The sequence below is a fragment of the Physcomitrium patens genome, chromosome 25 (genome assembly GCF_059467195.1).
Source record: "Physcomitrium patens ecotype Gransden chromosome 25, ASM5946719v1, whole genome shotgun sequence".
NCBI classification, from domain to species: Eukaryota; Viridiplantae; Streptophyta; class Bryopsida; order Funariales; family Funariaceae; genus Physcomitrium; species Physcomitrium patens.
In genome coordinates this window covers 7,375,437-7,447,525 of record NC_143434.1, presented here as the reverse complement: position 1 = coordinate 7,447,525, position 72,089 = coordinate 7,375,437, and the positions used below count along the sequence as shown (strand labels likewise).

Genomic DNA, 72,089 nt, shown 5'->3' with positions numbered 1-72,089 from the left:
TCACAAGCCTTTATGCATAGTGGTACCCAGCTACATAAACGCGAAGTATCTTCTGTCGAGGACGATGTGGAACCGCCAAGGATGAGGTTTGATGTAATGCCATTCAAGCCAAGTAGCAAAGTGGACTCACAAAGTTCATCGTCTGTGTTTGCTAATAGACCTATAGGTACTCTCTTACGACCCAATAATCAGAAGGATGTGCAAGCTCCTGCACTTAAGTCTAGCACTTTTAGTGTCAGACCTAAAGCACCAGAGCAGCAACCACCTTCTCAGGACATGTCAGCTGTCCTTGCAAAGCTGTCTTCGATGGAGAACAGAATAATGTCTCTCGTAGAAAATAAGATATCCTCATTAGAAAGGAAAGTGGATGCCTCTGAGAGACGTGTTGTAGCAACAGCGAAGGCCATAGATGGTATTGGTACTATCGTCGAGAACCACATTGCTAATGGTCTTAAGATATCTCGTGATGACCTAGAGTATGTTATGGGTCTCATCAACGATTATACAAAAGAGAGTGGTAGTTTTCTGTTTACACAGATAGAAGAGATACTCGAGAAGATCGCCAATATGAATAACCACACTGTACCCGAGAATGTTGTCGAAGAGGTACAAATAAATAGCAATGAGGTTGTTGTGATTGCAGCTAATAACCCTCATGATATCATACATAGGACAAGTGCTGAGGAGCTAATGTCCATCATAGAAGGACATACCGTATACGTATGCTCCTCACTTGATGAGCTTAAGCGTGACATGAGATTGGTACGTGAAGCGGATATCGTAGAGGAGCAAGACACTGTGACTGACAATGCTTGAACGCTTTAGTATCTTGGAGGAGCTGAAGCATATATAGTATAAAAAAATATATTTTTTTTTAATTTGAAACAAACAATGATTTATAAGAAAGTCATTGTGAACAAATCAAATGGTATTTCGTAAGTGATATATTATTAGATGTGTATGTGGTAATTACAGGTTGTCGTAGGTGTCGTAGATATAGGTGTCATAGGTCCTATAGCATAACAGGGTCATGTCGAATGTTCAAGCAATCAAGGATGCAGTAATGCAGGAGATCCAAGACGGTCTTATAGAAGTCTTACTTCACATGAAGCAGCAAATCTTTGATGAACTGGTCGAGTACTTTGGTGGAACTGGTAAGACTCCTCAAAGTATTGCAGCTCCAAAAGTACCTCCATCTAACTCTAAGTGTGAAGCGACACTCGCTACTGGACCAAACAAAGGTTCAAAGTGTCCAAACAAAGCAAAGGATGGTACTTCCTTTTGTAGTCGACACAAGAGGGCAATCGTGGTTGACAAAGATGGTATTGTACAAAAGCCAAAGCACTGTAAAACAATAGTCCATAACTACACACTACAAAAGAAACAATGTGAATACCTTGCAAAACCAGGCTCATCGTTTTGTGGTGTTCATAGAAACTATCGCCCTAATGGTTTAAATGCAGTTCCTGAAGCATTTGATACCTTGCATGACAGAGACGAGTCTATAAGGAAGCTTCGTGAAGCTCAACCTTATCTTGAAAGATTAAAAGAGAAAGGAGTAAAGATACCTATACCTGATGAGTTCGTAGCAGTGCCATCGACTCATCCAGATAGGTTCGAACAAGGTAGAGAAAACCTATCTAGAGGGATAAAGCAAGATGTTGCAGAGTTGAGAGTAGCTGTAAAGATGAAAGAGGAAGAAGAGAAGGAAACAGAAGCAATTCTTGATCAACCTCCTACAGAAGAATAGATAAAGGAAGCTGAAGAGTCAGGAATGATTCCTTATGAATACAAAGAGAAGTGGAACCTACAATATAGAATGGTCAATGAAAGAATGTATCCCATACTACCAAGTGGCTGTGTTGAAGAAGCATGGGATAACATACGAGCAATGACAACACAAGAGGAGTACGATTCACTCAAGGAGTTCCAAGTTAAGCATCCTCATTTTCATGAATGGAGAGCAATAATGAACATTGGCGAGTTCTGTGAAAGAAGAAAAGAACATAGAGCTGCACCTAGTGATAAATATGATGAAAGATTTGATTTGACTATAAATGGAGGTATACCATTAACGGATAAGCAAAAATTAGATCGTATTGGACTCAGTATGAGAGTATACGAAGAAGAAATGAAGGAAAAATGTATTCCATTTGTACTAACAGGCATTGCGGCTAAGTTACCTAATGAGAGATTAGAAGAGAGTATGACAAGAAGTAGAAGAAAACCTCAGGAATTCTTTAATCCGACAGATCATCCTTATTATGAAACAAACACGATAACTAAAACAATACACGTACACAAGAAATGGGACTCCCGTGATGATAAGGTACTCGAAAGACTTAAAGATGGACAAAGAGTTAGAAAGTCCATATTTAGTAATAATCTAGTGATAAAGGACAAGGACAATTCCTACGAAGGTGACAATGAAGAATACGACTCTGATTGTTCCAAAGGGTCTGTTGCTGGAGATTATTTTCCAAGATTCATTGAATGTCTTACACCTAGGTCTAAGAAGTTTGAAGTGTGGAACAGTAGATCGAGATACTAATAGCTGGTTTGGTAAGTGTTCCCTGCACGTACACACTACAAGGTATAATATTATTTATAATGCCACCAAAGTGAAAGCGTGCCAAAGCTCAGGCTTACGATATAGATGAGTTTAAATCATCTGTGTCTAAGTTTGCAAGGTATGAAGAGAAAGCACTTAAGATAGACATTCAAGAGACAGACGATGTGTCTGAGATATTTCCTGAGTACTTTGAAGTACAGACATTTGTTGATATTTAATTTTATTGGATTTGATATTGAATTGACTTTCATATCCAATTTGATTTTATATTCTAACTTTCTAGAACCTTAAGAGCTCTAGAATCAATAGGTTTTTGTAGAAGCAGTATATTTTAATCTCATTGACATTTTGAGCAAACTTGGAGGATAAGTTAGAATCAGATAAAAATGGCTTCTAAAGTCTCAACACTCCTCAGCCCCTCTCCCCAACAAAGGCAATAAAGAGTAGAATTACATTATATATTTACCAACCAGATTCCTAAGCGTGTAAGCATTTGTAAATTAGCACATTGCTTAGAGGAATTCTAATACTTCATCTTGTTATCATCTTGTCTATTAGTCCTGTAATTCTGTATGCTATGGATGATTTGTTGCATTTATTTGTAAAGTTGGTCTGGTTGTTTTATAATTTATTTCTCGAATATGCTCTTACATCATTCTTTCGTACTTTTGGAGCTTGTCCATAAATAATGCCTAGTTCTATTGTTGTCACATCATTCTATGTCAAATGCTTTTAACTTTTGTTGTTGAATTTCCTGACCAACTCTGATCACCCCCTCTTAATGAGAAAGAAGCTGCTCTGGGTTAGTTTTTCCCACCCACTAATTTACTTTTTTCTTTTTATTTCTGAATTGGCTCCTGGAAGTATTTTAAGCAGATTTGTCTAACTTTTAAAATCTTGTAAACAAACCTTTAACAAATGCCAATCCCTGATTTATGATAACCGTTCACTTATTTTTCTTAACAGGACTTTATTTCATTTTTTCAAAAAATAAAAACCTAAAATAATATAAATTAAAAAAAAATGAAAAAAAAACCTCCTCCCACCAATAAAACAAAATCAGTTGAGAAAGGGAGACACAATGATGCTCAACTAGGTAGTGCAAGGCAAATCCAAGAGTAGAAGTTCAACTTACATTTTGTCCGTAATCTAGGAATAGTTCAATTGTAGTGGCATATTAGGGTCTATACACCTTGCTCTGTCTCCTTTGTCGCACATTCAATACTTATAGATGATAATACTATAGTAGAATTGAGTTAATAATTAGTGTTTTTATCCGTATTAATATCAATTGGTCCTATAATCGGGATAACTTGATCCAACACAATCTATACTTACATTGGTTTTGTATGCAAAAGTAATCAAGTTCAAGATAGTGAGTGCTTTAGTCACACCCACTAACTTAAAAGAAGGAAATAAGATAGCCAAGGCTTGTAAGGATGACCAAGTGTAACTAGAGTTTATCACAACTACAACAAACCTAAGTAAATTTGTGACAATAAATTTGACTTATGCCACTCTTAGTAAAAAACTCCTTGAGAGTTTATCCTACAATAGTATAAGTTCCTTGTTGATATATGTGTAGTTAAAGTACATTTAAACAAAATAAAAGTGAAGATCAAAATAATTTTTTTATAAAGTATGTAGTAATTGCATATTTTGTGAGGAGGTTCCTTCTTACAAAAGTACTAAAATCTTAGTTATAGAAATTTAAAATTGAAGTACAAGAGAATGTACTACTTAGTCAAATCCTAGGATATGGATTTTTTCAATTAGTTAGAAAAGATGAGATTTTGACATATAAAATCTTCACATAGATCTTACATATTTCATAGTGAGGAACCTATATTTTTGAATTGTCGATAGTAGAGTTCAATTCCAATCACCCAATTCGCATAAAAATGCAAATAAATGTAGTCTTAAATTTAATTCAAGAGAATTTTGTGAATAATGCTTTATACCTCACCTAGAACCTTCAAATCTTTTTTTTTAAAAGAGATAAAAATAATTAATAAGGTACGGATAGAAAATTTTATATCATTATCATGAATGGCAATTCATATCACCTCACTATGAGAGTTTTCAATCCAATAATTGAGAGTATTATCCATATCTAAGTAGACTATATTAATCTTCCTATCTAATGTAAATTTTATCTTTTCACTATTCACCTTATTAGGTATTATCTAAGAACACATAACTAATATCAAACAAAGTCTCCAACCACACAATATCAAATGTCTTCTCTTCAAGTCATCCAACCATGTGGGAGAAACCAAGAATACAAGGCATTATGAATCATTAATAAAATCACTAAATATTGAGAGTTTCATCTAAAGTAGTGATATCAAATACATTGTATCTTGTCATTTATTTGAAGATCTTCATCATAAGTATGTCATCTTAAAATTTGTGACAATTGCAATATTTCATTTGGTAAGTCATCAAATGATAGTTCTTAGATTGCTTCTATTGGTTATTAATTCTCCATCTCTTTAGTACCACAAATACATAAAACCTAAAAATAAGAATAGAAGATAAATTTCTATCTTCTTTGAATCTTATTTTTATTATAAAAAAGATTTTTTATTTTTCATCTTGATTTTGATAGATATTATTGATGAAAAGCTTCAATCTTCTTTACTATATTAACAAGATTCTTTATTGGCTTTTATATGCATTCATTAATATCATATCTATGCTAATAAATAAGATATTTTAACCTATTTTGGTATTTTTTTAAATCTAAGATTTTTTCTATATCAAATTCTTGATTATTATCCATTTCTATAGGAAGATGTGATATTTATCTTCTTCTCAAGATATTCATTATTTTATATGGCTCAAGAAGAGATACGTGGAATACAAAATGGAACTTTATAGACTTTGATAGGTATAATTGATAAGCAATAGGATTGATTTGTTTACAAATAGAAAAAGATCAAAGCCTACAATAGTACAATTTATTACAAATACTAGTAGTCTTCATATTGCAACAAAGTAGCCATACTTTGTCACCCACATTAAATTGTGGTTTTTCTTTATAATAGGCATTAGCATTGATCTTTTGTTATTCTTTTACCTCTTTTTTGCTTGTAGCTCTCACAAATGATTTGTCAAATCTTTTGCCATAGGATTACCAACTTTTAAAAAGTCAAAGTATTAAGTTATAAATGATAATCATAATTGGCAATAAAAGATATTTATTAAATAGAAGAATGTATCAAATTATTCTACATAAATTTTATCAATGGCAAAAGAGTTGCTCAATCATCTTGATGATAATTGATGGTATACTTCAAATACTGCTCTTGAACTTGATTCACCTATTCTGTTTGTCCATCAATATAAAGATAAAAATTCAAAGAGAGCTTTATATCTATCTTTAAAATCTTAAAAATAATTCTCTAAAATCTTAATAAAAATTGAATCTCTTTTATTTAATATAATATCCTTAGACAATCCATGATAGCGATAGGTGTTGTTAAAAAAAACTTAGTCATTTCTTTATTTTTAATGGATTTTGTATATAGTACAATATGTACCATCTTCATAAAATGATCTACTATCAAAAATAGAAAATCATATAAATTTGAGACTGGAAGATGCAAAATAAAATCTGTAGAAATAAAAGACTATAATTTTTAAATTAAAAATGTAGTCAACAAGTTGGCCATGTACCACACATGTTGGTAGCTTGAAGAACAAGCTAATTATGTGGCATACACATAGAAAAATTATCTTGTAAGCTAAGGCATATGTCTTAAAAAGTCAATATATATTAGAAGTCTTGTAGAATATTGTCAAGTAGCTCTTAATTAGATAATATATATAGAAGTAAGAGTGAAGCCTTCTTCACTCTCGTCAATTCTTTTCTTCTTACAGTCTAGATTTAAGAGTTTCTAGTTCCTTTGTCTTTTGATAATAGCCATTCTATTTTTTTTTAATATCCATAATATTTTATTGCTAATTTGTTACTTTTCTTTTAACACATGCTTTTCAGGTTTATGCATCTTCTTCTAGTTCATGTCCTTGACAGATTGACAAGAATATATTTATAATATTAGAGCTTTGTCTTCTATTAATTAAGTATAGATTATCTATTTTTCTTGATAAGACATAAGCATATTAGAAGTTGCGGATTACCCTCTTCTAAACTAATATTATTCTTAGTATCCTCTTTGTTCTCAAGTCCTCTCTTCAGCTTCTTTAGAGCGATATTATATATTTATTTTTTAAGTATTATCATGACAGAGCTTATTTCCATCCAATCATATCCCTTTTCCTATAGTAGAACATTCTTCTGGTACTAGAGAACCAAGAGTTGTCTTACTTGAGAAGTTTTATGGCATAAGATCAAATTTTTGAAGATTTATCAATCAAATACAACTTGTGATTGAACTTCAACTCTAAAACTATCCAATTCTAAGATTACAAGCTAGATTCATTGATACACTTCTTTAAAGTTCAACATTATCATGATTTTTATCTTTTATTGAAGGATAAGATCTAATATTGGATAATTTGGAGGCTTTTTTAGTGGAGTTTAAATCCATGTATGAAAAATATGAAGCAACTCATATTGCAGCCAACAAGATCCATATTTTATGATAAGACAATAGATCCATAATATTATATGCTTCATAATTTTGACAACTTGCAACTAATATCAAATAGAATGATGTAGCTTTCATTAGCCAATTTTTCTATGGATTATAATACGACGTAAAGAAATTGATGCTCAACTTACATGATCCTCAAATATCGAGTCAAGCAATTGACTTTACTATAAAATGTGAAAATCAACTTTTCAAATTTTGATCTGAGAGTCAGACAAGTGGGCCTCAATGTTACAATAATTCAACAGCAACACCAATGCCTCCTCAACACATACATTCAAAAGTAGAGGATACATAAATTGATGTGGTGCATTTCAAACTTCTTATGGATCAAAAAAAGATTCATCATTGTCACGAAGGATTGTGCTTATACTCTGGAGAATCTAAGTACACTACTCAATATTATCCAAAGAAGTGATGTAATTATAAAATGAAGAGTACAAATATCAAAGAAGACAATATATCAAATAATGAATTTGTTTAGCTAGAATAGGAACCATGTGACTGGAACCTTGTACAATACCTATTGAAGGTCTTATTCTCTCCTTAAAATCTTCTCCTTATTTTACATTAAATATTTTTTTATGACCTATACATTACAAAGTCTCTACCTTGTTAAATTCAAAAGTCTCAGTATATTTTTTAGATGAAGAATTTGCTAAAAGACTTAGCATATGATTAGTAAAAAAATTAAATTTTTTCATATAGAAGTCATAGATGGTTTTTTTTTGTCTTCAAGAGATGTTAATCATCAAATCTTTTCTAAAAAAATAATAATCAATGATCATAATAGCTTTGTGGTATTTAATATCATTAGATCTTCATTTAATTCAATTATTTTAGACTTATTCTGGTCAAAAAAATACTCTTCTAGAACATTGTTCCTATGACTACTCAATTGACCTTCAAGAAGGAGCACAACGGCCATTTGAACCAATCTACAATTTATGACAAAACAAGTTGGCCGAACTCAAATAGTATATTGAAGAAAACCTAGCCAAAAACTTCATATGCTATTCCAAATCTTAAGCAAGAGCCCTAATTCTATTTGTAAAGAAAAAAAATGAATTATTGCAGTTGTATATTAATTATAAAAGACTAAACAAGATCACCATAAAAAACAAGTACATACTATCTTTAATATCTATACTTTTTAATCAGATGAATCAAGCTAAGATCTATACAAAAATAGATCTATGCAGAGTATATAATTTGGTACACATCAAAGAAGGAGATGAATTGAAAACTACATTTTGAATCATGCATGGATATTTTGAATATAATTTCATGCCTTTAAGACTTGTAAATGCATCAATTGCTTTTTGATATCTTATAAATGATATTTTTTAAGAAATTTTGGATGGTTTTATTGTTTATTATTTAAATGATATTTTGATCTATTTCAAAAACTTAGAAGAATATGAACTTCATGTTTGTCATGTCATACAAAAACTAAGAGATACAAGACTTTATACTAAGATCAAAAAGTGTGTATTCCATACTATTCAAGTTGACTTCTTAGATTACATCATTTCAAATGATGGACTTATGGTAGATCCTAAGAAAGTTCAAACTATTATGGATTTGAAGATCTCCAAAATGGTATAAGATATCCAATATTTTTTGGAATTTGCCAACTACTATCAAATCTTTATGAAGGACTTCTCTCAAATTGTAGCTCCACTTATACATTGTCATATTACATGGCGCTTGGCTTAAGAATGCACCGGGCACCTGATTGTGGAAGATAAAAAGAAAATTGAAACAACAAGTCTTAACAACTCTAATAGATTTTTAAACAAATTATAATTAAAGATTAATAAATATAATCAAACATAGATCAAATTCAATCAAAATTTCAAAGGAATTATGTAAAAAATACAAAGTATTCCTAAAATTATTTTAAAGAATCATAAAGAAATAACATAGAAATTTAAAAATATACTAAAATAAAAACCTTAATAAAATATTAAAATAAAAATCTTAATTAAATCCGAGTCAAAATTTAATCAAAATTTAATCAAATCCTAGTTAAACCCTAACTAAATCTTAAATAAATCCTAATCAAATCCTAAATAAACCTTAACTAAACCTTAGTCAAATCTTAAACAAATTCTAAACAAATCCTAAATTAACTCTAACCAAATCCTTAAAAAATCTTAATCAAATCTTAAATAAATTCTAAACAAATCCTAATCGAATCCTAAATAAATCTTAATCAAATCTTAAATAAATCCTAGTCAAATCCTAAACAAATCCTAACCAAATCCTAAACAAACCTTAACCAAATCCTAAAAAAACTCTAAACAAATCCTAAATAAATCCTAGTCAAATCCTAAATAAATCCTAACTAAATCCTAAACAAATCCTAAGCAAATCCTAATCAAATTCTAAACAAATCCTAATCAAATCCTAAACAAATCCTAACCAAATTCTAAACAAATCCTAATCAAATCGTGAATAAATCCTAGTCAAATCCTAAATAAATCCTAAATAAATCCTAATCAAATCCTAAACAAATCCTAAATAAATCCTAAACAAATCCTAATCAAATTCTAAACAAATCTTAATCAAATTCTAATCAAATTCTAAATAAATCTTAACAAAATTCTAGTCAAATCCTAAACAAACCTTAACCAAATTCTAGTCAAATCCTAACCAAATCCTATCCAAACCATAAACAAAACCTAAACAAACCTTAACCAAATCCTAATTGATTCTTAAACATATCCTAATCAAATCCAAAATAATTCCAAGTAATTCCTATAGTAAAATTAAACCTCAATAATTAATGATTGAATCATTGATTTTAACTCAGATTTTGCTCATTTCTTAACAATTAAGTTGACAACAAGTTCAAATTTTTTGAAGAAGATCGAATTCACTAAAAAAAAGATCAACCCTAATACTTGCTCAGATATTGGCCGACCTCCTTCTTTAATCTAAATGTTGAATTTTTAGTGCCAATATCTCCTTATTATACTATTCAATTGATTTCAAATTTCTCTTATAGGTAAGAAAATAAATCTACTATCCACACACATAATTTTCACTCCAATCAAACTAAAATATTGTAAGAAATCTTAAAAACCCTCATTCAATTTAAAACTCTACTTTCCGAGACCCTGACCCATTTAAACCTCAATAATCCTCAATCCAACCCTTCGATCAAGTTCAAATTCACAGCACACATATAAATCCACAAACTTTCAAAATTTCATCCATGGATCTACTCATAAACTTACAAAATTTTCCAAAAAGTATTTCTCTTTTTATTTCACAAATCCAGAGTGATCCAAAACAAATCCCAACTTTGCAAAGCTCTTATAAAATCAATACAAATCCAAATCAACTCAAATTAATATCTATTAATACTTTATCAAGTCTGCTCTCTAATACCACTCTTTTATTTGCCAAAGAATCCCAAAATTATCATTGAAGCTCGGTTTTGTGCCTTAGGGTCTTAATTCAACCTTGGTTCATATCTAGTCTTCTCTAAGTATCAATATCTAATTTTTCTAGATAATTTTTACTAGAAACTACTCTTAAATTCTTTTTAAAGTTGCTTATATTATTTATTTTTCTAATCTATCTTATTTTATTCTATTTGTGGTCCTACAAAGTGAGTAAAGACCTATTTTATAAAAAGGTAGTATTAGCACCTTTAATTTTTTTATTCCTTGATTATTATCTACTTTTTTAAGATAATTTGTTATAATATATTTAAAATAAGATCTTCAAAAATATGATGTTTTATTCATCCTTTCACCTATTAGCCATTACATCATCACAATGTTTGACTTATAAAGACAAACTTCAATGGAATCAAGAAGTGGAAGCAATATTTGAAGCTTTAAAGACAACCTTTGTTTCTGCACCAATCTTATATCACGTTGACTTTTCTAGGGCATACTTTATGGAAACAGATGCATCTAACTTTGCTTTCAATGCCATATTATCACAAATGAAAATAGATGATAAACTTCATCCAGTAGCTTTTTATTCCAAGAAAATTTCAGCAACCAAGATTAACTATGAGATCTATAACAACGAGCTTTTTACAATTATGGATTCTTTTTAAAAATAAAGTCATTATCTAAAAAGCATTTCTAGTCCATTCACCATGTATATGGATCACAAGAATCTTAAGTATTTCATATTAATTTGTGTTTTCAATTATTGCCAAGCTTGTTGGAGCATGTCTTTGTCAAGATTCAAGTTTAATATCACTTATTAGCCATGAAAACAACAAGGTTTATTTGATGCTTTTTCTAAATATTCTTATCTTATATCTAAAGAAAGAGATGAAGCTTTTAATTAACAAAGGTCAATTTTATTGAAGCAAGAATAATGTCATCTTCAAGCCATGAAATCAATATTGATTGTTGATTCAACTTTTCTCAAACAAATTCAATCAAGTATGTCCTTTGATCCTCCTATTCATGATATTAATAATACTTCTTTTAAATTATGTGATACTTCTAAATTTGAGTTCAAAAACAACCTATTTTATTTCAAAAGATACCTATGTGAGCCAGAAGAAGAAGCACATTTATGTGTTCCTCAAGTAAGTCATGAATTTCTGGAAACATGACATTTTGGATACAATAAGAATTTAGATCTAATGTCTAAAGATTTTTGGTGGCTGTAATTGTCGTTTTATTTATTCTACAATTTCTTCCAAAATAAACCTGTATAGGGGAATTCGAACACAAGAAAAGACTAAATGCATGAGCTTTACTTGTTAGGGTCACATAATTAACTGTATTCTAAACTACTAAAACACTAAGAAACACTACAATACTTCCTCCTAGTAACAATACTCCTTCATCAATTGATAACAACAGTGTACAATCTTGCACTCTTAAAAGACTGCTCAAAACTCATAAATTTCATCCAACACCGAGAATAATAGACTTCACTTCAACCAATCTGGATTCTTAGAATTTCTATAATTACAGACTTCCTCTATCAAAACACACACACAACTCTCAATAAACAACAATCATAATCTTCTATTCATAATCAATCTTCCAATAACTTCTCATATAATTCAATCACTCAGTACTCCAATTACATAATCAATAACTCATAAATTAATCTCTGATTTATTCTACAGATTCACTTCTCAGTATTCAAAAACTATTCATTACTCTTCAACAACAAAGACAACAAAGAAACAAAGAGGTAGCATCAAGCTTTTCTTTGACAATATCTATCGATATCATGAATTGATATAAGATATTATATCAGATAGGGGGACTCAATTTGTATCAAGATTATAGAGAATTATTTTTAAGATTTTAAAAGCAGACATAAAGCTTTCTTTGACCTTTCATTGTCAAATTGATGGACAAACAGAGTACCTAATTTAAATTTTAGAGCAATATTTAAGGCATACCATCAATTATTAACAAGCCAATTGAAGAACCTTCTTGCCATTGGCAAAGTTTGCTTATAATAATACAATGCATTCTTCTATGCAACAAATGCCTTTCTTTGTCAATTATGGTTATCATCCATAACTTGATACTTTTGACTTTTCAAAAGTTAATAATCCTACAACAAAAAGTTTGGCAAATTATTTATCAAAGCTATATACAACAATGAAGGTGCAATTAAAGGAAGCTCAAGAACAACAAAAAATCAATGCAAATGCCTATCAAAAAGAACAACCACAATTCAATATAAGTGACAAAGTATGGTTACTTCATTGTAATATCAAGACTACTCATCTTTGTGATAAATTGGATTATAGCATGCTTAGACCTTTTTCTATTTGTAGACAAATCAATGTAGTTGCTTATCAATTATATCTATTAAAGTCAATGAAGATCCATCTTATTTTTCACGTGTTTCTTCTTAAATCATACATGATTGTGAACATACTAAGAAAAAGACAAGCCCTACTTCCTCTTATAGAAGTCAACAATAATGAAGAATTTGAAATAGAAAAAGTTCTAGATTCAAGGTAGCATCAAAATAAATTAGAATATCTTATCCATTGGTATGGATATAATATTAATGAACATATATAGGAGTCAGTAATGAATCTTGTAAATAAAATAAAGGCAATAAAGGCTTTTCATTGATGATATCTATCAAAATTAAGATGAAGAATAGTAAGTGTTTTATAAAAGAAACAAGGTCCAAAGAAGATTGTATCCCACCTTCTATGTTTGTTTGTGGTTTCTATATATTTGTGATATTATAGAAATGGAGAATCAACAACCAACAAATTTGACTCAAAAAACTTTTTTTGTTGACTTATCAAATGAAACATTGTAATTGTTACAACCTTCAAGACAATGCAATCGAGATGAAGATCCTCAAAAATAACATGTCCTTGTTCAAATAGATAGAAAGATATAATGTGTTTGGGATTACAACTTTGGAAAGAACTCTTGATGTTTGGTGATTTTACTACAAGTAAAAACAACTCTTCAAGTTGTTCTAAATATTTTATTTGAAGGAAGTTATGAAGACTTCAACAATGATCAAATAATTGGATGGTCTTCTCATCCTGATATAGAACATTGTTGATGGTTGAGAGGCCCTATCAACCATCTTTGAAAAGAATAAAGTTCAGATTATGTGACAAATACAATTGGCTGTATCTTCGGTTTCTTCAATATATGTTGATCGCTTCTTGTGGAACTTTTTTCTTGAAGGAGAAATAATATCATGGACATACATATGTAAACCAATAATTATCTATATGATTAGATAAAAGTAGATAAAAGTAGGTCAATTCGATAACATTTTCTATAAAAGCTTCTTAAAAGCTTCATACATACTGCTTTGACTTTATAGGTATCTAAAATTGATTTTTTAGATTAGAAACGTGGTCAACAAGTTGGCCATGTATGACACATGTTGGTAGCTTGAAGAACAAGCTAACTATATGGCCTACATGTAGAAAACTTGCCTTGTAAGCTAAAGCATGTGTCTTACAAAGTTAATATATATTAGAGGTCCTATAGAACATTGCCAAATAACTCTTAATTAGATAGTATATATAGAGGCAAGAGTGAAGCCTTTTTCATTCTTGTTAATTCTTTTATTGTTTGTAGTGTAGATTTAAGAATTTTTAATTTCTTTGTCTTTTGACAATATAAATTCTATTTTTTTTTAATATATATACTACTTTATTGCTATTTTGTCACTTTTATTTTAACATAGATTTTTCAAATTTATGCATCTTCTTCTAATTCTTGTCTTTGATACAAATTATTGAAGATCTTAAAAATACTCACTAACCCTCAAACTCCAATTTCTGAGACCTCAACCTACAAAAAAACCTTTGAATACATTGATCTAATTATTTAATTGACCTCAAAAATTTTATACATATTCACAATTAGCACACTTATAAACTGCTTCATATTCATCAATATATACATCATAGAACTCAAGAAATCTTTAGATTTGTAAACCAACTAAGAACATTATTAATTCAAAAATTTCTTCAAAAACTCAATATTGATTCAATTGAAATAAAATCAATGCTCAAAAATCTTTCTTTACGTCTACTCTCAAATCTCACTCTCCAATCTGTTAAAGAACCTTAGAATCATTATAGGTATATAATTTTGTGCCTTAAGATCTAATTTCAATCCAAATTAACAACTAGTCTTCTTTGGCTATCAATTTTTAGCTTTTTGAAATAAATTTTAATAAAAACTACTTTTAATTCTTTTTTAAGTATTTCTATATTATTTTCTTATCTCATTTATTTGAATTTGGTTCATTTATGACTGTACAAAGTAAATAGAAGTCCTTTTTTATAAAAAAATAGTATTAAGATTAAATCTTTTATTACCTTTTTATCTTTTATCTTTCTTTTTTTATTATAACTTTCTATTGGACTCTTTTATAATAACATATATATATATATATATATTTTTTTCATTATATAGTCGTATTATTACATGACATCAACATGAAGTACTCAAGGTTCTTATAAACTGTATATATGATGATTGGACTCAAGGCACCTTCTAGATAATGATGCCATTCTTGAAATAAATCCACAATTACAAATAGTTCTTTGTCATAGATCTCTTAGTTAATTGATTGCTAAAAAATTCTTAGAATAAAAAGCTATTGAATGGAGCTTGTTATTAGGCTCTATTTATCACAAAACAACATCAAAAGCAAAATCTAATGTATTTGTTTCTACAAAGAATGCCTTGATAAAATTACTGCAATACAAAATCGATATAGAAATAAATGTTGTCTTCAAGGCTTCAAAAGATACTAACAAGAGCTATAACTTAAAAAAAGTTCTTGATAAAGATCTTATAATAATCAAAAAATTCCAAAAAATATTACACATCTCTGACTGTTTTTGAGATCTTCAAATCTTTAATAATTTGAACTTTTTTTGAATCCATCATTAGATCTTTTTTAGATGTATCCTAAGAATTCAACTTCAGTAATGTAGAATATATACTTTTCTATCTTAGCATATAACCATATATTTTTAAGATTTTTTAATATACAAAAAATATGAAGTTCATGTTCTTTTTATATTTTTAGAGTAGATTAGAATTTCGTTTAAATAATAGATAAAAAAATTATAAAAAAATATCATTTATAAGATATTAAAAAGTGGCTAGTGCATTTACAAGTCCAAAAGGCATGACATTATATTTGAAGTGTCCATACTTAATTTGAAAAGATATCTTTCATTCATCACCTTTTTTGATGGGAACTAGGTTGTATGCTCTTCATAGATCTATTTTTGTATGGATCTTTGCTTGATTAATTGGCCAAAAAGTCATGAAATCAAAGACAAGAATGCCTATTTTTGATATTGATCTTGTTAAATCTTTAATAGTTTATGCATATTTGTAAAGATCCATATTTTTTTTTCACAAATAAAATAAGATTTCTTATTAAAAATTTTAAATGGTATAAATTTCTTAGCCAAGTTCTTGTCAATGTATTCTTTTAGTGCAATCATTCATTTTACAGTACATTGTAGATTGATATGAATGGTGGTTGAGCTCTTTCTTGCAAATCATTTGAACATTTATAAGATTTATGCTTTAGAAGAAATTCTTATATTCAAAAAAGTCTTGAAAATCTTGATATTAGCTAGGAATATCACTTGATGTCTTTCCACCATCAAAAATAGATGTAGCATATATAATAAAAGATAAGAAAGATTATGATTATGAAAAATCTAATCTATTTAAGAATTATATTTTTTTAATTAGGATAATTCTAAAATAATTAGATTAAATAAAGATCTTATCAAATTAAATATTATTATGCTATTATGATCTTTAATTGCTATATTTAAAAGAATAATCTCATCAATAATATCTCTAAAAGATAGGAAATGACCATCTATGACTTCTACATGTACAAGTTTAGTTTTCTTGACTAAAAATATTTCTTGTTTTTTGACAAAGTCTTTATCTTTAAAATAAGCTAAGGCTCTTGAATCTAACAAGGTTAAGACTTTGTGATTTTTTGGTCTTAAATAAACTTCTCTTGTGAAATAAGGTGAGGGATCTAAAGAGAAGATAGGACCTTTATTAGGTATTATATAAGATTATAACCGCATGGTTCTTATTATAAGTAAAAAAATTTATTTTTTGACATATCATCTTCTTTGGCAATCTTCCTTTTTATTTTATGATTGTCTTGCTTCTTTGGATGATGTTGAGCAGTATGCTTAGATTCTTAATAATATAGATATAAACCTTCTTGATAACAACAAGTCTTTTTTTTTTTTCTGAAAAAAAAGTTCTTTTGATTTGAAGTTATATCTTTTTCAATATTCCATACCTCATTTTTTTTTTCTATAGCCAATTCAAAAAAATTTAAAAAGTTAAATTAGAAAAGAATAATCTACAACATCTAATATCAAATAAAAATTTCAACAAAAAAGATAATTAACTTTTTTTAAGAAAAAAATCAATATTAAAAAACTAAATTATTTTTTTAAAGATAAATAGTCTACTATCTTTAAAATACAATAATAAAAGTAAAAAAATCTACTCACTTTTAAAACACGACAAGAACAATAAATTAGCAATCTTATCAAATTATTAAAGGTAGAAATCTTGAAGAACTAAAAGATCAAGATACTTTTATGTCACTCAAAAAGACTAAATAGTTACTCAAAGATGATATAGTATTAAACTAGAATGGTTATTACTAAAAGTAAGAAGATTATAAAGTCTTGAAATAAGACTAAAGATTAAAAAGGCGTTGACACAAGGATGAAGAAGGCTTTATTCTTACCTCCATATATACTATCTAAGCAAGAGCTACGTTGATATATTCTATAGGACCTCCAATATACATTGACTTTGCTAGACATATGATTTAACTTACAAGACAGGGTTTTTATATGTATGTAGCATACTTAGCTTGTTCCACAAGTTACCAACATGTGTGACATGTAAGTAACTTATTGACCAAGTTTTTAACTATTAATTAATTAAAAACATATGTAAAATCAAAGTAGCATCTATAAAGCCTCTAAGAAGCTTTTTTAAAAGATATTAATTTTATTTTATTTTCTTCTATTTAATAATATAGATAATTATTGGAATAATTATGTATGTCTATGACACTATATGACAAAGTTGGAAAAAAATGAAGTGGTAATCTTTGTCCAATACAAGCAATCTTTTTAATATTAATTAACTCAATGAAGCATGTAATGAATGGATTGATTAGAGGTGCAAAATGGTCCATAATAGAAGATGATCAAAGATCATATAATCAAAGAAAATTCTACAATCACAAGCTGAATCACTCTTGGTAGAAGATACAACAATAAACAATGATGGTTTCATAGTCAATTTGACAAAAAAAGGCCAAATTGTAAGTCATCATTGCTCTACCTTTGAGTCTATAAGGTAGCCCATAGGATCAAGTATCACAAGTAATTAATCATTTTTACCTAAAAATAAGTGTCAAATATAATTTAGCCTAATTAATCTTTTTAATTTAGATAGTGTAAACTTAAAAAATCCTAGGATTGGAATAAATTAAAGAAAAAAGTATATTGGTTATACCATCAATTTTAACACCACAAGTTTCAATAATGGAACCATTTGGATTTAAATTTACCCTGCCAAATTTTGACCTTAATAGAAGGAATATATGATGATCCATCTTCTTAAGAAATCACTAGGATTATGCCTTAGGTACATTTGGTACTCTTCATTTATTACTTTTAGGCAAAATTACAAGCTGATTAAAAGAGAATTTTTAATAACTTGGCACATTTGAAAAAAAAAACAAGGCAAAAAAATATAGAAATAATTCAATATTTGACTCTATTATTTAATGAATGGCTATGTAATTAAAATTTAGCAAACAAGCTTTTATACTAAAATAGCATATCCTACTTATCAATCAAGACTATCTTTTATAAGAACCAACAATTAAATTATTTGTAACATCATCGTTTCAACTCTTTCATGAAACAATAGAAAATAAAAAGAATTCTACTGTAAGTAGCCAAGAGCCATTGTAAGTTTATGCTCTTGTCTATAAATTATATTTGTTTAGAAAATATATCTCCTAAAATAGTTATATACAATATTTGATTTTTCAAATTATTTAAATCTTACACAATTTGTATAAAGATTAATCTTGTATCTTATAGACTTTTCTAGCCATTACCTATTTTGGAACAACCATAATCTTTTGTTTCAATAGATTTTATCAGAGATCTTTTTAACTTAATATGAATGATTTTATTTATATGATAGTAGATTATTTTACAAACATGGCTTATTTTGTACTATATACAAAAGTTATCATAGATAAAGAAATGACTAAGTTTTTTTTTGACAACATCTATTATGAATTGTCCAAAAATATTATATGAGATGAAGAGAGTGAATTTATATTATAATTTTAGAGAATCATTTTTAAGATTTTAAAGGTAGATATAAAGTTTTTTTTGGCTTTTCATCTTGAAAATCATAGGCAAATGAAATGGATAAATTAAGTTTTGGAATAATATTTGAGATGTACCATCAATTATCATCAAGATGATTGGATAATTTTTTTACTATTGGTAGAATTTACATATAATAATTTGATACATTTTTCTATTCAATAAATATCTTTCTTTATCAATTATGGTTATCATCCACAATTTGATACTTTTTACTTTTCAAAAGTTAATAATCTTGAAGCAAAAGATTTGATAAATTATTTATTAGACCTATATGCAACAATAAAAATATACTTAAAAGAAGCTCAAGAACAATAAAAAGTCAATTTAGATGCTTATTATAAGGAAAAATCACAATTCATCATGCATAAGAAAATATGCTTCTTTTGTCTTAATATGAAGACTACTCATCTTTGTGACAAATTGGACTATTGTAGGTTTGGACTTTTTCCTATTTGTGAATAACTCAATCCTATTGCTTATCAATTACATCTATTAGAATCTATAGAAATCCATTCTAAATTCTATATATCTCTATTTGAGCCATATAAGATAGTGAATACCTTAGGAAGAAGACAAATGCCACTTCTCTCTATAGAAATAGATAATAATCAAGAATTTGAAATAGAAGAAGTCTTACATTCAGGGTGGCACCAAAATAGATTGAAATATCTTATTTACTAATGTAAATATGATATTAATAAACATACATAGGAGCCAAAAAAAAAACTTACAAATGGAATGAAGAAGGTCAAAACTTTTTATCGACAACATCCATCAAAATCAAGATAAAAAAAATTGTAAGATTTATAAAAGATGATGATTACTTTTCATGGAACTTATTTATAGAAAGAGAGGTAATATCATAGATATACATATTTATTCCAATATTTACCTATATGATTAAGTAAAATTAGATAAAAAATAAATTATTTTTATAGTATTTTCTAAAAAAGCTTCTCAAAAGCTTCATAGATATTATTTTGACTTTATACATGTTTGTAGATAGTTGATAGGTTAGAAACTTGATCAACAAGTTAGCTATGTAATTCATGTATTAATAGCTTGTAGAACAAATTAACTATGTGTTATACATATAGATAACTTATTTTACAAGTTGAGACATGTGTTTAGGAAAGTCAACATGTATTAGAGGTCCTATAGAATATTATCATGTAGCTTCTAGTTAGAAAGTATATATGGATGTAAGAGTAAAGTCTTCTTCATTTTCTTGTCAATACTTATAATAGAGTATGGATAAGATATTTATATTATCAATACATAGAAATAGATAGTTGAAGCTATATTTAAGAAGTTTTTAGAATTAAAATTAGATTGGTGGTTTATGTATGATTCACCATAGAACATTTTAAAAAGGACTTAGGATGGTTATCTAAGTGGAATCTATTATTATAAATATTTTAGAAAATTTCAAGATGGTTAAACAAAGCATAAATAGAATTAATCAGGGCCATTTTGATATCTTTTCAAGATATGATTTTGGTCCCTTTCACTTAATAAAGTTTGATTTTTCACTTTTCTATTCAATTTTTTTTCTATTCTCTTTTGCTCTATTCTACCTTTCATATTCCATTTTACTTAATTCTATTTAGTTTTATTCTGGTCTTAGCTATCATACATTATGATGAGATTTATATTGTTATGGATTCCAAGGAACTTAGATCTTAGAGATAATTCAATCTTGTTTCATTGATAATAAAGCAAATATTAATTTATTTTTTGGTAGTGTATTGATAGCCATCATCTAGTTGGAGGTCAATTATTGTGGCTACATCAAGTAATATTTTGGAGCTATTACAAGCTACTTTTAAGAAGTCAATTGGAAGAAGAGAAGCCATTATAATAGTAGAATTCAATAAAAAAAAAAATTGCAGCGTGGAAGATATGGCGAAGCAATCCCAAATAGAGACTCAGATATAACACCTTCTATGCAAAATAACTACTTTGCAAGGACAAATGGAAGCTTCTAGGATAAAAAAGCTAATATCTACTAGGTTAAAATTAAATAAGTTTGATACATATTTGAGGACTTCAAGATAAGAAGATGTATGCCAATGATTCTTTAGCATGCAAAAATACCTCTAATTATGTGGAGCAAACACCATCAAAGGAATTATGTATGCTGCTAGTTATTTGAGAGGTGCGGCAACCATTTGGTGGCAACATTGAGCTCTAAGCTATGAAGCTCAAGGTGGATTTTGTAATTAAGAAGAGTTTGAGACTAAGTTTAGGAATCAACTTTGGTCCATCAATGTACAGAAGTTAGCACATGATCAATTAGCTAAACTTACACAATCCAAGTCAATGTAAGTTTATATCTCTCAATTCAAGTCCTTAGGCCGCTAAATTGACAATGTTTCATAGGCAAAGATGATAGATCAGTTTATACAAGGGTTGAAACTTGTTGTCTATCAAGAAGTTAAATTAAGGGATCTACAAACATTTGAAGAGGTAATTAGGATTGCAAAAAAGGTCAATGCTAAAGATTTCAAAAATTATGGAATGTAACTTATAATGTAAATTCTTATATTGCTATCTAATATTATGGCACAACAATCAACACCAATGGAGATTGATGCCTTCCAAGGATCATTAATATCACAAAAAAGATAAATATTGGTATAGAAGGGATTATGATTCTATTATTAGAAGCTAAGCCATAAGATTGGAGATTATTTAATATGCCAAAATTCAGGCATCAATAAATCAAGGAGGGTTTACATTCTTGAGAGTCACAAAGTTGATAACAAAATGGAGCAAGGAAATGGGACTTTCCAATAAAGATACTAGAGACTAGCATTGAGAATAGCTGTTGTCTCTTAAAGACAAATAATATGGCCTTGCACAACTATCAAAAGGATTGGCTAGTTAATTTAATGGATTAATTAAGAAGAAAACCATATCATGTACTTATGGATTGTAGCTCTACAAAAAATTGCATCTTGATTGAAATTGCTAATTGACTTGGGATTAAAAGTAAGGTAATTAAAGAAATGAGTATATTCCTAATAAATAAACAAGAGAACATATTAAATAAATCATGTGAAAAAAAAAAAAAAAAAAAAAAAAAAAAAAAAAAACCTTGAGGGTCAGTAATATCTTTTCCTTAAGAAAAAAGTTGAGAGTAATAAATCTCAAATATGACATTATTCTTGATATGCCATGGCTAGAAGTAAAAATTGAATAAGTCAATTGGCAAATGATGACAACCTCCTTGAAAGATAGTGGATGCAAGGTGATTCTTTTGTACTTCCTCATTGAATGAGGTAAAAAATTGATCTGCAACTAAAGACTTATTTGTAAGGGTGACCTTTATAAAGAAGCAAATACAACATAAACAATTGGTATATATGGTGGTTCCAAATCTTGCCTCAGCAATAAAAAAGATAAGCAAAGAAATAGAATAGACAAAGCAATTCATACGTAAATATTGAATTGTCTTTCTAATTAATTAACCTAATGGCATGCCACTTGATTGAGGTACCCTCTTTCAAATAAAAATATTCCTTGGGGCGAAATTGGCAAGTTGACTAATTTATTATCTAATACTAAATAAATTTGAAGAGCTATAAAAGATATTAGACGAACTCTTAGAGAAGGGCATCATTCAAAAAAGTGCATCACCATATGAAGCACATGTATTCTTTACACTCAAAAAGAATGGTGGACTTTGGCTTTGCATTAAATATCGGGGCCTCAATAAGTAGACAATCAAGAATGCATATCCACTTCCATGCGTGGATGATTTTTTTGACCAACTTTGAGGTACAATCATCTTTAGCAAATTAGACCTTTGGAGTGGCTATTAACAAACACCCATTTCAAGAAAAGATATAAAAAAGACGACCTTTTGCATGTACTATAGATATTTTGAATGGCTTATTTTATCTATTGGCCTTACCAATATTCCAATCTCTTTTATGAATTACATAAACAAATTTTTTTGAAATATTTTAGATAAATATGTATTTATCTTTATCAATAATATCCTAGTCTATAAGAAAATTGCTAAGAAGCATGAGCAATATTTATGAAAAGTATTGCAGTAGCTACAAGATAGTTGCTTCTATTACATGCAATTAAAGTATGAACTTTGAAAGTCAAAGGCCACCTTATTGGAGCCGATCATGTCTTTCAAAGATATGCACATGGAACAAAATAAGGTGAAAGTGGTGGAAGATTGGGCAACCTCCAAGGATGCTTTTGAAGTCCGTTCATTCTTAGGCCACATTAGATATTATTATCATTTTATTTAGAAATTTACATACATTGCTACCTTATTAATAAGCCTATTAAAGAAAGATGCTTCATTTCAATCAAAACCAAAGCAAAAAAGGTCCTTTAATAAGTTGAAGTATGCACTCATTATTGTTCCAATATTTCAATTATATGATTCCAATCTTCTTTGCATACTTCACATTGATGCTTCTAACTTACTATTGATACAATGTTGTATTATGGTTTAGCTACCATGTAAAAATAATATGTTTATATATTTAATATACAATATATTAGACAACATGGTGAAAGCTATATTGATGGATTTTTATTGGTTATAGGATGTGGATAGATTACTATTCCAAAAAGAGGTTGTTTAAAAGGACGTCTATTAGAATTTATATAACTTTATTTTCTTTTGGTAGTGACTTTTGAAGTTGGTTTTATTGGTAGTAACTTTTATACATTTAAAATCACCTTTATTAGACATTGGTGATCCTTGAAGTCTTATTTTTTTCTTTTAATTGATGTTTGGGGCATATATTATGTAGAACTTATAAGAAAAGTGATTAAGTATAAAATTCTATATTATATAGAAATTTGAAAAAAATTGAATGATTGGATCAAGAGGTATGAATTTTCAAAGTTCAAGGTAAAAGTATCCTTTGTAAGAAGAAAATGTTTTAAAGGATTTTGTTATAATTTGAGCTTTTTTGTAAAATAAAAAAAAAATTTGGGAGCAAAGATATCATATACAAACCAAAGCTAAATTTTCTACAGCTAGGTACTCAAAGTATTCTCAGATTTCCAAATCACACCACATGACAATGGTCTTTCAACAAGACTTTGGTAGGAGCCTTCAACCTATAGCATATAAATCATACAAGCTTAGAAAGATAAAGTACAATTCCTCTGCACGTGATCAAGAGCAACTAACAATTGTACATGCCACAAAGGTCTAGTAACACTATCTTTTAGAAAAGCTAATCAATGTTCAAACTAACCATTGGCTCTTACTACATAATTTGCATCTAAAAAATATGAAATCATCATATCATTGTTAGAAAGAATAATTATAGCTCTTCAATATTTAATTTAAATATAAGCAAAGATAATAACACAATCTATTGGACACCTTATCATTCAAGATTATTATTTTAGTGATGGCTCATTTTATTTCAAGAAGCAAATTAATATATTTAACAATGCTATACTTTAGACACACATACTTCAAAAAGGACATGATATTCTAATATCTAAACATCTATGGTGTGAAAATATTCTAGAATAGATCTCAAGAACATGGTTTTGGATAGATTTAGATTGTAACGTTTGAGCTTCTATGTACTCCTATAAGTCATGCCAACATAATAAAGCATGCAATATATTATCTTCTAGACTATTGGAGTTAATTCTACTATATACAATACGTTGGAAGTAGATGACTATGGATCTCATTACATATTTGTTATAAATATCTTACAATCACACTGTAATTGCTATCTTTGTAGATCGACTCTCTAAGTAAATTCACTTCGCTATGATGTGCTTTGATATTGATGCAGGAATACTTATACGAGTCTTCTTTGATATTATTTTTTATCACCATGAGTCACCTCATGTCATCATGTTAGATCAAGATCCATGCTTTACAAGAAATTTCTCATAAGCTTTCTTCAAGCTATCAGACATATGACTTGCCATGTCCACAACCTTCCATCCTCAAATAAATAAATAAATAAATAAAGCATACAAATTAGACCTTGGAGGATATGCTATGAGAATTTGTGTTGGTTCATTGTAATGATTGGAATGAATATTTGACCTCCTTGGAGTTTGATTACAATGATAATATTCAAGCAAATACTAGTAATTTATCATTCTTTCTTCTTACCAATCAATATTTGATTATGCTAACAACTCTTTATTGTTTCATTGATACCAACAACCTAACAATAGAAGAATTTATATAATAGCTTATAATAGCCTTATAAAAGACATAGCATTACCTCCTTACCACATAAAATCAACAAATGTAGTATGCAAATAACTACTGGCAATATAAGACCTTTTGAAAGGATGATCAGGTGTTACTTTCCAATACCAACTTTTCACTTGGTACATCAATCCAAATCCATAAGTTGGCACCTCAATAGCTTAAATCTTTCTACATTTCTATAGTGATTTTGATGTTGCATACCGCCTTGGGCTCTTACCACATATTTAGATGCATCCAAACTTCCATTTTTTGTAATTTAAGGAATTTCATATTGAACCTAGATACTCTTTAGACCAACAGCAACCACTACTACTACCACTGATTGTGATTGATGACTAAAAAGAGTATGAAGTGGACAACATTTTTGAACATTACTATCTTTGCTATGGCAATAGATGCCCATAATTTTAATACAAAATCTTCTAAAAAGATTATTCCATCGACAATGCAATGTAGAAACTTGCATAGAACATCACTCATTCTCAAGAAACAATTTGGAGATACCATCAAAAGCAAAACATGGACATTTTGTAATAGTCGAAGGAAATTAATTGAAACGAAGTATAGATAAGTTATTTGTATTATTGATGCATGGAGATAGATAATTAGAGCCATATTTGAGAAGTTTCTAGAAGTTTCTAAAAGTTTATAGAAGTTTTTAGAAGTTTTTAGAATTGGAGCTAAATTAGTGGTGTATATAAAATCTATTATGGAACATTCTAAAAAAAACTTAGGATAGTTATATAGGTAGGATCCATCATTAAGAATATTCTAGAAAGTTCCAAGATAGTTGAACAAAGTATAAATAGGACTAGTTAGGGCCATTTTGATATTTGATCAAATATGGCTTTGGTCCTTTTGTTTTAGTAAAGTTTGATTTTTTGCTTTTCTGTTCAATTTTGTTCTATTTTCTTTTGCTCTCTTTTGCCTTTCATGTTCTATTTTGTTTAATTCTATTTAATTTTCTTCTAGTCTATTTTATCTTATGTTCTGATGGAATTTATATTGCTATAGATTGGAAGGGTATTAGATCTTACAGATAATCCAATCTTGTTTTAATGCCTTTGTAGTTGTTAATCTTGTTTGAAGACTTTCTAATCTTCTTATCTTTGGCAATAGCAATTCTAGTTTAATGTTATATCATCTTTGAGTGATTTTTTAGTTCTTTTGAGTGAGACAAGATTATATTAAGGATTTCTTTCTTTGAGATTCATATCCTTGACATTGTCAAAGCTATGGAACCATCCAATTCTAATCTTTATATGATGTTGAAGCATCACCTTAATCAATTCCAACTATATATAAGAAGAAATTGATAGCCAAGCTTAGAAATTTTTACCATATCAAAACACCAAAGTTGAAATGGCTCTAAAGTTTGGAATAGAATGGTGTTAGCATGGAAGGACCTTCTCTTGGAAATTTCATATCTCTCCCCCTACATGTCATGAGGGATGGATAAATTGTAGTATTTGGCACTATCCCAACATTGAAAGTATTGGTCCAAGGTTCTCAAAAAAAAAAGCAGCATAATTACACAAACAAGGACTAGAAAACAAAAATGGGGATATATGGGAAAATGATAACTTCAGCTTCATGGAACTTAAAAAATTTCTTTTGATTACTACCTAGTAAGGAATGGCCCTAACTATATCAATAGTCCATCACCATAGACAACTCCAAATAACTTGCCATCAAGATCTGAGGGAGGAAGAATGGGTAGACTTGTTCTCTAATGAAAGCCCACAAACACCAGAGGTACTGTGGGAGATGAAGACAGACTATCAGGCGGACCTGGGGTCCACAGAGTTCAGGGTCCCTCTTCACATCAGGATGTGTAGGGTAAGGCCAGAGGAATGCACTTTGCGAACTCACACAGAGCTGGAGACGGGCCCGGCACGACGAGGCAGTGGATGGGGCCCGCGGCGGGACCTACGCCGCGGGCACCCTCTAACGGGTTCGCTTTGTAACTCTCAATGCCAGTAAACATCAACGGGCCAGCCAACTATGTTATGGTAGGATTGAGCGACTGGTCTGGGACCCTGGGCGATACCAATGGTCTAACCAAGTCTCATTTGTGGCTTACACTGCTCGCCTGGACAGGTCGCTGCTTCAGGCGACCTGTCCAGGCGATTCCCAACGTGCTAACTCAGAAGTGGAGAGTACTACCGGAGGACTTCAGATTAACATGGGGCAACACCTGGGACATAGAGAGAACCCGCAAAGAGGCGGGTCTCATATGGTTAACGTGGCACAAAGCACTTGCGCCGAAATAGACCAAAATTGCCCAGTATGTGCGACAGATACCCAAGAGATCGTGCTGCATAGGTTTTGGGAGTGTGGTGCTGCCACAAGAGCGTGGAGGTGGGGAGTACAAATTCTCCAACTCCTTACCCCCAGCCCTGAAACATGTGGCAGGGCTCAACGAAGGGAAGCACGCAGGGCACAAACCAGTTCACGAGCCAAACACTCCCCCCGAGCAGAGTCACACATACTTCTCCCCAATCCCCTTGTGCATAGTAGCTCATCAATGCTTACTGTGGTTAGAAGTCGGCTGCTGAGTCAGCTTGTGGGTCAACTGCTGAGTCAGCTTTTGGGTCCTTCAAAGTTCATAACCCACTTCATTTCTCATCTTCATTTCTATGGTCCGATGGTGCTAAGGGTGTTAGGGCACAGTCAGCAGCAATGGTGCAGAAATTCTTGAGTCAGCACCATCACAATTTAAAAACTTCCTTCATTATAGTCAGCCCATCAAGTATTACACGTATTTATGTTGGCATTTTGAAGAATGCTGTGGTTTACCGTAAATTTTGTTAAATTTACTGGAGGACCTCTTTTTAATTTGATAATAGAAGCGTTGGTGCATATGTCAGTGAAATTCACTGAAGTAGAGGTGCATTAGTCTTTCCAAAGACACTACAAATGTGTTTTGTGTATATGTATATATATATATATATATATATATTAATATTAGTGGAAACCCGTGCCGTTGGCCACGGAAAAGTATACATGGGTTGATTCTAATCATTTATAGAGTTACTGTAAAAGCCACTAGAAGTCTTACAGTTTGTGAAGTGAATGCGCCGTCCCCTGGATAGAGAGAGGGCAAAACAAAATATAAATAAATAAAGACCAGAACAACTTATGCACAGGACGCGTCCGGAAGGAGATTCCGTGTGTTTTCTACGCATCTGTTGTTTTCTTCTCTTTAGTTTTCTTTTCCGGTTTATTTCTTTCGATGCGTCAGCGTGATTTCCAGATCTTACACGACTTGAGCAGAAGGACACCACTGTAGCGCTTGAAAATCTTTTTTCAACAGCGGAAAAGAAACCTCCATCTGGTTCCTTGTCAACTGAGGAAGATTCTTTCAAAATGCAAAAAGCTTTGCACTTATCAACCTTGGGTATAAGTGAAGCAGAGTATGTCCGGAAGGAGATTCCGTTGGAAGTACTCCGAGGTGGCCGTCGTTGCGTTGAAGTGGAGTGCACTTTAAGCTCCCTTGTGGCTATGCAGGAGACTCTTTTTACAGAAGAGCATGCCGCATACAATCTCGCTGTGAAACAATCTACAAATAAGAGAGGCCAATTACATCCCCTTGCTGCAATCCAGCACTCTTCAACGTATCAAGCTTCTGGAGTGCTGTCTGTGCCCTGTTTCTATATCACTTTGGGATAGCTTGCAGCAGAACAATATGTGGTTGAAGTCACTGAAAGAGGAAGCTGTATTGCTGCAAGCAGGGCAAAAATCAGAGAGTCCTAGCTCCGTGAACTATTCGCAAACCATTCTGTACTGGACGGAATATGAGCATGCGATCATCAACTGTCCTGTATGACTTCGAGCCTACGCTCTGTTTTCATTCGCAACGTCAAAACTTAGATCAGTCGTTGCATTGTTACATATATTAATATTTCAGACGCGTAAATATCCTGCTCTGTGCATCATTGCTGTTCAAGTTTTCACAAATCACTGGACCCTGCTGCAGTTAATAGTGTCTATGTCCTGATCTAGCTATAGATAAGAAGCTAGAGGACAATGGCAAAGGACGGAAATAGTTCGAGCGCAACAATCCAATATCCTCGTCGCCCACTGATTTTCCACAGCTACGGGCACTGTCTTGCGAGTCACTGATTATGTGATTTTTACCTCAATCTCACGTTGACACCACTGTCGAGATGCAGTATGTTTATTACCTCAATCTCACGTAGACTGATTTGTACTTTCGCCTGGAAACATACAAACAACACAAAGGGATGCGACAGAGTTACTGAATTTAATAGCCTCCAGCTTTCGCAGAGGACCCACAACACTTGCGTAAGTAAATGAGAGACAGACCTCGTGACCACGACAAGCTCCAGTAAACAGTAGGCGCATGCCAAGATGTATCATCTTATCATCAACAGATCATGGTAAGAAACCCGTGCTGCCGCTCTGAAGGAGTAAATCGCCACTCTTCGCGGTGTAAAGAAACCATAGAATTTGTTAATAATAATCATCAGAATCGTGTGTAGTTGCTTAGTAAAGTTTGTGTTCTCAATTTTATTGTGAACTTTGTTGCCTTATATTGGTTTATTGAAGCACCTTATTGTAGATCTTAATCCTGCTGTAAGACAACTCAAGCTGTAAGATCACAGTGTAGTAAGATATATTACCTCGGCGACTAAAACAATATTCTAAAGCAGAGAATCGACCCCTATCCTTTCTTCGCACTAACCTAGATATCAACACTATTTGTTTCAGTAAGACTTAACTTAGATAAACGGCAACATATTTTATTACTAACATCTGTGAAATGCTACATTCTTAAGATTCACAAAAGATACATGAAGCCCCACAATCGGGAATGCTTTCGAGATCATTTTGACTTGTAAATATCACCTCCCCACTCTTCGGGCATCAGACCATGAGAAGAGAGCTCCTGCATCACAACGTCTGGATTTGCTTTATCTTTGGCAATCTGATGCACTTACAATACTTCCAAAAACAAATTTCATTGAAGCACCGTATTGTAGATCCTAATCCTGCTGTAATACAACTCAAGCTATAAGATCAAAGTGTAGTGAGATATATTACCTCTGCGACTAAAACAATATTCTCAAGCACAGAATCTGCCACTAAAACAATAACAACCCACCATTGTATTGGTTTGCTGGATGCATAAAAGCTAACTCATCAAGAGAGTTAACACATAAAAGCTAACTTGAACAGAGTTAACACATGGACTCTAACTCGAATAGAGTCCATGTGATTTTTTCTTTATTTTTAAATATTTTTTGAATTATTATATTTAATAACTTAAATGTACTTTGAAAATTTATATTTTATATAAAGAAATAATGACAAATTTTTATATTATAACCAATAAAATATAAATTTTATTGAAGAAAAAAATAATATATACAAATGCATTATAATTTTGATTGTTAGTATATAAATTTAAATAAGATAATTTTATAATTTTTAGTCACTTTTTATATTTTATAATATAATATAAATAAATATTATAAAAAATAATTTAATTTTAATATTTTAGGATAATAATAGTTTTAAAATATTTATTCTAATAGATTGGAAGTATTATAGCATTAAATTTCTTATTGTGTTAATTAAAAAAATATTAAAACAAAAGTGTATCTTATGTCTTAAAATATAGAATTTTGTTTTTCTTAACCTTATATATATACATATATATATATATATATATATATATAATAAAAATAAAAGAAATATATTATTATTTTTATAATACCAAATCTTCATTCAAAGAGAAGTTGCAGTAGAACCTTAGAATATTATAATATGTATTAAGATGTATTTGAGAAGAACGATCTTAACAAATCATTAAAACCTTGTCTTTATATTGAACCAACAAGCTTTAAAAAGAAATTTGACTATCATTTGAAATTATTTAAAATTTATTATAGAAAAAAATTATTATTCTAAGGAAGTATATTAACAAAAATCTTACAAAGAATTTTATTTGATAATCAAAAATTCTTGTGCAATGATTTTATTTTACTATAAATAAATAAATAAATAAATTGAATCTTTGAAAATGTGTAAAGATTATGATTGATTCAAAAAACTAATTATTAAGAATTTTTTACCTTTTATCTTTAATATTAAGGTTTTTTAAACAATCAATTGAAGTAAAGATTTATACTAAGATAGATTTATAAATGGCTTTTATTTAAGTAAATATTAAAGAATAGATTAAATTAAATATTTAATTTTAATTTAGATATGGATACTTTGAATATAATGGCAATATATAATACATACATATATCATAAGTATATCTCATGTATCATATTGTATTGAAGATATATATAATTTTACTTAATCTTTTAGAATATATAAATATATTTTTAAAGAAAAAGTGACTTTGAAATTAAACTTATGTCATGGATATAAACCATAAAATAACTCTAAAGAAGAAATATACTCTTGTGACATTCAAAGAGAAAGTAGATAAATCAAAGATAGATATAACATAGAAATGTAGTTTGGCTACTATCAAATACAACAAAACTAGAGATTCTTGAATTAAGACATGAATACAAAAACAACACTGACAAGAGTGAGCAAGGCCTCATCCTTGCCTCCATATAAACTATCTTACTAAGGAACTATATAACAACACTCTATATTTCAATGTTATGATAACTTAGATTATTGAAGACTTGATATAATATTATTTTAAAATAAAATTATTAAATTATATATAGATTATAATTAATAAAATTAATAAAATTCTATCATATATTCTATATATCTTGTATCAAGGCTTATTAAATCATTATTATAATTAGTATTTTTACAAAAAAATAAAAATAAAAATAAAAATACAACTAGTATACATAGAAGTAAGATTGTTGTTATTTCTAGTTTTCTCAATATCTTTCATGTGACCTAGTCTTTTTTTAAAACTATTTAATTTTTTTTTATTTAAAAAAAAATATTTTCACTTTTTTATCTTATAAATATATATATATATATATATATATATATATATATATATATATATTCTTATTAATTAATATTACACAATTTTATTTAATTTTTTAAAAACTCTAATTTTTTTTACTTAATAGAATTTCTATTTAAATAAAAGTTTTGATTCAAAGTAAAAATTCTTCCAAAAATACTTTACAACTTTCTAAGTTAAGAAAAAAATTAGATAAAACTTACTTGTTTAAATATATTAAGGTCTTTTAGAATCAAATGCCTTATATCCAACTTAATTGCAATTAAACTTATATGTATGTTCTTTTCAAATGGTCTAATTTTATCCAAGACATAAAATTAAGTAGACTTATTAAATAATATTTTATTAATATAAAAGTAAGAAGACATATATTTTCAAAATGAAGATGTTAAAATGAATATTTTCAAGTAAAATAAAAATAGATGATATTGAATAAATATTTCTATACATGAAAGATATTTATACGACCAATAACAATTTTAACTTATTTTATAAAAATATATAAAAAAAAAACACATATAAAAAGTTTTTTAAGAACTATAAGACGTGTGCACTAAGTATTTAAGTTGTAAAATATTCCTAAATAAGATTCTTAGATGTAAAATTTTACTGTACAAAATTTGCAAATTCATAAGATAGATTTATACACCAAATAATTTTAAATAGTTTTAAAAATTTTAATCAATAAAGATCTAATTTATATATCTTTATTTCTATATAATTAAAATTATTTAAAAATTAGAAATAAAACAATATATAGTTTAGAAGCCATTTTTTGTTTAATGATTGTAACAATTAGAAGCTATAGAAAGCAATTGTATTTTTTTCTTATCATCTTTTTATATTAATTTAATGATTTAATATTTAAATATTTAAATATTTATTTATTTATTTTTAATACTTGTATTTTTCTGATATTATTATTTAAAAAATAGGAATAAAACTTAATGTTTAATTTTAATTTTTAAGATCTTTAATATTTTAAAATTTACAGTTATAAGTAAATATTATAATATGTCAATGAATTACTTGGTTGCAATAAATGTCGAGGTACAAAGATCAATTTCTAAGTTGTTTTGTGAAAGCTTTAATCTAAACCAAGTTAAAAAAAAAAAAAAAAAAAAAAAAAAAAATCATTGATACTAAAAAATTATGGTCATAGTTGTTGGTTGAACACTATTATGCATCTATTAAATAGTAACCAAGAGACATTATTATTGATATGATAGTCTAATATTTTATTTTTAATTTTTTATAAATGTAAAAAAACCTTCTATTAAAGTAATTTTTAAAACTTCTACCTCAAAGATGAGATATTTTTTATATATTTATGATTAATAATAATATAATTTAGAATTTTTTAAAATATTCAAAAATATTTTAAGTATTTTTATTAATCTTAATAAATGTTTTGGAATCTGTAATAACCTTAAAAAAAATTCCAATAATTTAGACATTTTCAAGAACATTGCTTTTAGAAACATCAATATTTTTTGGAGTAATTCAAGTAATTTTAGTTTTTTAGTATTAGATTTAATTTTATTTTAAATATAATATCTTTTCATTATATACTTTCTAATTTCTTAGTTCGCTCTTTTTACATTCTTGATGTTGTCTATTTTTTAAAATTATAGCGGAACCTGAACAAAACGTAGTCCCCTGCCTGGCGTATTAACGTCATTTCATTCCAATTCACAACCCAAGGGCAGTGCAGGAACAACGCAATCGAGACTTATCAACGAAAAGTCCAATACCTTGTGAGAAATCATCCGAAGACACCCGTTTGGCTGGCAAACTACGCAGCAGGATGAGATCAATGTCAATCGCCAAACTCCGCACCTGTACAAATCCAGGCAACGGCCATGAGTATCCAACTCGCGAAATTGATGATCGGAACGGATGTCGCGATGGGGAGAAGAAGATACGAAGAGAGAAACTAATAGGAGTCGGGCGACAAATGCAGCGATGAGACATGAAGCAGCAGGTGTGATGTACCGCTCCACCCTTGAATTGGGGAAATACTCAAGGGCTGGTCGATAATGACAGGCTTTCCCAAGCCTCCATCGATGTCCCATTCACGGCAATAGCAGGCTGCAAGCATAACAATATTGTTCATCATGACGCCAGGTGAGGCCGAAACATACAAGAGAATATCAAAGTGCTAATTGAGGCATCAGCTTAGACCTTATGTAGGCCAGGGGTGGACGACGGCGCAGAACCTTTGCAATTCTATGCAGCACAGCATGCATTGCAGCGCAGCAGGTAGGCCGGTCTGGAAGAGGTCGGGGCCTCGCGGAGGACCTCGCGGCACTCCAACAATTGTGATGCGTCCAGGCTTGACGTCAATGGCACTGACGTGCAGCGCTGATCCCTTGCACATGGTTCAAGGCGGGATGCGACTGTGTTACCGATGCGTAGTTGCAAGGATGGGGGCCAAACTCTGACACACTCCTGGTTGTCCGCTTGAAAATTGCGCTTCTGCGTTGATACAACCTGCCCTCGAACAAAGGTGTTGTTGACGGTTGATTTCAAATTCTTCGACGGCGCTCCTCACCCGGCAGCTGCCCTAGTTAGGCTTTCGAACATATCATGTCTTCCCAACTATCGATGCTTTCTTTCCAACAATCAATAATCTTATGGTAGTGACAATCAAACTCTTTGCAACCACCTTAGGCTTCCAATTGAGTCCTTTCACCCACAAAAGAAGGGCTGAGACATCTTTCAAATGTAGGATTAGGGCAGATGCAAGATTAGGGCTTTCTTGACTCGTTAAGGACAACAAGTGCACAAGATTTTGAAGTTGGTACAAGCCACAAAGGCAGTTCAACCATGTAGGAGGTAGAGTACATGAGTTGCAAGACATAAATAGCGACCTACACAATGGTCATAAAAGGCTGCTTTGCAATAGAAATTTGTGACAATTTAAATGTATTGGATTGCATGCATATCCAAAGTTTGTTAAGCCACAACTCTACAATCTTATCTAGGAGAATTGGGCATTACTATTAATTCTTTTAAGGAAATACAAAGCAAGGTATTCCAAAACAATTATTCTTATAGTTTTGATGGTTTATTGCTTTATAATTTCAATTGTATTTTAAAAATAGATAAAGAAATTAAGTACTTGAAGTAGTTTACAATCATAAATGGATTTGTAGAGAATAAATTCATAAATCTTACTTTAAAACAATAATTACTAAATTATTAAAGAAAAGAGGGTTATTTAATCAAAATTAGGATATTACTTAAATAAAGTATACTTCTTTATTAAAACTTATATTCTTAATCTAATCAAAAAATAAAAATTAAAAATTTCTACAAAATATCTTTAAATATCTATACCATGTAATAATAGTTAATTGCTTTTAACCTCTATAATACCAATGTTGTACACACTCAACTAAAAGTTTAAACATAGACTATCTTTAAAACAAATTAGATGAGTTTAGAACCATTGGTCCTTTTTCAGCAAAAAAATGAAAAACCTAGCTAAAAAAAGATAAGCACATTTCTACTAAACTAGATCCTAAATTTTGTGATGCCTTGGATTCTAAATATGATTAGAAACCATCTTCCAGAGTGTTTAATCCTATCAAAAATAAATAAATAAATGAATAAATAAATAAATATTCTAATAGACTACATTTTTTGCCAATCAAGTAATTTTTTTGTTTAGATATAAGTAATAGAATCTAACAATGCTAAGCACTTGATGCTCTTAAAAATCAAAGACTATATAATATTAGAGAATACGATCATAAGATAAGAAAAAAAAATCAAAAGTCAATAAAAGTTGTAGATAACAACTTAATACCAATTTAAATCAAATTTAAGAGATTTTAGAATATATCACAATGCCTCTAAGAATAGTCTAATTTTTTTTATTGAATCAAGAGTATACAAAGGTGTGACTAACTTTCTTCTCAATAGAGCTACTCTTGACATTAAATTCCAAATATTATGCTAGAATTTATGTTCTCCTATCTCTTTTCTAAAATATCATCTAAATTAGATCCTATATAAATTTCATATAGATCTATCTTTACAAATATCATATTGATCATAGATTTTACTATTAAAAAAAATGGATCTTTTAACTAAAAATAATAATAATAATAATAATAATAATAATAATAATAATGAACCTTGTTAATAATTAGATCTTAAATTTCTTACAAGAAGATAGAAAAAATACTATTTTTCATAGTGATTTGCTATAAATATTAGACCTTGTTGAAAAATATTTTTCTAAGAATTATTAGTAAGAATACAAGTCTTAAAAAATGAACATTTTTATTGGAGAATTAGAATAATTAATCAAAAGTTAAGATTCAAAAGATTATTAATTAAGATTTTCATTCAAAAAAATAATTAGATCTAAAGGTTAAGTGGATCTGAAATCCTGACTATTATACTTATAGAAATAAGAATTTTTTTTCTTAAAAAATGTGATTTTTGTATATAGTCTAAAATAAAAAAAAAAAAAAATTAGAAATTCTACTACAATTAGATAATTGAATAGAAGAGTTGTTATAGTTGGTTTCTAATCTTTGAATATGTATGTTTTTAATTTAATTTTTTAAAAAATAGATTATGGTACTTTTTGAAGAATTCTTAAGTTTAGTCTTACATTCTATATTACAAATAAATAATAGAAGAATATTCTAAAAGATTCTACATGGTCCTAGATGATTTTAGATGATTTCTAATGATTTTGTGAAAGTCCTAGAAAGACCTCAAGAATTTTAAGAAGGTTCTAGAAGATTTTAGATAGTTGCAAAAGGTTCTTTAAGGCTCATATTTTAAGAAGTTTCCAAAGACGGATTTTAGGCTTGTTTCATCTTTAAGCATCAAGAAAATTTCTCAAGAAGCTTCATTATATTTAATATATATAGAAGTTAAGGTTGAGTGGATCTTTAGTCTCAACATTACAATCCTTGTGGCTCAACTTGAATCTTCTAGTTTTATTCTTGTGCTTTATTGGAATTCCTTGCTTGTGATATAAAGTGAATATCTTTTGTTCCAATTCTTAGAATCTTTAAAGTCTTATTTTTCTTGAAGAATGTATTTGTAATATTTTTTTGAGATTGATATAGTATAATGAAAAAAATTATCTTTTTAGATAGAGGATTTTGTTGTATTATGTAAGATTTAGCTTTAAAATGTGTCTAATATTTAGTTATATAAGAATTTAAACTTATCTTGAAGTTAGATTAAAATCAAAAAAATAATAAATTATATATTTAGAAATACCTTAACAATATTTAATAATATAAAAAAACTTATTATTCTATGTTCAACTTTAAATGAATTTTAAATAATCTTAATTAAATCTTAAAGAAATAACAATTAATATTCAATTTATAAAGAAAAAAATCTTTAAAAAATCCTAAAGAAATACAAAAGATATCTTAAAAAATCCTAATCAAATTCTAAATAAATACCACAATAGATTTTCAAATCTCAATAATTTTTTTACCAACTATTGATTCAGATTAAAATTAGACACACATCTTAACTTATTAGTTTAAAAACAACCATACAAGTTTATAAGAGAATATAACTTATACATAGAAATAAATAACTCAAAATGCACTCAAGAGTAGGTTTTCCTCCTTCTCCAAGCTCAATATAATTTTTTTAGCTTATAAATCTCTCTCTTGGATTGTTAAATTTTTATTAAATTTTGTATGAATGTAAAAATTTTAATTAACTATCAGCACAAAAAAAAAAAATTTTAATACAACTAGCAATTTTTTTTTTGAAATCTAGGAATTTCTCATTAATCTTTAAAATCCATTTTTTATGGCCCTAATTCACTTGAATCTCAATTAATTTTGATTTAACCATCTAATTAAGCTTAAGTTAAAAATTTACATACAGCACAATTACATTCAAAAATCCAAAAAATTTTAACTATAGATTTGCTACAAAACTCACATAATTCACCAAATTGAAACCTTTCTTTATTCAAAAAAAAATAAAATATCATATAAAATAATCCAAACTTTGCAAAGCTCTTGTAGAATGAATATGCATTCAAAATCCTTAAAATTAAAGCTTTTAGAAATCATATTAAGTAAAAAATTATATTATTAAATAATAACGCATTACATGTCTTGTTAGAAGTATTATAGCACTTTAGAAGTTATAGATTTTTTTTTGAATTGATATTGTTTTTGATATTTTATATTTTTTTCTATATATTTTAATTCTTTAAGAAAAAATAAAAATAAAAATGTAAAGAATTTTATGAAACTAAATTATATTTAATTCTAAATTCTTTTAGAACATAAAGAGTCAAGATAGAGACCTTATCAAAGTAAAATGAAGAAATTATACAACCATACATAATGGTGAAAGAAAAAATGTATGTCATCGTTTACTACAAATCAAAAAAGTCGTGTATTGTTATTAAACTCTTCTACTTGCTTTACCATACTAATATGTTTGGATTTTCAAAAATTCAAAATTTTTGCTTTAATATATTCAAGAGAATTTAGTTGCTTTATTGACTTATAATTTTTAAAATTCATAATTTTCTTATCAAATTGTGTTGTATTAGGATTGTCTTAAATGTTGCAATAGTAAAGCCAAAACACTAAAGAATAACACAAATTTGTTTCTTTGATGATCAATTATCCTAAGTTTTTGTCTTGCCCAATTTAAATAACGTATTTTTGCATTAGATTTCACATCCTTTTTTTAATTTATTTTTTCTTCTTATTGTATTACCTTATAATATTTAAGCACACAAAGCTCAATTCTAAGATACTATACTTTCAATTACTACTTTTTTAAAACTACACCTAGTGAGTCTAGGTTCTAATTTCTAGTATTTACCTTTTGGCCACTGTAGACGAATGCATTTGATTTACTTTTGTTTTGTTTAAAAGAAACCAAGCTCAAAGTACCTTCAATCCACTTTACTTTGACCTTAGGTTGTGGTGGCAATCAAACTACTCTCCAATTTTTTTCCCCTTCTTCCTTCATCTTACTTGTTCTTTTTTTAAACCTGTCTTATTTGTCTTGTCAAAACTTTTCTTCTAGACTTTATGATAAAAGTCGAATAAATGCTGAGATATCATCAGATTGCCAAAAGAAACAAGTGTGAACTCCTTGCATTCAGAATATATTATATACAGTACAAGAAAGACATGTTGATATTCCTATATAAATTGATCTGCTTATTTTACTCCTTTGATTGTCTTTTTTTCTATTGATGGAAGATTTAGAACCACCATATAGCTCAATTACTTCTATTGTATTTACTCCTTCATAAAGGTCGTCTCTATAAGTAAGTCTTTAGTTGCAGATTATTTTTTTGCTTCACTTGATGTGGAGGTACAAAAAATCACCTTGTGTTCATCATCTGTGAAGGAGATTATCCTTACCACCTAATTAACTTACTTATTTTTTGCTTTTAGCCATAGCATACTAAAGATAACATCATACTTTAGCTTTGTTACCTTAAACTTCTTTCTTAAGACATAGGTGTTTATCAATGTGAAGGTTTATTCTTTACATATCTCATTCAATGCATTCTCTTAGTCATCTACATGATATATACCTCTTCCATAGATTACCTTAATTTTAATTTTTAATCATTTGGCAATTTCAATTGAGATGCAATTTTTTGTAGAGCCACAAAATACAAGCACTTGACATGGTTGTCTTTTAGTGGTTCCATTAGATGCACTAGTTAATTCTTTTTATAATTTTCTAAAGCTATGCTATTTTTCTCTGAGAGATAATAGCTATCTCCAATACTTGCGTTAAGTGCCTTTACTGAGAAGTCTTATTTTTCTATTTTGTTTCATTATCGGTTTGGTGAATTTTGAGATTGTGAATTTTTTTTATTTTATTGATGCTTGAATTTTGATGTTATAGACAATCGCTGATCTGATGGCTTGGCTCCTGACAATAGAAACACAATCCCTTTTGTACCAATATTTGTTGTCTTTGTAATGTCAATGATCCTTGTAAGGCATCAATCTCTATTTGTGTTGCTTGTTATGCTATAGTATTAGATAGTGGCATAGGACTTTGAGCTATAGGTTGTACTCTATAATTTTTGAAATCCATAGCATCGACCCTCTCTGTAATCCAAATTTCTTCTTCAAATGTTTGTAGATCCTTTAGTTCCACCTCTCATTGGATTTCCGATTTCAAACCTCGTAGGAATTGATCCATCATCTCCGCCCTCAAAACATTGTCAATTTAGAGACTTACAGACTTGAATTAGGAGATATAATCTTGTATTAACCTAGATTGTATAAGATTTATGAATTGATCGCATGTTATCTTCTCTGCATTGATGGACCAAAATTGATTCGTAAACTTGGTCTCAAACTCCTCTCAATCACAAAATCCACCTTGAGCTCCAAAGCTTTGAACCCAATATCTCCACCCTATAGTTGCCGCATCTCTCAAAAAGTTGGTTGCATACATAATTCCTTCAATGGTATTTGTCTCAGATAGTTGGAGGTATTGCTGCATGTTAAAGAACTATTGCCATATATTTTCTTATCTTAAAGTCTCAGAATATGTACAAGGCTTCCTCAATTTCAGCCTAGCACATGTTGACTTTCTTGTCCTCAAGGCCTTTATTAGCCCTTGCAAAGTAATTATCTGGCATAAGAAGTGCTGTATTTGAGTTTTCATTTGGAATTACTCTTTTATATCTTTCATATTGTAATTTCTCCATTGAACTCTACTATTGTAATGTCTTCTCATCTTCTAGTTGACTTTTTAAGAGTAGCTCATGGTAGCTTTAATACAGTACTCGGTGTGACCACAATAATTTTACTAAGAGAAAGGATCCAAAGCCATATCTAATTAGATGCATCAAAAGGCCCTGGCCAGTCCTATTTATACTTTGTTCTACCACCCTGGATTTTTTAGAAGGTTCTATAGTAGGCCCTATTTATATAACTACCTTAAGCCTTTTTTAGAAGTTTCTATGATAGGCCCTACTTATACAACTATCTTAAATTCTTTCTAGAATGTTCCACAATAGATCCTACCTAATCCACTAATCTAACTCCAACTCTAGAAACTTTCATAGTTCTAACTATCTAATCCCATTATGTCAACAATACCAATATCTTATCAATACTCTATGATATCAAGAATTATAAAATTAAATCATTTTTATGAATAAATATTTAAAATTTTGTCACACAATAAATTATAGTATTTATTCATATAATTTTTAATATTAAATCAAATTTTATAAATTAAATTTTAAATCCTAAATTCTAGAGTTAAATTACACAAAGATAAAATTCAACAATTAGTAAAATATTACATATCTTACTTTGTTGGGTGCATAGTAAGTGGCCCTCAAAATCTAAAAGAGAGATTAGTAATTATTTTTAGTTACATTCATAATTACATTAAATCTTTAAAATAAACAATCTTTATTTTATAAAATAATATAATTAATTTTAAAGACTTATGACATGACTTGAAATATCCTTAAAATTATAAAAATGAATCATAATATTATTAAAAAAAAAACATCAATGGAGTAGAAGAGATGTTACAGCAAGATTAAAATTTGATGTAAGAATGAAACAAGGAATCTAAGTTAGACTAGTAACCACTAACGAGATAGAAGATAGATTGTAACATAATTAAGATCTTTAAGAATGAAATAAGAAGTTGTAATAAAGACTTATAATAATTGAAGTACTAATGGAAGAGATTAAAGACTTGTATCAAGACTTAAAATTACTAGAGAAGTAAGGAAGAGGGTTGTGGCAATATTAGAAGTCAACATAGAATTAGGGACGAGTTCCACAAGTAGCAGTCATCATATGTTGAAGAAATCTATGATATGACAAATTATATTTGCCACATACTCTGATCTTTGTTCTCTTCAAAGATGATTGATAGGGCCTCTCAACCATCGATAGTGTCCTATACTAGGGCGGGAAGACCACCTAATTATTTGATTATTGTTTAGGCCTTCATAACTTCCTTCAAATAAAATATTTGGAATACCATCAGGAATTGTTCCTACTTCTAGTAAAATCACCAAACATCAGGAGTCCCTTCTAAGGTTGTGATATCAAATGCATTGTATTTTGCCATCTATTCGAGGAAGAACATGTCGTTCTCGAAGATCTTCATCTCGATTGCATCGTCTTAAAAGTTGTGACAATCATAATATCTCATCCAGCACATTAGCAAATGAAGGCTCTTGAGTCAAATCCGCTAGTTGTTGATTCTCAATGTCTTCAGCGTCACAACTACAAAGAAGCTACAAACAAGGATTGAAAGTAGAATGTTATCTTGCCTAGATCTTGTTTCTTTTATAAAGAAGGTTTTCATCTTGATTTTGATGGATGTAGTTGATGAAAAGCCTCCACGACCTTTGTTACATTTGTAAGGTTCTTTATTGGCTCTCATGTGCATTCACTGTTATCATATCCATGCCAATGGATAAAATATTCCAATTTATTTTGGTGCCACCTTCTATCTAAGACTTCTTCTAGTTCAAACTCTTCATTATTGTCCACTTCCATAGAAAGAAGTGGAGCTTGTCTTCTTCTTGATATATCCATTGTCTTGTATGATTCAAGAAGAGACACGTGAAATACTGGATGGATTTTTATTGACTCCGGTAGATATAAATGATATGCAATTAGATTGATTTGTGTAGAAATAGAAAATGGTCAAAGCCTTCGATAGTCCAACTTGTCACAAAGATGAGTGGTCTTGATATTAAGACAAAGTAACTATACCTTATTACCTATGTAGAATGGTGGTTGTTTCTTTCGATAGACATCCACATTGACCTTTTGTTGTTCTTAAGCTTCTTTTAACTGCACCTTTATTGTTGCATGTAGCTCTGACAAATAAATTGCCAAATCTTTTACATTAAGATTATCAACTTTTAAAAAGTCAAAAGTATCAAGTTATTGATGATAACCATAATTGGCAAAGAAAGGTTTTTATTTTCTAAAAGAATGTAACATGTTATTGTAAGCAAACTCTGCCAATGACAAAAGAGTTGTCCAATCATCTTGTTAGTAGTTGATGGTACATCTTAAATATTGCTCCAAAACTTGATTAACACGCTCCATTTGTCCATCAATTTGAGGATGGAATATCGAAGATAGTTTTATATCCACTTTTAGAATCTTGAAAAGAGTCCGCCAAAATCTTGATACAAATTGAGTTCCCCTATCTGATATAATATCCTTAGATAATCCATGATAGCAATAAATATTGTCAAGAAAGAACTTAGCTGTTTCTTCACTTGTGATGGATTTTGTACATGGTACAAAATATGCCATCTTGGTAAAACGATCTTCTATCATAAATATAGAATCATAAGAACCTAAGATTAGAAGATCCATGATGAAATCCATAGAAACAAAAGACCATGATTGTTCTGGAATGGGTAATGGCTGAAGAAGTCCGTAAAGTCGATGACGAGGAGTTTTTGATCTTGAGCAAGCATCACAAGATTGTACAAAATCTTTCACTGCTTTCTACATTTGTGGCCACCAAAAGTCTCCGGATATTAGTTCCAAAGTTTTATTATACTCAAAATGTCCTGTTGCTGGAAAGTCATGATAAGCTTGAAGAACACGTAATTGAGCTTCATCTTCTGGAACATATAGGTGTCCCTCAAAATATAGTAGATTATTCTTGAATTCAAACTTGGAAGTATTATGAGACTTCAAAGGATTTTCCTTAATATCACGAATAAGAAGATCAAAAGACATACTTGACTGAACTTACATAATGGAAGTTGAATCAACAGTTGGTGTTGATTTCATTGTTCAAAGATAAAGATGCTCTAGCTTCAAGAGAATTATTCATTGTTGATCAAAAGCACCATCTCCTTCTTTTGGTGCAATAAGTATGAACTCCTTGCATTCAGAATATATTATAGTACTTGAATTCAACCTTGGTACAACAACAACAATATTACTTTCAATTTCAACTTCTATATGACTGTTGGAACCAAGTTAAGAACTTTGTGACAATATCAGCAATTCTTTAAGATGTTAATATTGCAATTGACTAACGACACTTCATCAGCTCTTCTTTCTATTTCATCAAAATTTCACTCCTCTTTTTATCCTTGGTTTTTCCATTTTTTGAAAAATATTCAAGAATTCAAACATTTCAACTTCTTACATCTTTAAGACTTCATATCTCTTGTATTCCTTATTTTGGTATATTTTAGAAGCTAGGCCATAGCTCTATTTCTTTAAAATTTCTTTAAAATTGGATTAAGATTTGATTAGGACTTTTAAGGTATAATTGGAATTCATTTAAGATTTTATTAATATTTTTAGATTCTTTATTAATTTTTTAACTTTCCACATCCGAGTGCCAAATGCAACCTCAAAAAAAATGTTACATAATATGACACCACCTGTATAGTTGCTGTATTGTATTATGTATCATTATTTTTGGAAATGCACTCAACTTTTAGTTTTGGAAGGTAAATTTAAAATTTTTAATTAAAAAAAAAAATTATAGTTATAATAAAATCCTAGATAAATCCTAATTGATCTTTAACAATCATAATCAATGCCAATTAAATTATAAACAAATTTTTAAAGAAATATTGAAATAATCATAAAGAATTTTTTTTAATTTTTTAAAATAATCCTAATTAAATTCTAATTTTTTTTACTAAAATCCTTAAATAATTTTTAATATATTCATATAAAATCTAACAAAATTATAAATAAATTCTTACAAATCTTAACTAAATCCTAAAACAATCTTAAATAAATTATAATTAAATTCTAATGTACTAGAATTTTAAATACTTATTATATAATCATTGATATAGTTTAATTTCATAAGCTACATCTAAAATAATAAATTTTAAAAATTTAATAACTTTTATTGATGAATTATATATATATATATATATATATATATATATATATATATATATATATATATATATTAAGAAGTATTTTTTTAATTCCACAAAAAAAAAAAAAAAAAAATTATTGACTTTACAAAGCCCTCACAAATTCATTTTTCATTCAAATCACTCAAAATTAATTCCCCTAGAAACCTTATTAATTTTTATCTACAAACTTTCTCTATAATTCTAGTCTCCAATTAACAAATAAATCCACAATTGCTATAGAGGCATTGTTTTGTACCTTGGGAATTGCTTTTGACCTTAGTTCATAATTGGTTCTCTCCATATACCAATCTAGTGATATTTTAGGTAAATTTTATTAAAAATATATTCTTTACTTTCACCTAAATATTTCTTTAATATTCATTTTGAAAATTTATTTTATTTAATCTTATTTATGGCCCTACAAATAGGTAAAAATATTTCTATAAAATACAATATGAATACTAAATCTTTTATTTTTTTCTTATCTTTTACCTATATTTTCTAAATTAATTTTTTATTATATTTTTACTTAAGCTCTCCTATAATATGATCTTTGTTTTATTAATTTATTAAATAATTATATTACAATATAAAAACAATATGCTCTATCAATACCTAAAAGGATTTCAATCAACAAAAAAAGGTATCCCTTGCCTCTATTCTAGATTCAACTTCTTTCAAACACTATAATTCACTATCAAATTTCATAAAAATAATGCATATTTTTCCTGCATACATCTTTCTTTGAGTTGGCACATTATAACAAAGCTACTATATTGATTCAAAGCTGCTACCTAATTTACTACATGTTGAAAAAATTCTTAATTCTATAAGTGCAATAGTAAAGGTTTCAAATCCACTAAACCTTCAGATCTAATTATTGTTTTGAATGAAAATCTTAAGTAATAATCTTTTGAATCTTAACTTTTGATTGATTATTCTAATTTTCCAACAAAAATATTTATTTTTTAAGACTTAAATTATTATTAACAATTCTTAGAAAAATATTTCCTAACAAGATGTAGTATTGATGGCAAATCTTTATGAACAATAGTATTTTCTCTATCATCTTGTAAGAAATTTAAGATCTAATTGTTAACAAGGTTCATTCTTATTATTAATTTTTTTTTTTATATATTTTTATTTTTTTTAGTTGGAAGATCCAATTTATTTTTTTGTAGTAAAATCTAGGATCAATACGGTGTTTGCATGAGTAGATCTTATAGAATTTATATAGGATCTAGTTTAGATGATATTTTAGAAAAAAAAATAGGAGAGGATAAATTCGAGCACAATATTTAAACATATTATACAATATGTGTAGTGCAACGTGATTTTTTTCTATGTGCATAGAATTGAATTGAAAATATAGAATGTTAATTAAATTAATAATAGTATGAAAATTACTTGAATGTGTTAAGTTGATAAAATAAATACATAAAAATGAAATTCAGAATAAAATAAATTATAGAAAAAATTATATGTTAATTTTTTATTTTCTTCAAGAGATATTAAAATTAAATCTTACAGGTTAAAGATTAAAAAAAGGGAAATTTCAAGCTAATATATAAATCAAGAGAAAAACTAAAAACTTTCAAACAAGCCAGAAAGAAAAAATTACTATAAGAAAAATATTATTTCCAAAAAAAATAAAAATATGAGTCTACCTTTAAAGTACAACTGAAATGAATAGAAAAGAAGAAGATGAAAAAAGAAAAAAGAAAAAAGAAAAGACATAAACACAAACAATGAAATAAAGAAAAAAAAAACAAAAAAAAAAATAAAAATTAAGAAAACAAATGTTTGAGACCTGTAATCTAGTCATTTTAAGATGTAAAGAAGTCAAGAAATTGCAAGTGGTTTTGTTTATGTGTATCATTAGCCAAATATAAGACATAACATAAAAAAAAATATATTGATGATTATATATTATATTGAATAAAATATCGCTTTCAGTGGGATTTTTTGTATAATTTATTTGAACATTAAAAAATTTATTTACATATGTTGTGATTTATTTTATTTAAAAAAAATTAATAAGTATTATATGATTATAGGAATAGTAGATTTAGTTAGCAGAACAAGAAGGTTCATGACTCCTATAACTATACAAGGTGAAGCATTAAACTTGTTATTTGATTCAAAATATTCTAAAATTATACCAAAAATACATAATTAATTTCTAAATTGGAAGCTAAAACTACAAAAGTCGATACTTTCAAAGGAAGTTTTCAAATTTTTATTAAAAATATTTAAATCGTATTAAAAAGGAAAATAAAGTTTATCAACTTTCATTTATAATTGCCAAAAGCATTAGATAAAATTGCAGAGATTAAAACATTAGAGTTCACCAATGACATATTTTATTTCAATAAAAATTCTATAATTATTATACAAATTAAACAATGAAATACTTTCTTTCAACAACATCTTTTATTAATCTTTAATCTATAAGATTAAAATTTTAAAATCTCTTTAAGAAAATAATACCAATCAATCTAGTGACATATTTTATTTTAATGACATATTTTAATTTATAGAAATTGTATTGAATTTGGAAATACTAATAATTAAAAACATGGTTTAGGTGAATCTTCTAAAATATGGTAAAAATAAAATAAAAATTTGATTCCGTAGATCAAAATAAATTGAAATTTAATTTTATATTTTATTAATAATTTAATGATTAATATTTAATATTATAGAAGGTATAATATATTTTAAATGGTTTCATTTAAAAATCTGAAAGTAATAAAAAAAAACTTAAAAAAATATCAAAGAAAATAAAAAAATCAAGCATAATATATTTTTAAATATATATATATATATATATATTCTAGAAAGATTAAATACAAGACCAAATATATAGAAATACTTGTATAACTTATAAACTTTTATTGATAGGATAAAAGTATGTTTTGTTTTTTTATTGATATTTTAGTATATATATATATATATATATATATATATATGTGTGTGTGTGTGTGTGTGTGTGTGTGTGTGTATAAAAGTCTAATGCTACTTTTTGAAATTTATAAAATAATATGTTTAATTATAAGAGAATATAAAAAATTATAGATTATTTTAAAATTAAATATAAAAAATTAAATTTTAATCATATAAAATAAAAAATTGAATTCAAATTAATAAATTCAAAAAACTTAATTTTTTTATATTAATTTATTATAATAGATTATTACATAATTTTAAATATTATATTTCTTAGAAATATTAATTTTTTAGATATTGGTCATTATATATTAATAAATTTGATCAAAGATAGATAAATGTTTATAATAGAAGATCGTTTGTCTTTGATGGCAAAGCTAATCTATATAATGTTTTGTTCAAAATAACATGTTTGAACAAAAGATTAATTTGATAGAATCAATACTTAATGTAACTCAATTTCATTGATATATAATATAATTTATTTAAAGATTATTTATGTGTATACAATGAATTTATACAAAATACATAAATACATAATACATAGATTCATAATACAAATATATTTAATACATAAATACATAATTTATGGATACATAATACATTGAGATATAATACATGAATACATTATAATCAAATATTGAAGGTAAATGGATGTATTTCAAATGTTTATTTAATGGATACACTAATTGAAATCATTGCATCTGCCGCAAGGTGTTATATAATTCTTTGCCTTTTGTGTATCATTTTAAACGTCTCAAGAATTATTGTTGTTTTTGAGTATATTTCAATTATATTTAGTTTGTTTTTGTAACAACAAATACTTTTGTACACTTTAAGTATTTTCAATCCAAAGGAAATAACTATTAGAATTAAAGATACTTGCTTATAATTATGCAATGAAATCAGTTGTTTTATATGCATCTCCATGACGTAGTCGAAGTGTAAGCTCTAATATATTGATTGATTTGGTTGCTAATATTTGATATATAATTGATCATAATGAATTCCAAGCTATAGATTAGTTATATTGAATTGCATTAAAAAAGTATTATTACATTAGAAAAATATTGCTATGTTTGTGTAATGTAATTCAATATAATTAATCTATAAATTCTATAAGACAATTTTAATAGAAGTGATTTCTATAACAATTCATATTAATGTATTTATGCAACACTAGAGCCAATAAGATCAACCATGTTGTATTGCATGTTGTCTAGTTTGAGAATGTATTAGATACTTCATTAGTTTGAAAGTAGCAATTTATATTTTATAATTGTCAAGGACAAGAACTCGATGAAAAAACAATTCAAACAAATAAGCATTCACTCAAAGAGAGGTAACAAAATATATATAAACAAGTGTATATATTAAAAGAGAAACTGGAATGGCTATTGCCAAAAGACAAGAAAACTAGAAACCCTTGAAACAGACTAGAAGCAAGAAAGCAGTTGACAAGAGTGAAGAAGCCTTCACTCTTGTCTCTATATATACTATCTAACTAAGAGCTACGTGGCGACATTCTATAGGACCTCCAATATGTGTTGACTTTGTAGGGCACATGCCTTGACTTACAAGGCAAGTTTTTCTACGTGTGGGCTACATAGTTAGCTTGATCTTTAAGCTAACAACATGTGTGGCACATGGCCAACTTGTTGACCACGTTTCTAATCCAAAAAGTCAATTAAAGACACCTATGAAGTCAAAGCAGCGTCCAGGAAGTTTCTAGGAAGCTTTTATATTAAATATTATAGAATTAACTTACTTTTACCTACTTTTATTTACTTCTACCTATTTCTATATGTAATTATTAGCTTACATGATTATGGCCGTGACATTACCCCCCTTTCTAGGGACGAGTTCCACGAGGAGCGGTCATCATATGTTGAGAAAATCTATGATGCGACGAATTCTATTCGCGACATACTCTGATCTCTGTTCTCTTCGAAGATGATTGATAGGGCCTCTCAACCATCGGTAGTGTCCCATACTAGGGCAGAAAGACCACCCAGTTATTTGATCATTGTTGAGGCCTTCGTAACTTCCTTCGAATAGAATATTTGGAACACCATCAGGAGTTGTTCCTACCTCTAGCAAAATCACCAAACATCGGGAGTCCCTTCCCAAATCGTGATACCAAACGCGTTGTATCTCACCATCTATTCGAGGAAGAACATGTCGTTCTTGAAGATCTTCATCTCGATTGCGTCATCTTGAAGGTTGTGACAATCGTAATATTTCATCCGACAGGTCAGCAAATGAAGGCTCTTGAGTTAAATCCGTTGGTTGTTGGTTCTCCATCTCCTGAGCGCCACTACTACAACGAAGCTACAAACAAGAATTGAAAGTAGAATGTTATCTTGCCTAGATGTTGTTTCTTTTATAAAGAAGGTTTTCATCTTGATTTTGATGGATGTCGTCGATGAAAAGCCTCCACCGCCTTTGTTGCATTTGCAAGATTCTTCATTGGCTCCCATGTACGTTCACTAATATCATATCCGTGCCAACGGACAAGATATTCTATTTTATTTCGACGCCGCCTTGAATCTAAGACTTCTTCTACTTCAAACTCTTCATTATTGTCCACTTCTACAGGAGGAGGTGGAGCTTGTCGTCTTCTTGGTATGTCCACTATCTTGTATGGTTCAAGAAGAAACACGTGGAATACTGGATGGATTTTCATTGTCTTCGGTAGATGTAAACGATATGCAACTGGATTGATTTGTGCAGAAATAGAAAATGGTCCTAGCCTTTGATAGTCCAACTTGTCGCAAGGACGAGTGGTCTTGATATTACGACGAAGTAGCCATACCTTATCACCCACGTTGAGTTGTGGTTGCTCCTTACAATATACATCTACATTTATCTTTTGTCGTTCTTGAGCTTCCTTCAATTGCACCTTCATTATTGCATGTAACTCTGACAACCGATTTGCCATATCTTCTACTGCAGGATTATCAACTTTTGAAAAATCCAAAGCATCAAGTCGTGGATGATAGCCATAATTGGCAAAGAAAGGTGTTTGTTGCATGGAGGAATGTACCGTATTATTATAAGCAAACTCTGCCAATGGCAGAAGGGTTGTCCAATCATCTTGTTGGTAGTTGATGGTACACCTTAAATACTACTCCCAGACTTGGTTTACGCGCTCTGTTTGTCCATTAGTTTGAGGATGGAAAGCCGAAGATAGCTTTATGTCCACTTTTAAAATCTTGAAAAGGATCCTCCAAAATCTCGACACAAATTGAGTTCCCCTATCCGATATGATATCTTTAGGTAATCCATGATAGCGATAGATATTATCAATGAAAAGCTTAGCTGTTTCTTCACCTGTGATAGATTTTGTATATGACACAAAATGTGCCATCTTGGTGAAACGATCTACTATCACAAATATAGAATCATAAGATCTTGAGCTTGGAAGATCTGTGATGAAATCCATAGAAACAGAAGACCATGATTGTTCTGGTATAGGTAATGGCTGAAGAAGTCCGTAAGGTCGATGACGAGGAGTTTTTGATCTTGAACAAATATTACATGATTGTACAAAGTCTTTGACTGACTTCCACATTTGTGGCCACTAAAAATCTCTTGATATGAGTTTCAAAGTCTTATTATATCCAAAGTGTCCTGCTGCTGGAAAATCATGACGTGCTTGAAGAACACGTAAACGTGCTTCTCCTTTTGGAACATATAGGCGTCCTTCAAAATATAATAGATTATTCTTGAACTCGAACTTAGAAGAATCATGAGACTTGGAAGAATTATTCTCGATATCATAAACAAGAGGGTCTGAGGACATACTGGACTGGATTTGCTTGAGAAAAGTTGAATCAACAGTCAATGTTGATTTCATTGCTTGGAGATGAAATTGCTCCGGTTTCAAGAGGACCGTTCTTTGTTGCTCAAAAACTGCATCTCCTTCTTTTGGTGCAAAATAAGAACGTCTAGACAATGCATTGAACAAACCTTGTTGTTTTCTTGGCCGATAAGTGATAATGAACTCGAATCTTGATAAAGACATACTCCAACGAGCTTGACGACGATTCAATACGCGTGTTGACATGAAATACTCGAGGTTCTTGTGATCTGTATACACAGTGTCTGGACTAGAAGCGCCTTCTAGATAATGACGCCATTCTTGAAAGGAATCCACTATTGCAAGCAGTTCTTTATCGTGGATCTCATAATTGATCTCGGCTGCTGAGAATTTTCTTGAATGAAAAGCTATCACATGAAGTTTGTCATCTGTTCCCATTTGTGACAAAACTGCACCCAAGACAAAATCCGATGCGTCTGTTTCCATAAAAAATGCCTTGGAAAAGTCAACACAATATAAGACTGGTGCAGATACAAACGATGTCTTCAAGGCTTCAAATGCTGCTTCCGCTTCTTGTTTCCATTAGAATTTATCTTTATTGGTCAAGCGTGTAAGTGGAGCTACAACTCGTGAAAAGTCTTTGATGAAGATCCGATAGTAATTGGCAAATCCCAAGAAACATTGGACATCTCTTACTATCCTTGGAATCTTCCAATCCATGATTGTCTGGACTTTCTTAGAATCCATCATGAGACCATCATTTGAAATGATGTATCCTAAAAAGTCAACTTGAGTAGTGTGAAATACACACTTTTCCATCTTGGCGTACAATCCTGCATCTCTAAGTTTTTGTAATACTTGACGAACATGTATTTCATGTTCTTCAACGTTCTTAGAATAGATCAAGATATCGTCTAGATAGCAGACGACAAAATTGTCTAAGAATTCACGAAATACATCATTCATGAGATGTTGAAAAGCAGCTGGTGCATTCGTGAGTCCAAAGGGCATGACATTATATTCGAAATGTCCATACCTTGTTCGAAACGCAGTCTTCCATTCATCTCCTTCTTTGATCCGTACTAGATTATATGCTCCTCTTAGATCTATTTTTGTATAGATCTTAGCTTGATTCAACTGGTCAAGGAGTCCTGATATCATTGGTAATGGATACCTGTTCTTGATTGTGATCTTGTTGAGTCCTCGATAATCAACACACATTTGTAAAGATCCATCTTTTTTCTTTACGAATAGAATTGGAGCTCCTGCTGGAGATTTTGAATGGCGTATGAAATTCTTTGCTAAATTCTCGTCAATATATGTCTTGAGTTCAGCCATCTCATCTTGCGATAAACTGTAAATTGGTCCAAATGGTGGCTGAGTTCCTTCCTTGAGGTCGATTGAACAATCATATGGACGATGCTCAGGAAGAATATCTCCATTCTTTTTCTCAAAAACGTCTTGATACTCCTGATATTGACTTGGAATGCCAATTGAAGTCTTTACGTTTTCAGAAATAAGTGCAGCATAAATAGCAAAAGTTGATCCTTCTTTTGCTACGTATATAAATGCTTTTGCACCTATAAGTACGGATTTTATTATACTAGATTTATAACTTTTTACTTGGTTGGTAGAACTATTAATAATGCTTTGGGAAAAGTCAAGTTTACGATAATTCCAATCTATTCGAGGGTTATATTTTTCTAGCCAGGATAAACCTAAAATAACTGGATTAGACGGGGATTTAATTATGTTAAAAGCTATGTAGCTAACATGATCGTTTATTATTACTTTTATAGGGCGAGTTTCATGAGTGACATCTCTAGAAGTCAAGGACGGCCATCAATGACTTCTACATGTACGGGTTTAGTTTTCTTTACAAAAGGTATTTTATGACTTTTAACAAATTGTTCATCTAAAAAACATGCTGAGGCTCCCGAATCTAATAAAGCAAAGGCTTTGTAATTCTTAGGTCCTAAATATAATTCTATTATAAAACAAGAAGAGGGTTTTGAGGAGAGGATAGGACCTTCATTAGGAATTGTACAAGGTTCCAGCTGCATGGTCCCTATTGTAGCTGGACTAATCCGTTTTCCGACATGTTGTCTTCTTTGACCGTCGTACCCCTCATTTTATAGTTACGTTGTTTCTTTGGACAATGTTGAGCAGTGTGCTTAGGTTCTCCGCAATATAAACATAATCCTTCTTGACGACAACGAATCTTTTCTTGCTCAGTTAGGGGTTTAAAACGTACCGCGTCAATTTGCATGTCTTCTACTTTCGAATGTACGTTTGGCGAAGATGCTGATGTTGCCATTGAGTAATAACGTTGAGGTTCCCATGTACGACTCTCGAATCGAAATTCAAAAAGTCGATTGTCACATTTTATCGCAAAATCGATTGCTGTCACGGCCATAATCATGTAAGCTAATAATTACATATAGAAATAGGTAGAAGTAAGTAAAAGTAGATAAAAGTAAGTTAATTGTATAATATTTAATATAAAAGCTTCCTAGAAACTTCCTAGACGCTGCTTTGACTTCATAGGTGTCTTTAATTGACTTTTTGGATTAGAAACGTGGTCAACAAGTTGGCCATGTGCCACACATGTTGTTAGCTTGAAGATCAAGCTAACTATGTGGCCCACACGTAGAAAAACTTGCCTTGTAAGTCAAGGCATGTGTCTTACAAAGTCAACACATATTGGAGGTCCTATAGAACGTCGCCACGTAGCCCCTAGTTAGATAGTATATATAGAGACAAGAGTGAAGGCTTCTTCACTCTTGTCAACTCCTTTCTTGCTTCTAGTCCAGGTTCAAGAGTCTTTAGTTTCTTGTCTTGTGGCAATAGCCATTCCAGTTTCCTTTTAATATACCTACTTGTTTATATTTTGACTTATTATATCGAGATAGCCTTTTGGTGTATATTTTTCCTCATCGAGTCTTTGTCCTTGACAGATTGACAAGAGTACACTTACAATATCAGAGCTTTGTTTTTTCTTGAGTAAGAGTGGATTACCCCTTTCTCTTGACAAGACATAAGCGTATTAGAAATTTGCAGATTACCCACTTCTAAACTGATATTGTTCTTAGTATCTTCTTTGTTATCAAGTCTTTCTTTTCTTTTGTCTTGAGCAATATCAAACAAATTTTTCTTCTTAGTGTCATTATGGCAGAGCTTGTTGAAATGAAGAGTGCAATGGCACAAATGCAAGAGCAAATGAGGGAGTTAATGCTTGCGATGCATCAACTCAATTCACCAACACAGGAAAGAACAAGAATAGCAGAAAGTGGAGATATAGAGATGATCGGAGCTGCTTCAACATCTACAACAAATCACGTTCCTTCTCCAATTGTACAACATCCTATAAGCACTAGAGAACCAAGAATTGCCTTACCTGAGAAATTTGATGGTACGAGATCAAAGTTTCGAGGGTTCATCAATCAAGTACAATTGGCAATTGAACTTCAACCGCAAAGCTATCCAACTCCAGGATCACAAGTCAGGTTTATTGGCACTCTACTTTCTGGTTCTGCATTATCGTGGTTTTCGTCTTTTCTTGAACAACGAAATCCAATATTGGACAATTTGGAAGCTTTTTTGGCGGAGTTTCGATCTATGTATGGTGAACACGATGCAACTCGTGTTGCAACAAATAAGATCCGAATTCTGCGACAAGGAAATCGCTCAATAACAGTATATGCTTCACAATTTCGACAACTTGCAATTGACATCAAGTGGGATGATGCTGCATTCATCAGTCAATTTCTTTATGGATTGCAATACAAAGTAAAGAAATTGATGCTCAACTTACCTGATCCTCAAACTTTGAGTCAAGCAATCGATTTTGCGGTAAAATGTGATAATCGACTTTTTGAATTTCGATCTGAGAATCATTCACGGGAACCTCAACGTTATTACTCAATGGCAACATCAACATCTTTGCCAAACGTACATTCGGAAGTAGAAGACATGCAAATTGACGCGGTACGTTTTAAACCTCTAACTGAGCAAGAAAAGATTCGTCGTCGTCAAGAAGGATTATGTTTATATTGCGGAGAACCTAAGCACACTGCTCAACATTGTCCAAAGAAACGACGCAACTATAAAATGAGAGGTACGAAGGTCAAAGAAGACAACATGTCGGAAAACGGATCCGTCCAGCTACAATATGGACCGTGCAGCTGGAACCTTGTACAATTCCTAATGAAGGTCCTATCCTCTCCTCAGAACCCTCTCCTTGTTTTATAATAGACTTATATTTAGGACCTAAGAATTACAAAGCCTCTGCTTTATTAGATTCGGGAGCCTCAGCATGTTTTTTAGATGAACAATTTGTTAAAAGTCGTAAAATACCCTATGTACAGAAACCTAAACCAGTATATGTAGAAGTCATAGATGGTCGTCCCTTGTCTTCTGGAGATGTCACTCATGAAACTCATCCTATAAAAGTAACAATAGACGGTCATGATAGCTACATAGCTTTTAACATAATTAAATCCCCGTCCAATCCAGTTATTTTAGGTTTATCCTGGCTAGAAAAATATAACCCTCGAATAGATTGGAATTCACGTAAACTTGACTTTTCCAAAAGCGTTATTAATAGTTCTACGAACCAAGTAAAAAATTATAAGTCTAGTACAGTAAAACCCGTACTGATAGGTGCAAAAGCATTTATACACGCAGCAAAAGAAGGATCAACTTTTGCTATTTATGCTGCACCTATTTCTGAAAACGTAAAGACTTCAAGTGGCATTCCAAGTCAATATCAGGAGTATCAAGACGTTTTTGAGAAAAAGAATGCAGATATTCTTCCTGAGCATCGTCCATATGATTGTTCAATCGACCTCAAGGAAGGAACTCAGCCACCATTTGGACCAATTTACAGTTTATCGCAAGATGAGATGGCTGAACTCAAGACATATATTGACGAGAATTTAGCGAAGAATTTCATACGCCATTCAAAATCTCCAGCAGGAGCTCCAATTCTATTCGTAAAAAAAAAAGATGGATCTTTACGAATGTGTGTTGATTATCGAGGACTCAACAAGATCACAATCAAGAACAGGTATCCATTACCTTTGATATCAAGACTCCTTGACCAGTTGAATCAAGCTAAGATCTATACAAAAATAGATCTAAGAGGAGCATATAATCTAGTACGGATCAAAGAAGGAGATGAATGGAAGACTGCATTTCGAACCAGGTATGGACATTTCGAATATAATGTCATGCCCTTTGGACTCACGAATGCACCAGCTGCTTTTCAACATCTCATGAATGATGTATTTCGTGAATTCTTAGACAATTTTGTCGTCTGCTATCTAGACGATATCCTGATCTATTCCAAGAACGTCGAAGAACATGAAATACATGTTCGTCAAGTATTACAAAAACTTAGAGATGCAGGATTGTACGCCAAGATGGAAAAGTGTGTATTTCACACTACTCAAGTTGACTTTTTAGGATACATCATTTCAAATGATGGTCTCATGATGGATTCTAAGAAAGTCCAAACAATCGTGGATTAGAAGATTCCAAGGACAGTAAGAGATGTTCAATGTTTCTTGGGATTTGCCAATTACTATCGGATCTTCATCAAAGATTTCTCACGAGTTGCAACTCCACTTACACGCTTGACTAGTAAAGATAAATTTCAATGGAATGAAGAAGCGGAAGCAGCATTTGAAGCCTTGAAGACATCGTTTGTCTCTGCACCAGTCTTATATCGTGTTGACTTTTCTAAGGCATTTTTTATGGAAACAGATGCATCAGATTTTGCCTTGGGTGCAGTTTTATCACAAATGGGACCAGATGACAAACTCCATCCGATAGCTTTTCATTCAAGAAAATTCTCAGCAGCCGAGATCAATTATGAGATCCACGATAAAGAACTTCTTACAATCGTGGATTCCTTTCAAGAATGGCGTCATTATCTAGAAGGTGCTTCTAGTCCAGTCACTGTGTATACAGATCACAAGAACCTCGAGTATTTCATGTCAGCACGCGTGTTGAATCGTCGTCAAGCTCGTTGGAGTATGTCTTTATCAAGATTCGAGTTCATTATCACTTATCGGCCAGGAAAACAACAAGGTTTATCCGATGCCCTATCTAGACGTTCTTATTTTGCACCAAAAGAAGGAGATGCAGCTTTTGAGCAACAAAGAACGGTCCTCTTGAAACCGGAGCAATTTCATCTCCAAGCAATGAAATCAACATTGACTGTTGATTCAACTTTTCTCAAGCAAATCCAGTCCAGTATGTCCTCAGACCCTCTTGTTTATGATATCGAGAATAATTCTTCCAAGTCTCATGATCCTTCTAAGTTTGAGTTCAAGAATAATCTATTATATTTTGAAGGACGCCTATATGTTCCAGAAGGAGAAGCACGTTTAGGTGTTCTTCAAGCACGTCATGACTTTCCAGCAGCAGGGCACTTTGGATATAATAAGACTTTGGAACTCATATCAAGAGATTTTTGGTGGCCACAAATGTGGAAGTCAGTCAAAGACTTTGTACAATCATGTGATATTTGTTCAAGATCAAAAATTCCTCGTCATCGACCTTACGGACTTCTTCAGCCATTACCTATACCAGAACAACCATGGTCTTCTGTTTCTATGGATTTCATCACAGATCTTCCAAGCTCAAGATCTTATGATTCTATATTTGTGATAGTAGATCGTTTCACCAAGATGGCACATTTTGTGCCATGTACAAAATCTATCACAGGTGAAGAAACAGCTAAGCTTTTCATTGATAATATCTATCGCTATCATGGATTACCTAAAGATATCATATCGGATAGGGGAACTCAATTTGTGTCAAGATTTTGGAGGACCCTTTTCAAGATTTTAAAAGTGGACATAAAACTATCTTCGGCTTTTCATCCTCAAACTGATGGACAAACAGAGCGCGTAAACCAAGTCTTGGAGCAATATTTAAGGTGTACTATCAACTACCAACAAGATGATTGGACAACCCTTCTGCCATTGGCAGAGTTTGCTTATAATAATACGGTACATTCTTCCACGCAACAAACACCTTTCTTTGCCAATTATGGCTATCATCCACGACTTGATACTTTTGATTTTTCAAAAGTTGATAATCCTGCAGCAGAAGATATGGCAAATCGGTTGTCAGAGTTACATGCAATAATGAAGACACAATTGAAGGAAGCTCAAGAACGACAAAAGATAAACGCAGATCTATATCGTAAGGAGCAACCACAGATCAACGTCGGTGATAAGGTATGGCTACTTCGTCGCAATATCAAGACTACTCGACCTTGTGACAAGTTGGACTATCGTAGGCTTGGCCCCTTTTCTGTTTCTGAACAGATCAACCCAGTTGCATATCGGTTACATCTACCAGAGTCAATGAAGATCCATCCTGTATTCCACGTATCTCTTCTTGAACCATATAAGACAGTGGATATACAAGGAAGAAGACAAATGCCACCGCCTCCTATAGAAGTAGATAATAATGAAGAATTTGAGGTGGAAGAGATATTAGACTCAAGGCGGCGCCGAAATAAGCTGGAATATCTTGTTGATTGGCGCGGATATGATATTAGTGAACGCACATGGGAGCCATCCAGGAATCTAGCAAATGCATCAACTAAAGTCAAAGTTTTTCATCAACGACATCCATCAAAACCAAGATGAAAATCTCTCTTATAAAAGAGACAAGATTGAGGCAAGATAACATTCAATTTCCTATCCTTGTTTGTAACTTCTTTGCATTTGTGACGCTAATTAGATGGAGAGCCAACAACCAGCAGATTCAACTCAAGAACCTTCGTTTGCTGACCTGCCGGACGAGACATTACGATTGTCACAACCTTCAAGACGATGCAATCGAGATGAAGATCTTCAAGAACGACATGTTCTTCCTCGAACAGATGGTGAGATACAACGCGTTTGGTATCACGATTTGGGAAGGGACTCCCGATGTTTGGTGATTTTGCTAGAGGTAGGAACAACTCCTGATGGTGTTCCGAATATTCTATTCGAAGGAAGTTATGAAGGCCTCAATAATGATCAAATAACTGGGTGGTCTTCCCGCCCTGGTATGGGACACTACCGATGGTTGAGAGGCCCTATCAATCATCTTCGAAGAGAACAGAGATCAGAGTATGTGGCGAATACAATTCGTCGCATCATAGATTTCCTCAACATATGATGACCGCTCCTCGTGGAACTCGTCTCTAGAACGGGGGGTAATGTCACGGCCATAATCATGTAAGCTAATAATTACATATAGAAATAGGTAGAAGTAAGTAAAAGTAGATAAAAGTAAGTTAATTGTATAATATTTAATATAGAAGCTTCCTAGAAACTTCCTAGACGCTGCTTTGACTTCATAGGTGTCTTTAATTGACTTTTTGGATTAGAAACGTGGTCAACAAGTTGGCCATGTGCCACACATGTTGTTAGCTTGAAGATCAAGCTAACTATGTGGCCCACACGTAGAAAAACTTGCCTTGTAAGTCAAGGCATGTGTCCTACAAAGTCAACACATATTGGAGGTCCTATAGAACATCGCCACGTAGCCCCTAGTTAGATAGTATATATAGAGACAAGAGTGAAGGCTTCTTCACTCTTGTCAACTCCTTTCTTGCTTCTAGTCCAGGTTCAAGAGTCTTTAGTTTCTTGTCTTGTGGCAATAGCCATTCCAGTTACCTTTTAATATACCTACTTGTTTATATTTTGACTTATTATATCGAGATAGCCTTTTGGTGTATATTTTTCCTCATCGAGTCTTTGTCCTTGACAATTGCTTGACTCAAAGTTTGAAGATCATGTAAGTGGAGCATCAATTTCTTTACTTCGTATTGCAATCCATAAAGAAATTGACTGATGAGTGCAGCATCATCCCACTTGATGTCAATTGCAAGTTGTCGAAATTGTGAAGCATACATTGTTACTGAGCGATTTCCTTGTCGCAAAATTTGGATCTTGTTTGTTGCGACACGAGTTACATCGTGTTCACCATACATAGATCAAAACTCCGCCAAAAAAGCTTCCAAATTGTCCAATATTGGATTTCGTTGTTCAAGAAAAGACGAAAACCACGATAATACAGAACCAGAAAGTAGAGTGTCAATAAACCTGACTTGTGATCCTGGAGTTGGATAGCTTTGCGGTTGAAGTTCAATTGCCAATTGTACTTGATTGATGAACCCTCGAAACTTTGATCTTGTACCATGAAATTTCTGGAATAAAGCAATTCTTGGTTCTCTAGTGCTTACTGGGTGTTGTACAATTGGAAAAGGAATGTGATTTGGTGCAGATGTTGAAGCAGCTCCGATCATCTCTATATCTCCTTTTTTTGCTATTTTTGTTCTTTCCTGTGTTGGTGAATTGAGTTGATGCATCGCAAGCATTAACTCCCTCAATTGTTCTTGCATTTGTGCTATTGCACTCTTCATTTCAACAAGCTCTGCCATAATAATACTAAGAAGAAAAATTTGTCTGATATTGCTCAAGACAAAAGAAAAAGAAAAGACTTGATAACAAAGAAGATACTAAGAACAATATCAGTTTAGAAGTGGGTAATCCGCAAACTTCTAATATGCTTATGTCTTGTCAAGAGAAAGGGATAATCCACTCTTACTCAAGAAAAACAAAGCTCTGATATTGTAAGTGCAGTCTTGTCAATCTGTCAAGGACAAGAACTCGATGAAAAAACAATTCAAACGAGTGAGCATTCACTCAAAGAGAGGTAACAAAATATATATAAACAAGTATATATATTGAAAGAGAAACTGGAATGGCTATTGCCAAAAGACAAGAAAACTAGAGACCCTTGAAACAGACTAGAAGCAAGAAAGCAATTGACAAGAGTGAAGAAGCCTTCACTCTTGTCTCTATATATACTATCTAACTAAGAGCTACGTGGCAACATTCTATAGGACCTCCAATATGTGTTGACTTTGTAGGGCACATGCCTTGACTTACAAGGCAAGTTTTTCTACGTGTGGGCTACATAGTTAGCTTGATCTTTAAGCTAACAACATGTGTGGCACATGGCCAACTTGTTGACCACGTTTCTAATCCAAAAAGTCAATTAAAGACATCTATGAAGTCAAAGCAACGTCTAGAAAGTTTCTAGGAAGCTTCCATATTAAATATTATAGAATTAACTTACTTTTACCTACTTTTATTTACTTCTACCTATTTCTATATGTAATTATTAGCTTACATGATTATGGCCGTGACAATAATAAACAAAGAACTTAACAATCTTAATAAAATCCTAAATAAATATTAATTAAAAATCAATAATTTTAATGAAACCATAATAAAATCCTAAAAAATTATAATAAAATCCTAAAAGAATCATTAAATAAATCTTTTAGAAATTCTAAAGAATTGGTAAATAAATAATGAAGATTTTTTAAAAAAAATTTGAATTTTTTTTGAAATGTGTTTACTATCCTCCAATCTTTTACCTATGTCTTTCTAAAGTATAATTTATATATTTTTCATTCACCTTATAGTTGTATTATAATATATCAATACTCATATCATAGTACTTTAGAAACAAAAATTAATATTATGAGCTAGTTGAATTATAAATTAGTAGTGGATTTTGATCAAATATGAATTATAACTTAAGAGCCATAAAAGCTTTGATAAGCTTATATTAAGCATGGCTCTAAAATACAGTACACTTGCTGCATTCAAATTAAAAGCTTTAAGACTTTTCATATATGAAATTGGCAATTTATTTACCAAACTAAGTGCCCTTATAATTGTGACTTACTACAAAAAAAAATTATTCTTGAATAATATTTTTTATTCTATAAAAGTTGACACAATTTGCAAGTCAGAGCATTGAGCTTCTTTGAGCTCTTAACAAAATAGTTGAACAAAGATAAGAGATTTAGATGGCGATTTTGAAGAACAAGAATTTATTGAAGAAGCTTTAATAAGTTTAAAATAAGAAATGATAGAAGTAAAGAACTTGAATCAAGTAGAGAATTATATTTAGGCAATGCATTACATAGCAATTAACAACATACATACCTTTAAGAGCCTTTTAGAGTTTCTAATAGATATTTGACAAGTGTGAATATGCATCCCAAAGGTAGTTGTTGGAGGTTTTAGGTTGTTGATGCAGGGACATAGAAAAAGTTTGGAGATTAGGTTGGCTTCATTGCAAAGCCTATAATTTGGCAAGGAGAGTTGTTGGTTTGATTGTATCCAAATTGGATTTGCGGTCTCTTACAATTATGTGCATACCACATGAGCAAAGAATTAGGATGGTATATTGAATAATGATTGTTGCCTTGTTCTACTAATGCCGTTTTTTAAGTAATCATTTAAGAATTTTTAACTATTGATCATTCATTTTTCTTTGCAAGTCAATCAATACAAGAGATTTGAATTATAAGTATTAACGGGTCATTCAAATTTTCTCTTTACTTAAGTCCAAGGATTTGTTTCATGCCCCAAATTTGCATTGGTATTGGTAATTGTGATTTTTCAGCTCTAGATTGTAACGTCCTTGTGTTTTTGACCAACTTGTTCAGGTAGATGGTCGATCTTTCATTCAAAGATAGCTATTTGCTATGCAACACATTTCATTTAGAGTGCATAATGTTGGAATACAAAACAACATAACTATGAACCCTTGATTGCACAAATGAAATGAAATGCAACACCACACCTCCAACACTATGGGACACAAAGTTGTGGAGAGGTGAGCAAAATCTAAGAATGGGAAAGATGAGAAGCAGAGTAGAAAGTACAAAAAGAGAATACAAACTTTGGTTCATTGCCTCGAACACAGAAAGCACAATTGGTGTTGCGAGAGAAAAAGAGTGAAAGAGAGTTGTTGGTTTGAAGGTCTATCTGAAGGCTGGATTGTCCCTTAAGCCTCTTCACTCCGATCACACGACTGCATGTCCCTGGTCCTCTCTCTGTGTTTTCGTCTGACGCTGCTTTGCACCAGCAACAAACACTGCAACGCCTTGCAGGTCAAGCAGGGCTCCAAGTCACAGCCCAATTCAACCTTAGAAGTTGGGTCAAAGAAGACTTGCATTGTTCTTCTTGCTGCAACAACAATGAATTAGTGGAAGCAATTGTAGTGGATGTGATGCGGAAGAGAGGAAGATTTGTATCCCACGAGGATGAGTTTGGTGAATGTGTCGAGCATGTCATGTCAAAGTGAAGACACAAAGTGGTCGCAGATTTGTATTTGCATCCCTACACGAGGCTGGTCTCGACGGATTCCAGCTTGCCCAAATTAGGTTTGGGTACTATTTCCAAAATCAACAAAACCATGTTATGGTGTTGTTATTATTGTTGTTGTAATGTTTATTAATTTTCCTGTTGTTACTGGAGTAAGAATTTTATCCATTAAGGTTTAGTGTATTTCCTTGCAAAGTAAGTGGGCGTAAAGTTTTAATTAATATGTATTTTTGTAGTTGACTTATATATACATAACACTAGGTTCACTGCAGATGGTTGTGAATGGAACCAGAAGGGATTTCCCAAATTGGAGGAAGTATTCAACAGATGCAACTCATGAGCATGAGAACAGCGTTCCCAATCTGCAGGACACGTCTGATGTGCGAGAAGCCGAAACGAACCACAGCCAAGGCCTCCCACATATGCTTTAAGGTTCGAATACGCACACGTGGACAAAGACGTTGCAGGCGTGGAATAGGCTGATCCACAGAGGCATGGCAGCGCGGGCAGGGGGAGAGAGAGGGCGAGGGGGGAGCCATGTCCATTCACGGCCCCTCCTCCTTCTGCCCCTCCGCTGCATAACGCAAACGCTATCCAGCGCCAGACTCATCTGGTCCGTCGGGGGAGCCCCGATCCACGGCCCTGGCGTCTCCCGCCATAGCCCCACACTCAGCTTCCGCTTGTGCTTGGGGGCCAGGCAGTCAGTTCCATGGATCGATTTCTGCCTTGCCCCAGGTTGGTCGTCTCTCCGCTGTGGAGTCAAATGTGAGCTTCGATTGCTGCACAGACCGGGAATTAGTGTTTTAGAATTGAGCTGTGAAGTGCCCGGCGATGGCGTTGCTGGTGGACGCTGGAGCTGCGGGGACGCGGGGTGCGGTTCAGCCTATGCATTCTTCTGTTACGACTGCGACCTCGGGTTTGAGCTCGGGTTCGTCGCGTTTAGGGACCGTGGGCGTGCGCTGTGGTATTGGTGCGTTCCGGTTCCTTGATTTTTTTTTTTTTTTTTTTTCTTTTTCTGTTTCGTTTTGGAGGTCTGTTGACGATGACGTTGATGATGCGGTATTTAAGTACTAGGACTGATCGCTTCGGATACATCAGGGATTTGTTGGACATTGTACTCTGTTGCTGAAGTTTGTATGATTGTCACATCGGTAATCGAGTTCTGCGGTAGCATCGTCGAATTCTCTAAGGGTTGAAGAGTCGAATTTTTGAGGAGATTGAGATTAACTGCGGGAAGATACATAATCAGAGCTCTCTGTATGAAGTGAGTTTCAATAGAGGGATGTTGACACGAATAAAATATCGAGAGTAACTGGATATTGGTTTTTTCACTCTACGATGATCTGAGATTGAATTTTCGAATTGAGATTTGACTCTTATGCTGGCTTCGTCTCATTTCATTAACGGCAAGACCTAAATCTTTTCACATACAGCCAAAATCTGGGGTGCAATTACGCTGTATCTAGGTACTCGATAATGATAATGCAGTTCCTTAGCGTGTCTCGGGAATGTAGAGGAATTCGAACTCAGAATAATTCCGCGTTTTTGAATAATGTTTTTTTTTTTTTCTCCATTAAATGTAGATGTAGGATATTATAAAGGAATTCAGACTACGATTTATGCAGAAGGATGTACCAAGCTATCCCATCTTCACGATTAGCTGTGTTTTAATCATCATCTGAATTTGGTGGAACGCGCACGCACATACAAACAACCATACACGCACATACAAACACACACACACGCACATACACACAGAGACATCCCGCTGATACTGTGTACGAAGTTGATGCTGGTTGTTGCAGTAGCTCGGGCTGCGATTTCAGGGGCGGCAAGTAGTGAAATTGCAGTGCGACCATGTGGAGCTTGTAGTCTGAGAAGCACGTTCGCAGGTCAAAGAGTTGGCGCATTTTGTTCTTTTGCGGGAACCAAAACGCAAAGTGTTCACAATGGCTCTCGTGTGAGCGCATCATCTAAACCAGAGGACAGAAGCGATGACAATGAAGCCTCTGAAAAGCAACCTGAAGTGACTGAAACCTTATCGAGTTTGAAATCTGAGGACAGTGGCAAAGATGATGCCGACCAGGTTGGTATTGCTCTTTGAGCATGCTCCCGAAGTTATATCGTGTTGAATGTGAGAAAGGATTACATGAACTGCCTTGGTGGTTAAGGTACCTCGCTTATCTATCAAATGCCAGTGAGCACATAATCTGAAGTGTGGAGATGAATGCAGGTGACATTGTCTCTGGACGATGTGAATCCTGTTGGACTCGGAAGGCGAACTCGACAGGTTTTCGACGCTGCATGGCGACGACTGACAAATCTTGGACAGCTAACGAGTGCCTCCAGGCCTAGTGATGAGTACGATTTTGAAAAAGTGGTAGTTGGAGGACCAATGTGTGACTTCCAAACTCCAAATGCAGAGCTCACCACCGTTCTTGTTGCTGGTGCTACCGGGCGTGTGGGACGCATTCTTGTTCGTAAGCTGCAGCTTCGAGGTTATAAAGTGAAAGTGCGTCCATGATTCCCTGTCCGATTGCCTTCGTATGTTCCTGAACGTTGGATGTGATTTGGTGAATAAAGTACGGCATTGTCAACCCTCTGGAGTAGTAGGAACGAAACAGACTTTGTTCAAAGTGAAATTGCGAATCCTGAGGCACTCGTCTTTCGGTATGCACCTTTTGCCTGTAGGGTCGCAGTTGCCGGGCACCGTCACATAGCACTGAGCGGTTCTCTTGTTTCTGATTGTAATCGATGTGTATTCATTTAAGATTACTGTCAACGTTGATTTCAGGCTGTAGTAAGGCAGAATGACGAGGAAACGTTGGACAAGCTCCCCCGTTCAGTTCAGATTATCGTTGGCGATCTTGGAGATCCAGCCACGTTGAAGGAGGCCGTCGAAGGGTGCAACAAAATTGTCTTTTGCGCCACTGCAAGATCCACAATTACAGGAGATTTGAGCAGGGTGGATCACCAGGGTGTCTACAATCTCTCGAAAGCTTTTCAGGTATTTTAAGGTCGCTCGTGAATTTTGGTTTTCAACATTCCTTGTTGCATCTTTGCATAATTTAAAATTTCTGTTCATCCTCTCATTTCATCCAATTTTTTTTTCAAATGTTTCGTTTACTATCTAAAGTATTTCCTCGTATGTTAAAAAATTATAGTTCATGTGGTTTGCTTTCATTCGTGGAGTGTATGGAGAACGAGAGCAATAAGGGAATTTCACTTGTCAAATGTGTAGGACTACAACCACAAACTGGCCCAAACGAGGGCAGGGCGTAGTAGCAAGAGCAAGTTAACCATTGCCAAGTTCAACCAAGCTACTGCTTCGGATGGATGGGAACTCAGAGAAGGCCTTTATTTTACAGATGAAATTGCTGGAATGTATGACGGTGGGATGGACGCCCAATTTGAGGTCAGCGAGGATGGAAATGCCGTCTTTTCAGGTACGCAAACTGACTTATCGAAGTCAGTTCAGATCTGAAAAGTGGTCGATATTAATTTATAAGTTTGATTTAAATTTCAATTCATGTTGACCCAGGTCAATAGAATCCTTAGAATCCGTCAGTTCTATCCGAGAAGCTCTGTAGTTGATATTAGAGGATCTCATTTAGATTCTTGTAAGTATCTGCATGCATATATACAACAGAACTGCGCAGGCATGTCTGCGTGTTTTTGGATGGTTCATTGGATATTGAGTTGAAAACATCTACACTGTTCCTGACTCTTCGGGGTGGCTTGATCATTAGGTTATGTGTTCACACGAGGAGGTTATGTCGAATTGGCAAAGAGAATCTCTTTACCTCCTGGGCTTACACTCGATAGGTACAATGAATTGCCAGTTGTCGAGTCGATGCTTAGATTTTGCTTTGAAAATTTCTGATACCAAGACCTTCTAGGATTCTGAAGTGGACTATTCAAATGTAGACTAATGACTTTGGTGTGAGACAAAAGGTGTAGTTGCGCTTTGAGGCTACACTCCCTTCATCTTTTATAACTAAGACAACACAAATGTAGAAAGCAGTCTTCTGTTCTTCCTAAGCGATTTACATTAGCTTTAGAGGGCTGAGTATCCATAACTTAGTTCTGGTTGTGGAACTGAATAGGTACGAAGGGTTGGTTCTATCAGTCTGCGGGGATGGCAAGGCCTATACACTTCTTCTTGAAACAGATCCTTCTGAGGATGATCCCAAACCCAGACAATACTTCGTTCGTTTTCCCACACGACTGGGATACAGTCGGGTGAGTGATACGACTATCAATTTCCAGTGATCATGGCCGTTACTTGGGCTCCTCTTCTATCGAAAATCTTCGTATTTATCATCTGACAGGTGTTCTATGCCATACAGCATTAATTCTGAAGGTTAGAATTCGCACTGGAAACTGTGTCGATTGATTGCATTTTAATCGTGTGCTTGTGTTCCAAGCAGGTTAGGATACCCTTCAATTCATTTCGTCCAATGGATCCCGAGTCTCCTCCTTTGGATCCTTTCCTTGTGCACACCCTTGCTTTCAGATTTGAGCCCAGACGGCAGGTCGGTTATGATTGCAAAACCCTTCCTTAGTTAATCGTCCTGCTTTGCCTAACAATTTTCATAAGATCTTTTGTTTTCTTGCTTCTGTACATTCTTGGCAGAATCTTGGCGACTCAAACTATTAGTCATATTTAAACGATAGTTAACATCTTCCCTCATCTTACACAGAAATCTTCAGCAAATCGTCCAGCCAGTACCTTGACCCCTGCCCAGGAAGGCCAGAATAACAGTTTCAAGCTTATACTCGACTACATCAAAGCATTGCCAGTAAGTTACAGTGGTATCCTTTCATCTGGGTAGCTTTTGGATTCCCTCGCTAGTGGATGTTTGAGCATCTGATGGTGACATGCAGGTTCCACCTGTATGGATGGTTCTGACGTTGTGTTTGTTGTGTTTGATGTAGGGTGGTCAAGAGACCGATTTCATACTTGTGTCATGTTCAGGGGCAGGAGTTCCAAACGATGCAAAGGAAAAGGTTTTAAGAGCTAAGCAGGTAAAGTCAATTCTAGTGAATACTGCAACTTATTCATCATTATGCTGGTGGTTAGTTGAGAATCGTGAAAGTTGAAATTTGCTTTGAGGTTTCTGGTTACTAACTTTGATCACGGAATGGCTTTGTAGGCTGGAGAAGCAGCCTTGAGAAATTCAGGACTAGGTTACACAATCATACGACCTGGAACCCTCCAGGTAATGCAGCATTTTATTTTATTTTATTTTATTTTCTCTTTCTCGCTTTTCCTGTGGCAATCATCTGATGTCACCTGGAACATCTTGTTCCTGATCTACATAGAAGAAATGTAAAGGTTCATAGACGTACTTACCATGTACATACAGGAAGAGCCTGGAGGCCAAAAAGCCCTTGTTTTCGATCAAGGCGATCGCATTACCCAGGTTATTATCTCTATTAGTTAACACACTCTCGTTGCTTAAGTTGATGCACATGCTAGCATATCAAATTCTACACAGTTCTAACGAACTATCTGCGTATCAAATTCCCTTAACTCGACTGTCGAATACTTCTTTGCCTGTGTTTTCGTGGTGACAACCGATGAAACTCAGGACTGATTTGCATCTGCGTGTACTCTCAGAGCATAAGCTGTGCGGACGTGGCTGATGTCTGCGTGAAAGCATTGCACAATCCTACTGCTCGCAATAAGAGCTTTGATGTAAGTTGCATACCCTTGACTTCTACGGATTTCGTAGTTGATAATTCTATTAGTCTCCAATTGTCCTCAACCAAGCTTACGTCGTATTTACAGGTTATTTGTGATGTACATAGAGCGGTGGTGCAATATAGATTTCGCTTCTTACTCTGATGGCTAATAGCTGTTGTTTCACCATTAAGCGTACCCATATTCGTAACCGATTAGGGAGTTTTGTCGTCACTGTTACATGTCGATTGGATCATGTTGTAATGTTAGTTCGATATCGCTTTTCAGGTTTGTTATGAATACGCAGCAGAGGAGGGTCTTGGCCTGTATGAGCTGGTGAGATATCCTCCCTTTTCTCCTTCCTTCGTAACGTGAATGTGGTCGTGAATGTCCTGACCTTAAATTAAGCTATGGTTCATTTTCATTTCTGATTGGAGCTGACGCTTAATCTGCGCTCTCAACATCAAGGAAGGTAGAACTAGAATAAAGTTTAATATCAAGGATGTCCTGTGCTGTGCAGGTAGCACATTTACCAGACAAATCGAACAATTATTTAACTCCAGCATTGGCTGTTCTTGAGTCAAACACCTGAAGACGAAGTCAAAATTTGTCGATTAGATGTGCAGGACCCACTATCTTGGAGTTTTTTTGCGCATATGACACTGTTGCCTTGAAGCTCACTCTCAAAGTTCGGGTTGCATAGAATTCGAAGCTGTCAATCTTTCTTAGGATACAGCTGTTTTTCGTGTATTTCTTGTAAGATGTCCAACAGATTCTTTTACAGATTTAAGCACCTGAAAGGTCTTCAGTTTGGTTAGCCATATGTAACTTTAAACCCTGTTAGTACAGATATGGTAGGAAACATTATGATCGTTGGGTATTGTAATTTTTCTCCGAAGTGCAAGTATTTTATATCCAAAGGTGTGAATCTATACCAAGAGTCGGCCCTAATGTGGTTTTTGTTGGTAATGAGAAAGCAAATACTTCCTGTTCGGATGGATCCCCCACACTGCCTCACAACTAGGGTATTGTTTGAGGCTTTGGAAAAACTAGTTCGTCAACAGTAGATATAGCAACTACACAACAGTGCCGTGTTGCCTACCCGCTTAATCAGATGGAAGAGCACACACCCAATATCGATGCATAGTCGCTTCAAGTCAAATCGGTGGTTTACGAGTCTCCGTCTACAGCCAAACTGCTTGATTCGTTCCGGGAACTCTAACCATTCTCCCCCAAAGCTGAACACATACCTTGCCGTAGCATGTCCTTGTAGTCGCTAAACACCTGGATGCGATCTTAGATCTTAACTAACACACAAAATTGTAGCAGAAGCTCTGAAGAATTGGCTGTAGAATCGGATGTCAGCAGTCTACAAACGACAACAACTGCAGAAGAAAATCAACTCACCACAGAAGAAATTCGATCAGCGCTACTTGCTACTCAATAAATGTGAAGTGGGAAGCCCGTCACGAACTTTCACTACATCAGTAGAGCTCGAAAGCTGACTGCGTGTTCAACTCACGGCAGGACGAAGCAACCATCAGACAAAACAAGCGCAGCAATCAGTATTAGCCCCTGCGGGGCTATGCCACATCCACTGTGCCTCTCATCAGCAGAATCGCTTATCCATCCTCTGGGCCCCGCTCAGCCGTCCGACGACCTCCATCGACAGCCCAGCACCTCCCCCTTCGTAGCCACAGAGTCGGCCCCTCGTCCCCGTCCCCTCCCCCATAGCCATTCCACACGTTGCCGGGGTTGCCGAGTATCCCATCCCATCCCAATCCAGCAGTGTTGCTGATTCCGAGAGCTGCTTGTCGGTCGCTGAGTTGCCCCAATTTTGAGTAAGAGAATTTATCAAGCGAAGCGGAGGGGGAATGGCGATGTTTCTGGACGCAGGGGTGGCTGGGTGCGCGGTCCAGCTGGCCCTGACGGTCGCCTCGTCGGTCTCGGCGTCGAGTTCCAGCTCGCACTGCGTTGTGGGCATGAATGTGCGGTGTCTGCCCGTTGCGCGTGGGCTTCGAATTGGCCCATCCAGGGCGAAATTCGTCTCGTCCGCCGCTTCACAGGGTTCTGTTCGGTCTCAGAGGCGAGGAGTCGTCTGCGAAGCTCAAGAAACTGTCACTGGAGGTATGTTTTCTGTGTGGCTTGCATCAGTTTTAGTTTTAGCAGAAAGGGAACTGCATGCGTCTG

At 31.9% G+C, this 72,089-nt stretch overlaps 2 protein-coding genes and 1 long non-coding RNA gene across 6 annotated transcripts in view; 2 read left to right on the top strand and 1 right to left on the bottom strand.

Moving 5' to 3' along the window:
* Positions 1-33,621: 33,621 nt before the first annotated feature.
* Positions 33,622-35,214, bottom strand: LOC149986287 (uncharacterized). Of its 4 annotated transcripts, none has more exons than XR_016501019.1 (3): positions 34,531-35,214; positions 34,342-34,437; positions 33,622-34,185 (listed from the first exon to the last, which is right to left on the bottom strand). It is a non-coding gene; the product is annotated as an uncharacterized LOC149986287 (long non-coding RNA). The 4 variants fall into 4 exon arrangements; XR_016501018.1 differs by having other exon boundaries at positions 33,624-34,185; positions 34,566-35,214; XR_016501020.1 differs by having other exon boundaries at positions 33,632-34,185; positions 34,566-35,214.
* Positions 35,215-64,928: 29,714 nt separating this feature from the next.
* Positions 64,929-70,831, top strand: LOC112277312 (protein HIGH CHLOROPHYLL FLUORESCENCE PHENOTYPE 173, chloroplastic). Its single transcript, XM_024509454.3, has 15 exons — positions 64,929-65,183; positions 66,019-66,299; positions 66,447-66,725; positions 67,008-67,220; positions 67,455-67,659; positions 67,963-68,038; positions 68,320-68,455; positions 68,644-68,748; positions 68,917-69,015; positions 69,152-69,241; positions 69,370-69,435; positions 69,583-69,639; positions 69,837-69,914; positions 70,188-70,235; positions 70,420-70,831. The coding sequence occupies exons 1-15, from the start codon at positions 65,045-65,047 to the stop codon at positions 70,489-70,491; spliced, it is 1,944 nt and encodes a 647-aa protein (XP_024365222.1). The 5' UTR covers positions 64,929-65,044; the 3' UTR covers positions 70,492-70,831.
* An 840-nt stretch (positions 70,832-71,671) lies between these two features.
* The window catches only part of LOC112277313 (uncharacterized), a 2,098-nt gene continuing 1,680 nt past the window's right edge, over positions 71,672-72,089 (top strand). Inside the window, exon 1 of the mRNA XM_024509455.3 lies at positions 71,672-72,026. Coding sequence (XP_024365223.1) covers positions 71,774-72,026 — 253 coding nt within the window. The 5' untranslated portion in view covers positions 71,672-71,773. The remainder of the gene's footprint in view (positions 72,027-72,089) is intronic.

Bases quoted from the DNA above. Each gene is read 5' to 3' on its own strand.
- LOC112277312 (XM_024509454.3), top strand. From the start codon at position 65,045: ATGGCGTTGCTGGTGGACGCTGGAGCTGCGGGGACGCGGGGTGCGGTT. The intron at 69,436-69,582 runs GTAATGCAGCAT...ATGTACATACAG, and splicing joins TACGACCTGGAACCCTCCAG to GAAGAGCCTGGAGGCCAAAA. The intron at 69,915-70,187 runs GTAAGTTGCATA...ATCGCTTTTCAG, and splicing joins CTCGCAATAAGAGCTTTGAT to GTTTGTTATGAATACGCAGC.